Here is a 70,496-nt window from a genome sequence, read left to right as displayed (position 1 = left end):
TTTTCTAGACTCAGCCCAGGTGTTCCTGCCATCCCAGGCTGGATGCCCGTTCCGTGCTCTTCTGGCAGTTGCACTTGAATTGAGTAACATTTGTCACTGTGCTTAGGGAGCCCAAAATCACCGTTCCCACCTTCAGGATGCTCATAGGCCTGTGGTAGATGCAGTATATTCTTTCATAATTGCCCTGTTTCGCAACATCTCCTAGCGTGGCTACTTCTGCTCTCAGCACATAATGGTTGATCATCGAGACTGAAGGCACACAGGGGACGGGGGACACCAAGGCAGTTGAGGGCCCCATTGGACACAGTTGAACTTACCTGCATTGAACATTACCTCCTCCTCGTGGGAGGAGGCTGGCACCTGCTTCTCTCTGTCAGTGGGCAGATCTCCCAAGACCTGCTGAAGTTACGTGGAGTTACATGGGTTATGTGGAGTTACATGAAGTTACGTGCGCTATACGGAGAAGATTGGACTCAAGGCTGAGGGCACTAGGGAGCCTCTGAAGGGTTTTAAGCAAAGGAGAGATGAGTGGCTGCTTGTTTTAGAAGGATCTCACTGATTGGTCTGCGGGGAATGTTCTGGACGAGTGAGATGAGTCATGCAGTCCATTGAGGGGCTTTGGGTGTGGCCCAAGAGAACACTGATGATGGTGGCCATGCGGATGGAGAAAGCCAGGGGGTGAGGAGATGACTGCGGCTGAATCCTCACTTTGCTCCTCCCTGGCTATGGCTCTTGGACACCAACTTCATAGCATCACTGTGAGGAATACACAAGTGAATGAGTGGTTATAGTTACTATCATTATTATTACTTGTGGGGACAAGAGTGGCTTTATTTTAAACGCCAATCCACCATGTGACTCTTGACTAATCCCAAGTCCAGGAATGCCTCCAAAATGTTTAGCTGATATATTACTCTTTCTGTAAAAACATCTATTCATTGTAAGTTTCACCTATTCCAAAAAAAAAAAAAACACCTGAATGCCATTGCAGAAATCATGCACTGTGATGCCCCCAGAAGCACCTACACATTCCTCCCACAGCATGCACGCTTTTTCCCCCAAGATGTAAGCCCTGGGTCAAGGAGGCTGTGGTGCAAAAATCTGCCTGTCTTGCCAGCTGCCCAAGGCCACGTTTCTGCTAAGTTTCCCCAATAAGTCACATTATACAGAAAAACTAGATTTGTCTGCCTCCCTCTTTGGTTTCGGAGCTCCTTCAGCATTTAGGGGTTGCTTTGCGTATACAACCCTTTCATGGAACATTACCATTCCAAACATGTTCTGGAGATCAACTGGGAAGCATGGGAGGTGAGGGAGAGACAGCCCAAGGATGACTGTTAGGTCTCTGGCTTAAGGGAGATGGATAGATAAGTCAGATATGACTCACCCATGGGCATGTCAGGTCTTGGGAGTGGCGGGAGGAGGACATACATTTGGAATCTGTGGTGGGATATGTTCAGGCCCTCATGCCTCAGCCCTGGCTGGTGCTGGTGCCTGGTCCTCACCCCCCTGAACAGGACAGGGTGGATCCAGCACAGGCAGCCAGAGAGGCAGGGGTGATTGGAAATTGATGGGAAAAAAAACAATAGGCCACCTATCTGAAAGGCAAAGCCGACAGAGGAGATCCATGTGGCCCTGGCTGAGTCACTTCACCATCTGGGACTCGTGTTCACAGGTGTGAATGGGAAAGACAACTGTGCCCAGCCCTTCTAGACACTATGGCTATGAAGTACGGATGATGATGTTGAAACTCCCCCTCTTCCTTCCAGGCCCTGCTCACACACCACCTCCTCCATGCACCTTTCCCAGTTCCCCAGCCCGAAGCAACCTCCCTCCACTCTAAACCCCTAGAACCTCCACACTGAGTACTTCTATCTACCCCAGGCCCTGGCACAGTGCAGGGCACACCCAGGCACTCACCATCACATTTGCTGCTCTGTTCCCCATCCCTGCAAGCGGCCAACAGGAGCCCAGGGTCAGTCTAGAACCTGTGGCTCCTGCTGTGGTGACCCAAGCCAGCAAGGGAACTGGGGTTCTTCTGGTGAAAAGTCTGAGTGTGGGGCAGAACAAAGGGCAATCAGGGCACCCCCGCAGGGGCTCAAAACAGGGGCCACAGATGGACACCACCATAAAGGATTTTTTAAAATTATTTATTAAATTCCTTATAATTATCAGGTAGGGTATGTGGTTGTACTTTTTCTGAATAATTTCACGTGCACAGAAAAGTATCTGAAGACACTCTGTGGGCCAGTGGGAGAGGTCTCCAGAGGGGTTGCTAGCCAGAAACCAGTATGTTCTGTGGGGCCTCAGGAGATGCTCTCTGACCATGAGGAGGAACAGAGTCACCAGCGATGACCCCTCCTGCCTCTTCCTGGGCCAGGCTGCCAGTGGCGAGGCAGCGCCTCCCCGCAGGACTTCTTCAGTTCTTCCTGAGGCTTTGCATTTCCCCTGGAGCAGGCTGAGCACCGGAGGGCAGGGTTGTAGGAATACAAAAGACTGTGTTCCAAAGGAAGGGCTACTGCTCCAGATAAAAGCTGTCCTTTCCGCTGGGCATGTTGGCTCATGCCTGTAATCCTAGCACTTTGGGAGCCCAAGGCAGGAGGATCACTTCAGCCCAGGAGTTTGAGACCAGCCTGGGCCACATAGTGAGACCCTGTCTCAAGAAACAAAAGAAAAAGCAGTCCTTTCAACCAGCACTATCCCCCACGAGGATGCTACCAAGGCCACTGAGGCCACCCAGCATCCCTGTCCCTGGCTCACTCGGCCTCCTCTGTCCTTCTGGCCTGATAGGTTTGGAATCTGCCACACATCCATTCCTCATGCCTCCCACACACAGAAAACAGGCATGCAAACATGCACATACACAGACACCTGCACAGAGACACACGCCACTCACCGACTTTCACATACACACACACACACGTGCAAAAACGACAAGGTCATGCTTAAACACAATGACCCCAAGTCCACACCCTTCACAAGCTCCATAGTCGGCTCCTCGAACACAAACACCCCACCCATGTCTACAGGTGCACCTCACACACACTTGCTCTTACAGTTTTAAATAAATGTCTGTCTAGAGGGGGCTGTGTCTTGCTGCTCAGGGATTGCCAGTGCATTCCCTGATAGTAGGAGTCTGCACAGGACACTCCCTCTCAGAGTTCTGGCCCTGGGGAAGACTATCAGGTTTTTTCTTCCTATAGCCTGAAGGCTAAATTGTAGAATCCATCCTATAGCCTGGGCTTGGAGTGAAAGCTCCAAGATGATTCCTGGACAGGCCACAGAAGCGACTCAGGGCTGAGCACAGATCAAGGGGTCTTCTTAGATGTTGTATTTGGTGTTGAAATTGATATGGGAATCTACATTTCATCTGCGCTTTTGTTTCTAGTCTCAAACCCCATTTTGCTGTGTGATCTTCACCCATACTTCCCTCTTTTGGCCTCAGATTTTCTATATATATTGTGGAAAGTCTGGAGTTTGGGACATGAGTTTCCTGTCTCAGGCCTCAGTCTAATATCTATAAATGGCTGGTAAGACATGAGCTAGATCTTTTTTTTTTTTTTTTTTGAGACGGAGTTTCACTCTTGTTGCCCAGGCTGGAGTGCAATGGCACGATCTCGGCTCACTGCACCCTCCGCCTCCCAGGTTCAAGAGACTCAATCGCCTCAGCCTCCCAAGTAGCTGAGATTACAGGCACGTGCCACCATGCCAGGCTAGTTTTTTTTGGTTTTTTGTTTGTTTGTTTTTATTTTAGTAGAGACAGGAGACAGGGTTTCACTATGTTGGCCAGGTTGGTCTTGAACTCCTGACCTCAGGTAATCCACCCACCTCAGCCTCCCAAAGTGCTAGGATTACAGGCATGAGTCACCACGCCCAGCCAGGGCATGAACCAGATCTATGATACTCAAAATGCAGTCCATTAGCCAACACTGACCTCACCTGGGAGCTTATTAAAAATACAGAACCAGATGCGGTGGCTCACACCTGTAATCCCAGCACTTTGGGATGCCAAGGTGGGCGGGTCACGTGAGGTCAGGAGTTCAACACCAGCCTGGCCAGCATGGTGAAACCCCATCGCTACTAAAAATACAAAAAAAAAAAATTAGCCAGTCATGGCGGCAGGCCCCTGTAATCCCAGCTACTCGGGAGGCTGAGGCAGCAGAATCTCTTCAACCTGGGAGGCAGAGGTTACAGTGAGCCAAGATCACGCCACTGCCCTCCAGTCTGAGCAACAGAGCAAGACTCCATCTCAAATAAATAAATATTTTTAAAAATAAAAATACAGAAGCAGCCAGGCATGGTGGCTCACATCTGTAATCCCAGCACTTTGGGAGGCCAAGGTGGGTGGATTGCTTGAGCCCAGGAGTTCAAGACTAGCCTGGACAACATGGCAAAATCCTATCTCTACAAAAAAATACAAAAATTTGCTGGGTGTAGTGGTGTGTGCCTGAAGTCCCAGTTACTCGGAAGGCTGAGGTGGACAGATGGCTTGAGCCCAGGAAGTCAAGGCTGCAGTGAGCCTTGTTTGCACCACTGCACTCCAGCCCAGGCAACAAAGTGAGACCCTGTCTCAAAAAAAAACAAAACAAAACAAAACAAAAAACAAAGAAGTACAGTCCCTCCCCTCACCCTCCAACACCATGCTGAATCAGAACCTGCAATTTCACAAGCTCTCAGGGTGATGTACAACACAAGAAGCACTGCTCCAAACGAGCTCTAAAAGATTTTTCAAGTTTCTGGAATTATATACTTCACAATTTCAACAAGATTGCGGTGGGAATGGCCGGGTGTATGTAATTGCAGCACTCTGGGAAGCCGAGGCGGGCAGATCACGAGGTCAGTATTTTGAGACCAGCCTGGCCAACATGGTGAAACCTCGCCTCTACTAAAGATACAAAAAATTGCCCGGGCGTGGTGGGTGCCTGTAATCCCAGCTACGGGAGCCTGAGGCAGGAGAATCACTTGAACCCAGGAGGCAGAGGTTGCAGTGAGCCAAGATGGTGCCACTGCACTCCAACCTGGGTGACAAGAGTGAAACTCCGTCCCAAAAGAAAAAAAAAAAAAAAAAGACCAGGTGCCGCGGCTCACGCCTGTAATCCCAGCACTTTGGGAGGCTAAGGTGAGGGGATAATGAGGTCAGGAGATCGAGACCACCCTGGCTAACACAGTGAAACCCCGTCTCTACTAAAAATACAAAAAATTAGCCGGGCGTGGTGGTGGGTGCCTGTAGTCCCAGTTACTTGGGAGGCTGAGGCAGGAGAATCACTGGAACCCAGGAGGCGGAGTGAGCCCAGATCGCACCATTGCACTCCAGCCTGGGCAATAGAGTGAGACTCCGTCTCCAAAAAAAAAAAAAGATTGAGGTAGGAGCATGAGGCTTTTGGTGAGAAGAGTTACTTACCAGGAAAGCTTTGTCTGTATTGATCCCTGGTGAACACAGAACAGCTTTCATAATTTCAGTAGAACGTCCAACTTTGGTCAAAGTAATTTTAAAACAACAATACAGCTGGGCCTAGTGGTTCATGCCTGTAATCCCAGCACTTTGGGAGGCTGACATGTGAGGATCATGTAAAGCCCTGGAGTTCAAGACCAGCCTAGACAATACAGTGAGACCCCATGTCTACAAAACATTAAAATAAAATATTAGCCAGGTGTGGTGGTACATGCCTATAGTCCCAGCTATAGGAAGACTGAGGCGGGAGATTACCTGAACCCAGGAATTCAAGACTGCAGTGAGCTATGATTGTGCCACTGCACTCCAGCCTGGGTGACAGAGCAAGAACCTGTCTCTAAAATAAAAACTAATATTAAATAACGATATAAATGATGATGTAAGTGAGTAGGTGAAGAAGGGACCCTTCTTTGACTCAGGACCCCCTCATTGTTAGACCTTCCCAAACCCTTCCTCCCAGGAGAATCATTATATAACTAGATCCCTGGGTGAAAAAGATCCCCGCAATCATTTCTGAGGTCATTCTGGAAATGCTTCCTCTGGGTCTGTCTGGGAGCCAGCAGGAAACAAATGGAAGAGAGGCCCAGAGAAGCTCCGAATGCAGCAGAACAGAGCATGGTGTCCAGTAAGTTCTAAGTGATGGAACTTGGCACCATGAACGCCTGAACCCAAAGGTCACTCAGACTATGTAATCTAAGGACTTGCACATTGTTTCGTTAAAACTGATTCTGGCTGGGCACAGTCACCCAGGAGTTCAAGACTAGCTTAAGTGACAGAGCAAGACCCTGTCTCCAAAAAAATGAAACAAAACAAAAACTGATTTTAAGTTCCAGCAGAAAGCTGGGTGAGAAGCAGAACGAGGCCAGCTCTTCCAGGTTGGCAGATGAACTGGGGGTCCCCAGGACAGGCTGCAGCCTCTGCGCTGTAGACGCCCAGAGCTCTTGCTGTGGCTGCCCACCAGCCAGGCCCAAGCAGCAGGGAACCTCCCTCCCCTCCCCACCTGGGTGAGTTGATGGCAGTGGCAGCCTCTCCCAGCCTGGACCATACCAGCCACCCGGTCTCCTGGCCCAGTCCTGCCAGGCCCAGGTGAACCCCCTGCAAGCTGCTAGGACACATGTCCTTGAGTGGCACAGGTGTGGCCGGGTGAAAAAGCGGGTCTATTGACACAGGCTTGGTCACCTCTGTAAGCCATGGGGCCGCACAGATCTGGATCCTCCGGTGACCGCTCTGTCCCAATTGGACAAGACCTCCCTAGGCCTGAACCAGCCAGGAGATGAGGAAGCCCAGGACAACCACAGATGGATGAGTCAACAGCCATCAGATAAGTCTACCAGACTTTAATAAGGTAGAGAGAAGTCGTAGAATAAGAGACCACATTTGGCCAACTGGAAATGCCCACCACCCTTTGGAAAGATTTACTGGCTATGTGCATAATACACAGAAGGCCTGTGTATATAATATGAAAAAGCTAAAAGCTAATCTCAACTTGCCCCCCAACTTTTTTTTTTTTTTTGAGATGGAGTCTCGCTCTCTCTCTCAGGCTGGAGTGCAGTGGCACGATCTCGGCTCACTGCAAGCTCCGCCTCCTCGGTTCACACCATTCCCCTGCCTCAGCCTCCCAAGTAGCTGGGACTACAGGCGCCCACCACCACGCCCGCTAATTTTTTGTATTTTTAGTAGAGACGGGGTTTCACCGTGTTAGCCAGGATAGTCTCAAAATACTGACCTCGTGATCCACCCGCCTCACCCTCCCAAAGTGCTGGGATTACAGGCATGAGCCACCACGCCCAGCCGCCCCCCAATCTTTTAAAGGAAAAAATTTGGCCAGGTTGGTGGCTCATGCCTATAATCCCAGCACTTTGGGAGGTGAAGGTGGGAAGATCGCTTTAGCTCAGCAGTTCACGACCAGCCTAGGCAACATAGCAAGACCCCCTTATCTGCAAAAAATTTAAAAATTAGCCAAATATGGTGATGCACACCTATGATACCAGCTACTCAGGAGGCTGAGGCAGGAGGATGCTTGAGCCTGAGAGGCAGAGGTTGCAGTGAGCTATGAGTGTGCCACTGCACTAGAGCCTGGGCAACACAGCAGAGCGAGACCCTGTCTCAAAAATAGTAATAAAAAGAAAAAGAAAAAGGAAAACATTTGTGGCCAGGCACGGTGGCTCACACTTGTAATCCCAGCACTTTGGGAAGCCAAGGTGGGTAGGTCAAAAGTTTGAGACCAGCCTGGCCAACATGGTGAAATACTGTCTGTAATAAAAATACAAAAATTAGCTGGATGTGGTGGTTGGCACCTATAATCCCAGCTATTCGGGAGGCTGAGGTATGAGAATTGCTTGAACCCAGGAGGCAGAGGTTGCAGTGAGCCGAGATTGCGCCATTGCACTCCAGCCTAACCAACAAGCGAAACTCCATCTCAAAAAAAAAAAAAAAAAAAAAAATTTGTTACATCTAGTCCTTCTAGATGTCAAGAGGTTGCCAACTATGACAGAGTTAGAAAATCACACATCTTGTAAACATCCATTTGTTTTTTTAAAAAATCATAGAAGAGGTGTGTCTCCTGAAAATGACTTTTTTTTCTTTTTCTCTTTTTTTTTGAGACAGGATTTTGCTGTCAGACTGGAATGCAGTGATGTGATCATAGCTTACTGTAGCCTCAAATTCCTGGACTCAAGCAATCCTCCCACCTCAGCCTCCTGAGTAGCTGGGATTACATGCACATGCCACCATAACCAGTTACTTTTTTTTTAAATTTTTTATTTTTTTGTAAAGATAGGGTCTTGCTATGTTTCCCAGGCTGGCCTAGAACTCTTGGCCTCAAACAATCCTCCCACCTCTGCCTCCCTAACTGCTGGGATTACAAGCATGAGCTACCCCACCCTCACCCTGCCACCTCTGCCGGAAATGACTTTGTGAAATATAGAAGCACCAAGAGTAACACACGTCCACGTTTGTACAGGGGTTTAGAGGACATGGAGCAGAAGACCGTGAGAAGGAAGAGAAGGTTCTATGCCAGGCAGGTCATATGGAGAAGATGTTTTCATATTATCATCGTTGTTTTGTGTGTACATTTACAAAGGTAAACCTCTACTTTACCTTTTACAGGTAGAATCCCAAGTCATGGCCTATAGGAGCATAGGTCAAGGTCATATGAGAGCATAAGGGTCTGAGACAGTAAATTGGAGCTGGGCTGGAAGGACCTATAATGTGGCCCTAAGGAGGGGTTTAGACTTTACCATTCAGGCAACGTGGAGCCACAGAGGAGATATTAAATTGTCAAGGTACACAGTTCTATCTCGGTTTTATTTTATTTTTGTATGTACTTACTTATTTAGAGACGGCGTCTCACTCTGTTACCCAGGCTGGAGTGCAGTAGCACAATCTTGGCTCACTGCACCCTGAATTAATGGGCTCAAGAGATCCTCCCTCCTCAGCCTTCTGAGTAGCTGGAACCACAGGCACGTGACACCACACCCAGCTAAATGTTTTTATTTTTTTTAAGAGATGGGGGTTTCATCTTGTTGCCCAGGCTGGTCTCAGACTCTTGGTTTCACGCCATCCTCCTGCCTCAGTCTACCAAAGTGTTGGGTTTACAGGCATAAGCCAACACACTGGGCCCCTATCTGGGTTTAAGATACGAGTATCAGAGAAATAGACTACACATGAGAAAGACTTGTTTGACTTGTGGATGTGTCTGAAAATCATTTGCTTTTTTCTTTAAAACTGATTCATTTCCTTCCACAAACAGTCACCAGGATTTGACATACACGAGTTTGTCATTAATGACCATGGGTTATTTTGTGCTTACTAAATCAGGCCCTGTTTTAGACATAATCTGCTAATCTTATTAATCCTCACAACTGCCCCACAAAATACGCATGCGACCCTCTCCATAAAGGGATAAGGAAGCCGGGCGCGGTGGCTCACGCCTGTAATCCCAGCACTCTGGGAGGCCGAGGCGGGCGGATCACTTGAGGTCAGAAGTCCGAGACCAGCCTGGTCAACATAGTGAAACCCCCGTCTCTACTAAAAATACAAATACAAAAATTAGCCGGGCGTGGTGGTGGCGCCTGTAACCCAGCTACTCAGGGAGCTGAGGCAGGAAAATCACTTGAACCCAGGAGGCAGAGGTTGTAGTGAGCCGAGATCACGCCACTGCACTCCAGCCTGGGTGACAAAGTGAGACTCCATCTCAAAAAAAAAAAAAAAAAAAAAAAAAGGGTGGGGGATAAGGAAACATTCAGGAAGGAAGTGACATGACTTGTGTTTAGGGAAACTATTGGGGTTGAAAGTAAGGCACCTTGGGTCCTAGTGGCTGTAAGGCATCAGACAAAATACGTCAACTATGTCAGCCTACATTTTCTCATCTTTTTTTTTGTTTTGTTTTTTGAGACAGAGTCTTGCTCAGTCGCCCAGGCTGGAGTGCAGTGGCGTGATCTCGGCTCACTGCAAGCTCCGCCTCCCGGGTTCCCACCATTCTCCTGGCTCAGCCTCCTAAGTAGCTGGGACTACAGGCGCCCGCCGCCACGCCCGGCTAACTTTTTGCATTTTTAGTAGAGACGGGATTTCACCGTGTTAGCCAGGATGGTCTCGATCTCCCGACTTCGTGATCCGCCCGCCTCGGCCTCCCAAAGTGCTGGGATTACAGGCATGAGCCACCGCGCCCGGCCCATTTTCTCATCTTTCAAACTGCCATAACAGCAGCCACTCTTCGGCCGGCCAGGCCTGGCCCGGCTGGATTAAATGAATGAAGTGCAGCAAAGGCTGGGCTTAGGTAAACTGTGCAGTCATCCTCTTCCACCACCTCCGCGGAGCCCACGCCGCTCCGCCCACCGGCCGCCAGGGGTCGCTGTGACGCGGCTCGGGCCCAGCACGCGGCCGCTCTGGCCCGGGAAAGTCGTTGTCCTTACCTTCAACAGGAGCCGGCTCCCTGTGTGTGTGTCCGCTCGCCCTCTGCTTCGTCCTGCGGCGGCCCACTGCCCTCCTACCGTCCACCATGGCCCTGCTGCACTCCGGCCGCGTCCTCTCCGGGATCGCCGCCGCCTTCCACCCGGGCCTCGCCGCCGCGGCCTCTGCCAGAGCCAGGTAAGCCAAGAGAAAAGGAGATGGAGCCAGGGCGATGGCCCTGCCCCGCTGAGCTGCGAGCACCCCAGCACATTCACTCCTCCCGGCCCCCAAACACACACTGTCACTCACACACACACACACTTTTCTGCCACCCCCTCGGCTTTCCCTTAATGGGGACTGAGGATTGAGCGTCCGTGCCCCACAATGACCCTCAGGATCCCTCATCCTTCTGGTCCCCGCACCGGGCCCTGCAAGAGGGCGTGCAACGCAATCCCTGGGGAAAGGAAGTGTGGCCCTCGGCGGCTCCCGGACTCCCATTCAAGTGGGAGGGGTGCGGAGAGTACTGGGGCAGCGGCGCCCGGGGACGCCCGTGCCCTTGATAGGGTGCCCTGGGGGCGGCGGGCGCACCTGTCCTGGCTCCCGGCCCGCCGGAGCCGGTGGGCCGGCGGCGGCTGGCTGCCGCGTGTGTGTCCTGGGCGGGAAGCGCGCGAGAGGAAGGTTTCCCGGGCGTCGGCATTCGGGCCTCGCTTCCCTCCCGGCATCTGCGACGTTGGCGTGCGGCATCCCCGAGACCTTGCGACCCCCCGAGGTCCCTGTGACCCCGGTGCCCGTTTGGCCTTTGCTAGGGAAAGGGTCGAGGTGTAGTGTGCCTCCTTTATTTTTTCCTTATTGCCCCTAAGGAGGTCCGGTTGCAGGGAGGCCATCAATCTTCCTCTCCATCTCCCTGTGCTCTTTCATTCAGTAAATATTTCGTAACTGCAGTTTCTCAGAGCCAGGCTCTGGACCAGATGCTAGCGATACAACTGTGAACAAGGCGAGGGAAAGACAATGACAAATTGTCATTGCTCAAAAAATGACAACGTAATTTCGTACTGTGGCGTGTATAATAGTATGGAGGGAAATTTCAGAGCTTGAAACGAGCTGTAGTAATTCATTCCCAGTGGAGACCGGAGCCAGACGATGAATTCAACTCAAGAAGCCGATTTGGAGCACTCTCCTTAAGTATTACCTTAATGAGGAACTGAGTTTTAAAACCACCCCCAAGCAGGTATTAACTGCAAGGAGCAAAGCGTAGCTCGGCCTTTCGTTTGAATGTATGCTGTGTGTCTTTCAGCCAGCAGAACGATCTGTCCTTTCCAATGCCCCACAGCCTTGGCAGTACAGTTTTGCCCGGGCTTCGCACTTTCTTCTCTTCCTGACTTGGCTCCTTCCTGGCCCACTGTCAACGTGTGCTCTTTAAGTCTGCCTACCTAGTGGACCAGAGCCAGGAGGAGTTATTTATACAACAAATTTGGAAAACCAAAGTAGTGCTTAAAATTTCGGGCAAGAGAAAGTATGTTTCCCTATTGTAGTAATCTTAAAATAATACCTTGTTTTATGGATTTGGCTAGGTCGCCTGAAGCTCTAGTGCTTGGTGAAAATCCCTTGGAGTCAGGGTTAGTCATTCTTTAAGTTTGAGAGTCTGACTCATGTTTCTTTTCTGTATTTTTCTCACTAGAATGTAAGTTCCGTAAGAGCGGAGACTTCACCTACTTTATATTCACTGTTACATCTCAGCACTATTAACAGTTCCTGGCATGTCTCTCATATTGGATATTTTTATTTTAAGCCCAGATTTTTCACTTAATGCAACAGAAACAAATACAGTATGACATTTTAATGTTGTGTCTTAGATCAAAATCTGAACATAGGCTGGTCCAAGTGTAATGGTGTTTACAACTAATTGATCATAACCAGTTACAGATTTTATTGTTCCTTCTCTCGACTAATCTTAAACACACAGGGGAACCATAGTGCTGCAAAATATGTAGGAAAAAAATAAATTATCTCTCTTTTTTTTTTTTTAATACAGGGTCTCACTCTGTCGCCCGGGCTGGAGTGCAGTGGCACAATTATGGCTCACTGCAGCCTGACCTCCTAGGCCCAAGTGATCCTCCTGCTTCAGCCTCCCAAGTAGCTAGGACTACAGGCACGCACCACCACACCCAGCCAATTTTTTATTTTTTGTAGACACAGGGTCTCCGTATGTTGGTCTCAGACTCCTCCGACATCAGCCCCCCAAAGCGTTGGGATTATAGGCTGATCGACTCCACCTGACCAGAAAATAAATTCTTGAAATAGTTGAGCACCTATTGTTGAGGAATTACTCTTCAGATTTAAACAATGATACCTGATTTGATGATAGAACCAGATGCCCTATTTAGCATGAAGGTTAACTGTTCATGCAAGGAGATCAGACTTCACTCCTTCCATTGTGGAAGTGATCTTTACCTAGCTCCGAGTGGCAAAAGTGGAAAATACTTAAACTGAACTTATCGACATTTTTATTTAAATGACTAATACAATAAAACTTTGTCAGGTGTTATTCTGAAGAACTGAGGATTTATCCAATGGCATACTTGGAACTCTTTGTAAATATGTGGAACTCTTTGTAAATTCAAGTGTATCATTTAGCTAAACACTGCGAATATAACTTTCGCTTGTTGACCTGTATTGTAAATGTATAGTGACATGAGATCAGACATAGTTGCAGTTCAATGAAGAAAAAAAAAAAAGATGCTAATGTATTTTGATTTATAATGATTCGTTTTTAATTATTCTGATTATTTACTTTTTGGTGAAATAACTGAGCAGGTCTTGTGAGACTTTAAAAATGCAGTGTGCAACTGTGGTACCATAACCATTGGTTAGAAGATCACAGACCAGGCGTGGTAGCTCACACCTGTAATTCTAGCACTTGGGAGGCTGAGGCAGATGGATTGCTTGAGCTCAGGAGTTCTAGAACAGCTGGGTAACATGGCAAGACCCCGTCTCTACATAAAATACAAAAAATTAGCCGGGCATGATGATGTGCACTTGGAATCCCAGCTACTTGGGAGGCTGAGGTGGGAGGATCACTTGAGCCTGATCACTTGAGAGGTGAAGAGTTGCAGAGAGCCAGGCTGATCACGCCACTCTACTCCACCCTGAGCAACAAAGCAAGACTGTGTCTCAAGAAAAAAGAAAAAAAAAAAAGATCACAGCTGTGCTATTGTCTCTGCCATTTTTAGCTCTGTGATTGTGGGCAAGCTAACTAACTTCCCTTCTGATTTTAAAATAAGATGTGAGGGAAAGCAGTTTAAAAACTAAAACTTTAAGTAGGCTTAAGCTCCAGGGAAATTGCAATGTGTTTCGATTGGAAAGGCTTACCTGAATACTTTGTACCTAACCTCTCTTGGATGACCAGTCAATATTGCTCAATATTTGAGAATTTGTGCCTGTATCCAAAGTGTACTGATAGGAATCACTTTCTAGGTCACAGGTTATCAGCATTACTTTTGCCCCTAGAACACTCTTCTTTTCATCTACTCAATTCCTTTAAAAACATCAGAGTTCTTAAAATGTGTGTGTAGTCTTTACCATGTTAAGAAATGGAATAATGAAAGGCATGGAGGAGCTGAAAGCTGATTACTAATGTGGGACTAATGAAATTGAGTATTCCCTCTAGGCCAGGTGCCGTGGCCCACACCTGTAATCCCGGCACTTTGGGATGCCGAGGTGGGAGGAGCACTTGAGCCCAAGATTGGAGACCAGCCTGGGCAATATGGCACAACCCCATCTCTACAAAAAACTAGCCAGGCATGGTGGCACGTACCCTAGTCCCTGCTACTCACGGAGGATCACTTGAGCCCGGGAGGTAGAGGCTGCAGTGAGCCGTGGTCACCCCACTGCATTCTAGCCTGGGTGACAGAGTGAGACCCTGTCTCAAAAAAAAAAAAAAAATCTTATCCCTCTAGGAGGGGAACAACAGACACTGGAGCCTACCTGAGGGGAGAGAATGAGAAAAAATAACTGTCAGGTACTATGCTTCTTAGCCAGATGATGAAATTATCTGTATACCAAACCCCCAGGACACGCACATGTACCTGTGAACCTGAAATAAAAGTTAAAAAAAACCTCCCAGGCCTCTGCCCTTTAGATGCCAGTAGCATCTGCTTTCCCCCAGAGTTTCAACAAACAGAAATGTCTCCAGAAATTATCAGTGTTCCCTAGCTAGGCAACCCCTTCCTCTCTCTCTGGCTAAGAACCACTTTCCTTGTGATCTGGATTATAAAGCTTGTCTCAAGCAATAGATATGTGGTTTTCATACCTGTGTACTTTAATCTGTATTTCATTTTCAATCTCAAAACTAGCTTTGTAATTGTAAAATGAACATAATTTATTACATTTTTTTAAAAATTGAGTATCCCTGCTCCTGTATTTAGATTGTTTAAAAATTCAGTATTTTGAAATTGTGTTGAGAATTCTTAAGAGATATCCCAGAAGACTCAAGGCTATGGTTTCTGAGTTTCTATGTTTAACATTTTAAAGAACTTGAAAAATAAGTGCTTTTCACACCATTTAACAAGAATGATGCCTTCTCTCCTTGTGGTAGGGAGCAGTGGGCAATGTTATTATTGATCGAGAGCCTTGGAGGATACAGACCATTGTTCTTTCTTTTTCTTTTTTCTTTTTTTTTTCCTTCCTGACACAGAGTCTCTATGTAGCCCAGGCTGGTCTCAAACTCTAGGCTCAAGTGACCCTCCCACCTCAGCATCCTGAGTAGCTGGGACTACAGGCAAGCGCCACTATGCCCAGCCAGGCCATCTTTTGAAAAATGAAAACTGTTTTCCAGAAGTGTTCTCTTTTATAATCTAGTATGTCCTTGACATTCAGGGTATTCCTTTCACTCAGCAGTTAATGACAGTGATGTAGATAGACAGGTGGCTACATGTTTTCAGGGTCTGAATTGTGGATAAGTCACAAGGAAAGCTTTCTTCAGGCCCAGTTCAGAAGTTGGTTTAAGGTATCTGTGCTTCTTACTATCGCCTAGGTACTAGGAACAGCCAAGCAACCTAGAGCCACAACAACAAAATGAGAGGCAAGCTATTAAAAGAACTGGCACCAACACTAGTGAGGGGGAAGGGCAATAATGGTAGTGTCTCCTGATACTCTAGAAAAAACTATGCAGTAGTAATTGAAAAGCAGAAAAGGGCCGGCGCGATGGTTTATGCCTGTAATCCCAGCACTTTGGGAGGCTGAGGCGGGCAGATCACTTTAGATCAGGGGTTCAAGACCAGCCTGGCCAACATGGCAAAACCGCATCTCTACTAAAAATAAAAAAAATTAGCCGGGCGTGGTGGCAGGCACCTATAATCCCAGCTACTTGGGAGGCTGAGGCAGGAGAATCGCTTGAAGCCGGGAGGTGGAGGTTGCAGTGAGCCAAGATCACGCCACTACAATTCAGCCTGGGCAACACAGTGAGACTCTGTCTCAAAAAAAGAAAAGCAGAAAAGGTTAGTTGGTGGGAGAGTTGTGGGTTATTGTTAAACTGATTAACATTATCTCCCCCCACAGCCATACTTGATTAGCTTTGTATTTAAAGAGAAAGAAAAGCAGAAAGGACCTGCATTTGGTCATAAGGTCTTACAACTATATATGCTCCTTGAATTCTCTACATACTGGCCTCCCCAGGCTCTGTACTAGGATGCAGGATGGTTACAAATAAAAGTGGAGCCGTGATAATTTAGTAACGATGACTATTAGCAAACATCACGCACTCTGCCAATCTAGATTCTGAGTGTTTTTTTTCATCATTATACCAGCCCTGCGAGATAGGTAGTACTATGGCCCCATTTTACAGGTAAGGAAAGCTGAGGCTTAATTTACTTGCCAGTGCTCACACAGCTGGCAGATGACTGAGCTGGTATTTGAATCCATGCAGTTTGCCCAGTACTGAAATTACCCAAGGCAAACTATTAAAAGAACCATTAAAAGAAATAAGAGCCTGGGAAATCAAAAAAACTGGAAATAATCTACCCTTAAATAACAGAGAATTGACTGTATACACTAATTAATTACAGTGATTGAGACTGCAGCAGTCTTTAACTTGTCAAGAGAGCATGAATTAAACTCTGTACTGCCATCCAGTATGCCCCATGGAGGAGTGGGTGTATGAATGCTGACAAGTACATTAAGAGAACCTTTGTTGGGAAAGAAATGTTCATGAGGTAATTCACGAGTTTATCAGCATGGTAAACACGGAGAACTTCCATGGTACCATACTGAAACATGTGGCTGATTCACAGTGGATAAGTGATTGCTAGGAGAACTTGGGCGATTCTCCTGCAACAACCCCCAGCTCTTTCTCACCGTGAGCCTTTATTCTTAAGCCTCTACTTGAAAAGCCCTTTTTCTCTTCTTTTCAGCCTTAGCATTCAGCTGCTAAGTCACGTCCTCCAGGAAGCCTTCCTAACCTTGTGCAGTACTTTCCTTCCCTTCTCCAAGCTATTAGGTCCTCTGCTTGGGGCTCCCATAAGTAATATCCCATAATAATGCCCTGGGTCGGTGTGTATCACTATCCATCATCTCCCTGCAGTGCCCAGCCTGCATTGCTTGTAGCTCCCTGCTGATCACCACAGTGGACTAAGGTGGTAAGGGATTGTGTTATCCTCTTCTTTACGTTCCCAGCCCTTAGCATAGTGTTCTTAATGATTGCTTTGGAAGATCATAAAGCCTACAAAAGTGTTCTGGCAAGGCAGAGAATCTCTACAATCTAAACTGATTGCACAGGAGGTGTTTTTTTGTTTGTTTGTTTTGTTTTTTTCCTTTAACTTTTATATTGTGGGTGAAGTCATTAATCACTAAACCAAGGAAACTAGGTCATCAAGATTGGGCAAACTTTGTTAAAATGTTAACTTGTGTGCACCTGTAGTCCCAACTATTTGAGGTGGGAGGATGGCTTGAGTCTAGGAGGTCAACCCTGCACTGCAGCCTGGGGGACAGAGTGAGACCCATCTCTTTGTTTGTTTATTGAAACTGAGTCTCCCTCTACCACCCAGGCAGGAGTGCAGTGGTGCGTTCTCAGCTCACTGCAACCTCCGCCTCCTGGGTTCAAGTGATTCCCATGCCTCAGCCTCCCAAGTAGCTGGGATTACAGGCGCCTGCCACCTTGCCCAGCTAATTTTTGTATTTTTCGTAGAGAGGGAGTTTCACTATGTTGGTCAGGCTGGTCTCAAACTCGTGACCTCAGGTGATCTGCCTGCCTTGGCCTCCCAAAGTGCTGGGATTATAGGCGTGAGCCACTGCACCCAGCCGAGACCCATCTCTTTAAAAAAGAAAAACAAAAAAGTTAACTCAACTTCTTTTCAGATTCACTTACTATAAATCAAAACAAAATTCACATCTGGGTGCAGTGGCTCACGCCTGTAATCCCAGCACTTTGGGAGGCCAAGGTGGGTGGATCACTTGAGGTCAGGAGTTCAAGACCAGCCTGGCCAACAGGGTGAAACGCTGTCTCTACTGAAAATACAAAAATTAGCCGGGCGTGGTGGCACACACCTGTAATCGCAGCTATTTGGGAGGCTGAGGCAGAAGAATCACTTGAACCCAGAGACAGAGGTTGCAGTGAGCAGAGATTGCGCCACTACACTCCACCCTGGGTGACAGAATAAGACTGTGTCTCAAAATTAAATAAAAATTTAAAAAAACAGGCCGGGGGCGGCTCACACCTGTAATCTCAGCACTTTGGGTGGCTGAGGTGGGTGGGTCACAAGGTCAGGAGTTCGAGATCAGCCAGGCCAACATGGCAAAACCCTGTCTCTACTAAAAATACAAAAATTAGGCTGGTTGCAGTGGCTCACGCTTGTAATCCCAGCACTTTGGGAGGCCAAGGCAGGCGGATCACTAGGTCAGGAGATAGAGACCATCCTGGCTAACATGGTGAAACCCCGTCTCTACTAAAAATACAAAAAGTTAGCCGGGCGTGGTGGCAGGTGCCTATAGTCCCAGCTACTCGGGAGGCTGAGGCAGGAGAATGGCGTGAACCCGGGAGGCAGAGCTTGCAGTGAGCTGAGATCGTGCCATTGAACTCCAGCCTGGACGACAAGAACAAGACTCCATCTCAAAAAAATAAAAAATAAACAAAATTCACTTTCTAAGTTTTGTCCTCATATGCTCTTTCATATTTAAAACAAACTGATCCTTTAGGATGGTAGTTCTCCCTGGGAACATGTTAGTTCCATGTTAGTTATGTTAGCATGCAATGTGTTTCCATCATTGCTATTTTCAAATGAATCAGTAAGTATAACAAGCTGCTCAGTTTTTCTAATATAGTAAGTATTAGTGGTTATACCCCACGTAAATAAAAGCTCTTTGGGGTTTTCAGTAAGTTTTAAGAGTATAACAGGATCTAAAGATCAAAAGTTTGAGAACTGCTGCTTTAGACCAATACTACTCTTTTTCCTTAAAAGCACACAGTTGTATTTATTTGTCACTATTGATCCTAGTGTGGTCTCAACACTCATTGCTTATCTTTTAACCAAAGTAGCTTCTATTTCCCAGAGAAAAGTAAGAAGGGAGGGTGGTGATGTCAGTCCTACACAAGCATTCTAAGCAGACTGGCAAAACTTGTGAACACACGCAGCACAACTTCTACCGCCGCATATATCCCTTTTATACCTCCTTCAAGTGGCAACAAGGAAAGATCTTTTTATTTTAATGACTCAAAGCTATAGCCTCTTGAGCATGTAAAAATAAGCAAAGGTATATAAATTTTAAATTATACTTGGTAATCAATGTGTCTGTAGTCTATCTTAGAAATGAGGTGTGCAATGAATAATAATCTGTTAATCAATTCATTGTAATATTAGACCAAAAGTATAAGTTACCCTAAAGATCTTAGAAATTGTGTTCAAGGCCGGGCTCAGTGGCTCACGCCTGTAATCCTCACTTTGGGAGGCTGAGGCGGGCAAATCACATGAGGTCAGGAGTTCAAGACCAGCCTGGCCAACGTGGTAAAACCCCATCTCTACTAAAAATACAAAAATTAGCTGGGTGTAGTAGTGGGCACCTGTAATCCCAGCTACTTGGGAGGCTGAGGCAGGAGACTCACTTGAACCCAGGAGGCGGAGTTTGCAGTGAGACAAAATCGCGCCACTATACTGCCTGGGCGGCAGAGTGAGATTCTATCCCCCACCGCCTGGACAAAAAAAAATAAAAGAAAAAGAAATTGTTGTCAAGCTGGCATATTACAAAATACAATTACTGTTCTCCCGAAAGCCTATATCCCCAGTCTAATAAGAAAAACATCAGACAAATTCCGGTAGAGGGGCATCCTACAAGATACCTGACCCGCATTCCCAAAATTGTCACAGCCAAGAGAAGCTTATGGAGACCTGCAGCTAAGTGTAACGTGGTGTCCTAGATGGAATCGTGGAACAGAAATAGGTAAAAACTAAGGAAATCTAAATAATGTGTGGACTTAATAATGTATGGGCCAGGCACGGTGGCTCAGGCCTGTAATCCCAGCACTTTGGGAGGCCAAGGCGAGTGGATCACCTGAGGTCGGGAGTTTGAGACCAGCCTGGCCAACATGGTGAAACCCCGTCTCTACCAAAAATACAAAAATTAGCTGGGTATGGTGGTGGTCACCTGTAATCCCAGCTACTCGGGAGGCTGAGGTGGGAGAATCACTTGAACGCGGGAGGCAGAGGTTGCAGTGAGCTGAGATCATGTCATTGCACTCCAGCCTGGGTGACAAAGAGGGAAACTGCATCTCAAAAATAATAATAATAATAATAATGTATCAGTATGGATTCATTAATTGTAACAAATGTGCCATACCAATGTAAAATGTTAATAGGGGAAACCTGGGGGTAAGGGTAGATGGGACTGTACTATCTGCTCAATTTTCTGTAAATCAATACTGTTTTGGCTCATGGAGGCTGAGGCATAATTGTTTGAACCCAGGAGGCAGAGACTGCAGTGAGCCAGGATCGCACCAGTACACTCCAGCCTGGGTGACAGAGTGAGACTCTTTCTCAAAATAAATAAATAAATAAAGTTTGTCAGAATAGCAATTCAATTTCATTTAACACAAATTTGTAGTTTTCATAATTTTAAACATATAAGAGTAATATGGCCGGGTGCAGTGGGGATCACCTGAGGTCTGGAGTTCGAAACCAGCCTGGCCAACATGGTGAAACCCTGTCTCCACTAAAAATACAAAAATTAGCTGGTGTGGTGGTGCGTGCCTGTAATCCCAGCTACTCGGGAGGCTGGAGCGGGAGAATCACTTGAGCCCAAGAAGCAAACGCTGCAGTGAGCCAAGATAGCACCACTGCACTGCAGCCTGGGCGACAGAGCAAGAGTCTATCTCATAAATAAATAAGTAAAATAGATCTTGGATCTAGCTAATGGGATCGAGCTAATGTATTTCTCATTTCAGCTCCTGGTGGACCCATGTGGAAATGGGACCTCCAGATCCCATTCTGGGAGTCACTGAAGCCTTTAAGAGGGACACCAATAGCAAAAAGATGAATCTGGGAGTTGGTGCCTACCGGGATGATAACGGAAAGCCTTATGTGCTGCCTAGCGTCCGCAAGGTGAGCTTACCGTTCATCTCCTTCTGAGTGGGATGAATAAACTGAAGAGAGCCCTGGACAGTGGCAGGAATAGTGCTGGACCGGGGATCAGGAGCCCTGGGCTTTAGTTCTGGCACTAATGGCATGAATCACTCGGGTTTTCTGGGCGATAGTCTCCTTGGCTGTAAAGGTAAGAGGTTGGAACCATCTGTTTTTTTCCAAGATTGAACTTTCTATGGTTCTGTGATCATCTGTAAAATAGACATTAAATATGCTTTAGAAATGCTTAGCTATGCCTAGTTTAATCCTGAAGGTGCACAAGGTGACCAAGACTTTAAGCACTGTCTCTTGGTGAGAGGAATAGCTCTTCGTGGATTACTATTGTTATTTTCCCTTTCTCTACCTATGATTACCTTAATCAAACCTTTGTACACAGGCATGCTCCGTCCTTTCTTCCTGCTGAGCTATGGAATTTTTTTCACCTCTTTTGTTATATTTTTATTAGTAGCATCTTTATTCATTAACTAAATAATGTAACAAATCCCCTTAGACTAATTTTTTAAGTTATTCAGTAAGTATTTGCTACTGCAACCTGCATCACAACCAAGCACTATTGTACATTCCCTCATTCACACTTCTCAACACTGTGAGAGGTAGAAATAGTTCCTCCATTTAACAGAGGAGGAAACCAAGGCACAGGAAGGCTAAATAACTTGCCTAGGGTAACACAACTAGTAAGGGACAGCCAGGCGTCCAATGCCAAAGCACGAAGATGTGTGACTATCACTGTTAACCCTTTGAAGTTCTTAGACTGGCATATAGCTTGAAATGCTTCTCCTTTATGTATTTAGTTTGATTTAATCATCTTATATCTATTTTAGGTGATGCTCTTAAACCTTGGTTTTGTGCATTCCAAGAATCTCATTTTATGTTAAATTGTAACCAAGAGAGACCATACCCATCCACATAAAACTTAACTTAAACAATAAAATTACAATTTTAAAAAGTAAGTATTTCTGTTCTTCAATATAAACTATCAAGCATTCTACCTACCCTTCTTCTCGGAGAGTAACTTCAAATTTTAAAAAAAGGTTTGGCCAGGCGCAGTGGCTCACGCCTATAGTCCCAGCACTTTGGGAGGCTGAGGCAGGTGGATCACCTGAGGTCAGGAGTTTGAGACCAGCCTGGCCAACATAGTGAAACCCCATATCTACTAAAAATACAAAATTAGCCGGGCATGGTGGCAGGTGCCTGTAGTCCCAGGTACTTGGGAGGCTGAGGCAGGACAATCACTTAAACCCAGGAGGTGGAGGTTACAGTGAGCCGAGATCACATCACTGTACTCCAGCGTGGGTGACAGAGCAAAACTCCGTCTCAAAAAAAAGACTTTACCTCCAAAACTTAACTTATAAAACTTTAAATATTAATCATAGTAATTCCAAGTAAGGAGAAGAAACTCAATGAATGTATTTTCTCTTGTCTAGGCCGAGGCCCAGATTGCCGCAAAAAATTTGGACAAGGAATACCTGCCTATTGGGGGACTGGCTGAATTTTGCAAGGCATCTGCAGAACTAGCCCTGGGTGAGAACAGCGAAGTCTTGAAGAGTGGCCGGGTAAGCTGAGCAGGCTCTGGCATCATCCCAGGTCTTTAACAAATTTGTAGTTATTTAAACAATTTTAGGCCAGGTGTGGTGACTCACACCTGTAATCCCAGCACTTTGGCAGGCCAAGGCGGGCGGATCATCTGAGGTCAGGAGTTCGAGCCCAGCCTGACCAACATGGAGAAACCCCGTCTCTACTAAAAATGCAAAATTAGCCAGGCGTGGTGGCGCATGCCTGTAATCCCAGCTACTCGGGAGGCTGAGGCAGGAGAATCACTTGAACCTGGAGGGTGGAGGTTGCGGTGAGCCGAAATCGCACCATTGCACTCCAGCCTAGGCAACAAGAGCAAAACTCTGTCTCAAAAAAAAAAATTTAAGAAATATGAAAAGATAACTTATTTTGTGTGTAATGATTGTTTTGAGGAGGCCACACTATTTCTAATAATTCTTATTTGATAGTAAATTGCCATCATTAAATAAAATAATCTACATGACACCAATTCCAAAAATGTACTACTAGTAATCCTGAAAATGTGGTAGTCATTTGACTGATAGATTTGATGTTACTTTTGCTGTTAGTCTCTACCTGCTTATGTTCATTTTACATTGAATATGCTTTAGAGATGTTAACTATGCCAAGTTTTAGGCCTGCAATTAGCCCAAACCCTCATGTCCTAAGCTTCCAACTTGCACAGAAGCAGCAAAAGCAGGAAACAAGCCATGGGTGGACTGTGGGCGCTGAACCAGTCTGGCAGCCCTCTGCTATCCCTTCACAGCCCATGTGGACACAGAAAAAAGACCACGCTCCCAACATGTGAACTCGTGCACGTTGTGGTTCACTTTATTTTGGAAAAAAACATGTTTTTTAATGAGTGCATTTGTATGTTTTTCTGGGTGAGCCTGGGGAGTGAAGAAACATACAAACTAGCAACTTTAAGTCAATGTTTTCTCTTCCCTTCCCCCTCTGAAAAGCCAGAATAAATACACTTTATTTACAAGACTGGTCTAAGTCCACACGTGAATTTGTTAACTCAGAGTAAAGCACACAACCTCAACCCCAGGGTTAGGTAGTAATTATCCTACGTCAAATAGATGTGGTTTAGTTCTGTCCATACAGTCAACTGCCTGTTAGCCCCTCCTGAAAATTTCTGTACTTTTTAATTCATGTGTTTTTTTGCCTAGTCTCTGCTCCATCTAGATAATAACCTAAGTATGAAACTGGCCTACCTTAAAATAACATTAACTTGTCTTTTATAAGTTGTGCCTCAGCCGCGTGCAGTGGCTCACGCCTGTAATCCCAACACTTTCGGGGGCCGAGGCGGGTGGATCACCTAAGGTCAGGAGTTCAAGAACAGCCTGACCAATATGGTGAGCCCCCCGTCTCTACTAAAAATACAAAAATTAGCTAGATGTGGTGGCGCACGCCTGTAGTCCCAGCTACTGGAGAGGCTGATGTGGGAGGATTGCTGGAAGCCAGGAGTTGGAAGTTGCAATGAACCGAGTTTATGCCATTGTACTGTAGCCTGGGTGACAGAGCAAGAACCTGTCTCAAAAAAAAAAAAAAAAAAGCTGTTGTGCCTTTGTGAATCATAGTATTATTGGACCTACAGTGAGGTTTTTATTTCCATCATGCCAAAGTTTGCAGAGACAAACTATTTAAAAATAAGTTTTTAGTTGGGTGTTTCCCTCTTTAATCTACTGCCACCCCAGTCCAGAAAAATACATTTGTGCTTTGTAAAGCCTTGTACTTCTACAGTGCCTTTAAAAACAGCTAATGAAAACCTCTTAAACCTACAGTGATTTCTTGTTTGTCCCTTAAAGCTGACCAATTTGAATAAGCAGAGTCACCTCAGGCATCTTCCTATTACCCAAAACATGAATATTTTCAGATTATGAAAACACATAGAAGGGGACCTCTTAGAAAACCTTCATTTATTTATTTACTTATTTATTTATTTTGAGATGGAGTTTCGCTCTTGTTGCCCAGGCTGGAGTGCAATGGCACGACCTCAGCTCACTGCAATCTCCGCCTCCCAGGTTCAAGCGATTCTCCTGCCTCAGCCTTCCCGATTAGATGAGATTACAGGCATGTGCTACCACACCCAGCTAATTTTGTATTTTCAGTTGAGACAGGGTTTCTCCATGTTGATCAGGCTAATCTCGAACTCCCAACCTCAGGTGATCCGCCCAACTCGGTCTCCCAAAGTCTTGGCATTACAGGCATGAGCCACTGCGCCTGACCAGAAAACCTTTAAAATGTTGTAATATCCTTGTATATTTGTTGACTTGCTTTTCAAGGAACTTTGATGTTCAGAGAGTCATTCTACTTTGTATAATTCTAGAGTAATGTCTTAATGTAGTGACTATTCTCGGTATCTTTTTATTTGTTTATTTATTTTTGAGACAGAGTCTCACTCTTTCACCCACGCTAGAATGCAGTGGCACAATTTCGGCTCACTGCACCCTCCACCTTGCAGGTTCAAGCAATTCTCGTGCCTCAACCTTTCGAGTAGCTGGGATTACAGGTGTGCGCCACCATGCCCAGCTAATTTTTGTGTTTTTAGTAGAGACAGGATCTCGCCATGTTTGCCAGGCTGGTCATGAACTCCTGACCTCAGGCGATTCACCCACCTTGGCCTCCTAAAGTTCTGGGATTACAGGCATGAGCCACCACACCCAGCCTCTCAGTGTCTTTTTATATCTTTTATATAATTCACCCCTTTTTCATACTGGGGAGGAATTTTTGTGTTCTGAAAGTTTCCCATGTAACATGAATGATACTAACAGGCCATAAAGAATGAGCTTCTGAAGTACAGAAGGGTCCTGGACAGAGCAGTGCCCCTGGGCTGGTCCTGTATAGAGAGTGTTGCACATCACTGACCGTGGATGTCTCTTCTTCAGTTTGTCACTGTGCAGACCATTTCTGGAACTGGAGCCTTAAGGATCGGAGCCAGTTTTCTGGTGAGTCTGGAAGCTTCTTCAGGAAAGAACTATAAATTCCAGACGACAGGGCTTCCTATTATATGTATATTTGACTGTTGATGCAGAAGTAGATTTCTTCTTTCCATGAATTTGCAGATGTCCTATTCTCTGATGAAAAAATGAAAGGACTTTGAAGAAATTACAAGAAAGATATATTAGTGATGAAGATAAAGTTCACTAGAAACTATTTACTAGAGAGCTTTTGCATTTTAATTTGTTTAATCCCTGTGACAGAGGTACAATTAACCCCATTTACAACTGAAGAAAGCAAGACCCAGAAAGGTCCTTGGCTATACAGCCAGTATAACTGTCGGAGACTATTCCAACCCAGGCAGTCTTACTGCTGAGTCAATACTGCTCAACCATTGAGAGAAACTGGGTTTCAGTGGAGAAAAATGTTCCCTCAGTAAAACACGTCAACATTTTTTTGCGTCTCCTTTGTTCATTTTTCTGTTTCCTTTCGTCCCATCTTTTAGCAAAGATTTTTTAAGTTCAGCCGAGATGTCTTTCTGCCCAAACCAAGCTGGGGAAACCACACACCCATCTTCAGGGATGCTGGCATGCAGCTACAAGGTTATCGGTATTATGACCCCAAGACTTGTGGTTTTGACTTCACAGGCGCTGTGGAGGATATTTCAGTAAGTGTGGCTTTCAGGGTGAGAATAAAACTCCTTGCTTGCAGACATTTGATGTCTCCCACCGTGTTCCAATATCTGAGTTAAAATACTGGAGAAGAGGTGATTCCCAGACTTCTGGTTACCTTTGTTACCTATCAAATGATGACAATCCTGTGGCATTTCAGATAAACTGTTTGCCTTAAAGCTTCAAAGTCATCTCTTGGCTGTTTTTCTCTTTAGAAAATACCAGAGCAGAGTGTTCTTCTTCTGCATGCCTGCGCCCACAATCCCACGGGAGTGGACCCGCGTCCGGAACAATGGAAGGAAATAGCAACAGTGGTGAAGGTGAGGAGGATGAACTCACTGGCGACAGTTCTGTGTTTAGTAACCAGCTTTGGAGGCTTAATTTGGCAATGTCTTAACAGAGAGTCTTAACCTTGAACCTGCGTGAAATGTCCATACAGGTGGATAAGCTGCCAGAAAAGGGCTCCCCATTTGCGTGATTAGCAGTTCTGGGATTGATGACGCACGAGCATTTGAAAGTAATTTTTTCTGGCCAGGCGCAGTGGCTCACGCCTGTAATCCCAGCACTTTGGGAGGCCTAGGCAAGTGGCTCACCTGAGGTCAGTTCGAGACCAGCCTGGCCAACATGGAGAAACCCTGTCTCTACTAAAAATACAAAATTAACTGGGCGTAGTGGCCCATGCCTGTAATCCTAGCTACTTGGTAGGCTGAGGCAGGAGAATCACTTGAACCCAGGAGGTGGAGATTGTGGTGAGCCGAGATCGTGCCACTGCACTCCAGCCTGAGCAACAAGAGCAAAACTCTGTCTCTGAAAAAGAAAAAAGAAAATAATTTTTTTCCTCATCCTGGATGTAGGGAACTCTGATAAAACCTGTCTACTGACCCCAGGATGTCTGCTGTTGATGCCTACATTCACCCTGGTCAGTGGTTGCTTAGTGTTCTGTTTAAACACTTTTTCATGGCCTTTCCTTTGCAGCATCGCCATGATCACTCTAAAAGTGTAGACAGCTGTCAGAGAAGACACTAGTCAAAATTCCTAGAGAGGAAAATATTATTCCTGTTGTCTCATCTCCCTGTTTTCCCTTTTCACTCCTTTTCATTTCCCTTTCTTTTCTCTCTCTCTTTTTTTTTTCTTTTGAGACAGAGTCTCACTCTGTCGCCTTAAACCAGAACACAGTGGCACAGTCATGGCTCACAGCAACCTCTACCTCCAGGGTTCAAACAATCCTCCTAGCTCAGCCCCTGAGTCGCTGGGACTGCAGACATGTGTGCCACACCTGCCTGGCTAATTCTTTCTAGTTTTTATAGAGACAGCATCTCACTTTGTTGCCCAGGCTGATCTCAAACTCCTGGGCTCAAGCAGTCCTCCCACCTTGGCCTCCCAAAGTGCAGGGATTATAGACATGGGCCACCATGCCTGGTCTGTTTCCCTTTCTTTAACTTCTGTCAAATCTAAGCTGCACACAGAATGAGACAGAAACAGCATTTGGAAAGCACTTTCAAGATAAAATGGTTCTAATGAGGTTGTCTCGTGAGCCCTGGGTGTAAGATGAGTCTTCCAGGATTACGTTAGCCCCAGAAAAGGCTTACTGTGCTTATTGGGACCATGCCCACCTCACAGAAACATCTTTCAGATTTTTATAAACATCTAGGGCCTCTTCAGACAGACTGCTGAAGCTTCGATTTTTTGTTCCTTCTCAGAAAAGGAATCTGTTTGCATTCTTTGACATGGCCTACCAAGGCTTTGCCAGTGGTGATGGTGATAAGGATGCCTGGGCTGTGCGCCACTTCATCGAACAGGGCATTAATGTTTGTCTCTGCCAATCATACGCCAAGAACATGGGCTTATATGGTAAGCTACACATGTTCTCATGCTGGGAGAGAATGCCACGAAGGCATAGAGCTTGTGGGGGTGTGTGTGTGTGTGTGTGTGTGTGTGTGTGTCTCCATCCATGTCCACATCCCTCCCTACCCTAAGATGAAAGACTGGTATCGTAGATTTTACTGATTTTCTTAGCCATATATTCTTCAGTATTCTTAAATTTTTCCAGCAAAAGAAACTGATGACTGCTTCTCTAAACAAAAAGTAACAAATCCATCAGCCAAGAAGATAGATACAATAAAAAATAACTTTGAATACTCTGAGTACTCAAAACTTCCTTGTGCCTCAGTTCACCATTCTGGTTGTTGAAAGCTTTTTATTTATAATAAAGTTATTTTGGGGTCCTTTGGATGGAAACAGATAAAATGTAGCAAATACACTCATGATTTGCTTTAGCAGATTAGATAGTAGAAGTAGAAGACGAGATCCATTTTTGTCTTTCAGGTGAGCGTGTAGGAGCCTTCACTATGGTCTGCAAAGATGCGGATGAAGCCAAAAGGGTAGAGTCACAGTTGAAGATCTTGATCCGTCCCATGTATTCCAACCCTCCCCTCAATGGGGCCCGGATTGCTGCTGCCATTCTGAACACCCCAGATTTGCGAAAACAATGGTAAAGGCTTATGCCACTCTCCAGCCACCCACCTGTTCCCACCACTGCTCCTTCAAAGCTAGTTTTTAACTGACCTCTAGTGATATACAGTACCCCATAGATTCCATATGCAAAGGCAGGGAAAGGAGCAAAAAATGTGCATTCCTTTTTTTAAAAACTGAGGCTGGGCGCGTTGGCTCATGCCTGTAATCCCAGTACTTTGGGAGGCCGAGCTGAGTGGATCACCTGAGGTTGGAAGTTCGAGACCAGCCTGACCAACATGGAGAAACCCCGTCTCTACTGAAAATACAAAATTAGGCCAGGCGCGGTGGCTCAAGCCTGTAATCCCAGCACTTTGGGAGGCCGAGACGGGCGGATCACGAGGTCAGGAGTTCGAGACCATCCTGGCTAACATGGTGAAACCCCGTCTCTACTAAAAAATACAAAAAGCTAGCCGGGCGAGGTGGCTGGTGCCTGTAGTCCCAGCTACTCGGGAGGCTGAGGCAGGAGAATGGCGTAAACCCGGGAGGCAGAGCTTGCAGTGAGCTGAGATCCGGCCACTGCACTCCAGCTTGGGCGACAGAGCAAGACTCCGTCTCAAAAAAAAAAAAGAAAAGAAAAGAAAAGAAAATACACAATTAGCCAGGTGTGGTTGGTGCATACCTGTAATCCCAGCTACTTGGGAGGCTGAGGCAGGAGAATTGCTTGAACCTGGGAGGCGGAGGTTGCAGTGAGCTGAGATTGCACCATTGCACTCCAGCCTGGGCAACAAGAGCAAAACTCCATTTCAAACAAACAAACAAACAAACAAAAAAAAATATATATATATATATAGAGAGAGAGAGAGAGAGAGAGAGATTGGTTGAGACAGGGTCTTGCTCTGTCACCCAAGCTGGAGTGCAGTGTTGCAATCCTAAGTCACTGTAACTTTGTACTTCCGGCCTCTAACAGTTCTCCAGCCTCAGCCTCCCAAGTATTTGTTAGCACTTTGAACCAAATTAGTTGGTATTTCTCTGTAAGAGACAGACATAATTTTTAATTGGTAGTTCCTTTTATTCCGTTATCTCTACGTTAAATAGAATCTGCTTTAAATTAAGTACCTTACATAGGAAAACTTCCTTAAAAACATATTTTTGTTTGTGTCCTAATAATTGCTAGCATTGAATCAGTATTTTTGCATTTCTTTGTGTTTTATTGTAGAGACAGGGACTTGACTGTCTTGCCCAGGCTGGTCTCCTCAAACCCCTGGGCTCAAATGATCCTCCCACCACAGACTCCCTAAGTGCTGAGATTGCAGGTGTGAGCCACTGCACTCAGCCTGTTTTTTATTATCTGTACTATCTGACTCTCAACATCCGTTCTGTGAATTAGTGTTACTCAATCTTTTTGACCACAATCCACATAAGAAATATATTTAAGGCCGCTGTGCCCAGCCAATTGCATCTTACTAAGTTGAATTTAACATACTAAGCCAGGCAACGTGGTTCACACCTGTAATCCCAGCATGCATTTTGGGAGGCCAAGGTGGGTGGATCCCTTGAACCCAAGAGTTCGAGACCAGCCTGGGCAACATAGCAAGACTGTGTCTCTATTAAAAGAAAATAAAAAAATAAAAATATAACCTACCAATGGGTCATGACACATAATTTAGAAAACACTGCTCCAGAAAGGGGTTGGCAAACTGTTCTGAGAGTCAATCCAGTTTGCTCCCTATTCTTGTAAATAAAGCTTTATTGGACCCATCTATTTATGCGTTTTGTATAGCTACTTCTTTGCTGCCATGGCCAAGTGAGCAGTTGTAGCAGGCAGAGACCCTATGGCCCGTAAAGCCTAAAATAATTACTCTTTGGCCATTTACAGAAAGTATGCCAACCCCTACTCTTCATAAAACCATGATGCCTGTGGAAGGCGTGATTTGTTACATGAGTTTATCCTGTGTAGCTGCTTAGTTGAGAGATCACATCTCTGAGCAGCTCTTGGGTAGAAAAGCTAAATCTGCTATCTCTAAGAAACTTGATATGTACCTCCCCTAGTCATCATGTTGCAACTATTTTTCTGTCTTCAGTTTCTGTGTCATGAACATTAAAGTAAATACTAAGTAAGAGTCTGGTTCAGGATATTTTTTTTTGTTTTTTTGTTTTGTTTTGTTTTGTTTTTTCCTTTTGATTTTTTTTTAAAGACAAGGTCTCACTGTGTTATCCAGGCCAGTCTCAAACTCCTGGGCTCAAGTCATCCTCCCACCTCAGCCTTCCAAAGTGCTGGGATTACAGCTGTGAGCCACTGCACCCAGCTCAGGATAGTTCTTTATGATATAATAGGTTCACGCTAGACTTACCAAAAAATTGACTACTTTTTAAGTCATATTTTTTTGCAGGATGATATTAACATGTAAGTATATTTCAGAAAGTTTGTGAAAGGGAAAAAATTAACCATAACTCTAGCTATTCTAACTCAGCTTTTTTTTTTCCCTTGCCCATTGTTTGTTTGTTTTTTGTTTATTTGTTTTTTAAGTTTGTGTGTGTGGTTTTTCGGGTTTTTTGTTTTGTTTTGTTTTGTTTGTTTGTTTGTTTGTTTTTGAGACAGTTTTGCTCTTGTTGCCCAGGCTGGAGTGCAATGGCACAATCTTGCCTCACTGCAACCTCCGCCTCCTGGGTTCAAGCGATTCTCCTGCCTCAGCCTCCTGAGTAGCTGGGATTACAGGCATGTGCTACCATGGCCAGCTAATTTTGTATTTTTAGTAGAGACAGGGTTTCTCCATGTTGATCAGGCCGGTCTCGAACTCCCGACCTTAGGTAATCCACTCGTCTCGGCCTCCCAAAGTACTGGGATTACAGGCGTGAACCACCGGGCCCAGCCACCCGTTGTTATCTGTAGTTGTGACATACTGTTATATATGTATGAGCAGGACTGGTTTTGGTTTTGTCACTTAGAATTATACTAAACTTTTTTTACTTAATATTTTCTAAAATATTTTCATATTCTCTGGTTATGAAGATTTTTTTTAGTGCATGCATTTCAATACACAATTTGAGAGTTTGTAGTAGACAAAGATGCCAGACTGTGTTAATGACTACCCTCCGGGTGGTTATAATCCGATGAGAAAGATACACACATGACTTTCTTGTTGTTGTTGTTGTTTTTGAGAGAATCTTGCTCTGTGGCCCGGGCTGGAGTGCAGTGCCACAATCTCAGCTCACTGCAACCTCCGCCTCATGGGTTCAAGCAATTCTTCTGTCTCAGGCTCCCCTGAGCTGGGATCACAGGCACCCACCGCCATGCCTGGCTAATTTCTGTATTTTTATTAGAGACGGTTTCACCACCTACGATAGCTTCGCTCATTGTAGATTCGTAGTATATTGTCTCAATTGTGGAGATGAGAATGTATATTTCATCCATGTCAAAAATAAGGTCATTTTTTTTGTTTAACCCACAGCTTTTACCTTAATCTTAGTAGGTTTTAGAGTGATTCATTCACTTTTCTTAATACGTATGCAATTACAATGGGGTTACATCCCAGTAAGCCTGTCATAAATTAAAAATGCATTTAAGGCCAGGCTTATGTCTGTAATCCTGGCACTTTGGGAGGCTAAAGTGGGAGAATCACCTGAGCCCAGGAGTTCCAGACCAACCTGGGCAAATAGGGAGACCCTGTCTCTACAAAAAAAAAAAAATTAGCGAGGCATGGTGGAATGCACTTGTGGTCCCACCCCTTGGGAGGCTGAGGCAGGAGGATCACTTGAGCCTAGAAGATTGAGCCTGCAGTGAGCCATGATCATACCATTGTACTCCAGCTGGGTGATAGACTGAGACCCTGTATCTTTAAAAAAAAAAAACGGGCCAGGCGTGGTGGCTAACATTTGTAATCCCAGCACTTTGGGAGGCCAAAGCAGGAGGATTGCTTGAACCTCGGAGTTTGAAACCAAACCGGGCAACATGGCCAAACCCCATCTCTACATTATTTTTTTTAGAAAAAGGAAAGAAAAGAAAATGCATTTAATACGCTTAACCTACCAAACGTCATAGCTTACCCTAGCATACTTTAAACATGCTCAGAACAGGTATTAGACTACAGTTGAGCAAAATCATCTAACACAAAGCCATTTTATAATGAAGTGCTGAATGTCTCATGTAATTTATTCAATAACATACTGAAAGAAACAAAATGGCTGTATGGATACTTAAAGTACAGTTTCTATTGAATGCATATTGCTTTTGTGCCATCATAAAGTTGAAAAACTGTAAGTCAAGGACTGTCTCTACTCAAATGTGTTAACTGTTTTAGTTGCCTGATGGAAATAGTGTTCTGATACAAAACAGAATGCTATAAAATAGCTTTCTTACCTGGCCAGTGGCAGCATGTGATTCACTCATGGCCTGAGAATTGAGGCACGCTAGGGGAGCGCTCAGGTGGGGGGTAAAAATGCTGCGAACTCTGGCATATCTGTCAGTGCTTAGGCAGAATGAGCTGCATCCCGGGATTTCTTTACAGGTTGCAAGAAGTGAAAGGCATGGCCGACCGCATCATTGGCATGCGGACTCAACTGGTCTCCAACCTGAAGAAGGAGGGTTCCACCCACAACTGGCAACACATCACTGACCAAATTGGCATGTTCTGTTTCACAGGGTTAAAGCCTGAACAGGTGAGTGATTCTGATTTCTCTGCAGCAGACTAACTGATCAGTCTTTGCAAACCAGAAGGATTCTTTTTTTTTTTCTTTTTTCTTTTTTATTTAATGTTTTTGGGTTTTTTGTTTTGTTTTGTTTTGTTTTGTTTTTGTTTTTGTTTTGAGACAGTCTTGCTCTGACACCCAGGCTGGAGTGTAGTGGTGCAATCTCAGCTCACTGCGACCTCCACCTCCCAGGGCTTAAGTGATCCTCCTGCCTCAGCCTCCCGAGCAGCTGGGACTACAATTGAATGCCACCACACCTGGCTAATTTTTATATTTTTTGTAGAGACGTAGCTTTGCCATGTTGCCCAGGCTTGTCTTGAACTCCTGGACTCAAGCGATCCGCCCACATTGGTCTCCCAAACTACTGGGATTACGGGTGTGAGCCACTGAGCCCAGCCCCAGAAGGATTCTTCATAGATCACCCACCTATTCAAAGTTAACCTAAAAATAGTTAAAACAGTTATTTTGGAGCCCTTTTAGGTAAAAGTATTGTAATACTTTTTAGCATTTATTTGGCTTGCTTTCTTTTTTTTTTTTTAGTTGTTTACCTCTCTGTATCACCCATGAACTCACAAACTTCTAAAGAGCAGAGCTTGTTTTGATCATGTCCATGATCACTGTTGCTTCTCCCAAGAGAGCAACAGGAGAAATAGCTGTTTCGTAATTGAATCCTGGCTCTGCTGAATCTAAAGGTGTTTTTCCCCATCTATTTATGCCTCAGAATTCATCATCCTACTTTAAAGTAGCTTTTTTTTTTTTTTTTTTGCACTCTGTCACCCAGACTGGAGTGCAGTGGTGCAATCTCGGCTCACTGCAGCCTCTGCCTCCCAGGTTCCAGGTTCCAGCTATTCTCCTGCCTCAGTCTCCTGAATAGCTGGGATTACAGGCGTGAGCCACCACGCCCAGCCTTAAAGTAGCTTTTTATTTTTATTTTATTCCAAGTTAGCAGCAAATTCTGGGAACAGGGTTTAAGCGAGGAAATAGAACTTTAATTAGTTGGCTGCTGTACCATGCCAGGCCGGGGAGAATCCCCCCCTACTGGGAAGAGGTACCCAAACTCTTTCTTCTCTGCAGGTGGAGCGACTGACCAAGGAGTTCTCCATCTACATGACCAAGGACGGCCGCATCTCTGTGGCAGGGGTCACCTCTGGCAACGTGGGCTACCTTGCCCATGCCATTCACCAGGTCACCAAGTAATGTCCCTGGTGCAAGGAAACAGAGACAACCTTTCTGTCTTCAGCCTCTGCTATTGAGAGCTTCACACAGACGATGAGAGAGGGTGGATGGTGGTGAGTGGATCATTTCTTTCAACCACAGTGTGTAACACTCAGCATTTGAATGTTTCTCCGAAAAGAACATGTAGTGACACAGGGCAGAGGAATCCATGGCTGGTGTCTGGAACATTAAACCAAACTCTTTCCCCTGTCCTTTTATCTCCAACTTTTCTCAAAGAGTTTACATGTGCAAGAAAGTCATCGCACCAAAAAACCTGTCAATTATGCCATTGCAATATTTCAGAAGCTTTAACTGAAGTGTCAGGTTCCTTGTGAGAAATAGCACACGTTAGAGGCTTTGAGAGAAGACCTAGTTCTGTCGTGAACAGTCGGCCTTGTGTCTGTCCTCCCATCTTGGAGCAACCTTATCAACAGGCCGCACTGCAGAAATGATGTTTTATGAAAACCAATGAGGCTGCTGCCACTCCAGCAAGGAAAATAATGCAGTTTCCTGTCTTATGTAAGAAAAAGAGAAGGCTCTCTTTTTCTCCCTTGTCATTGCTGTTCTTTTCCTTATGTACAAACATTTTTAACTACTGCAGATTTTCATCCCATTCTACTGCTTGACTGACCATCAACTCCATCCTATCGAGATTTATTTAAGAATGAAGAACAAAATTTTCTGCTGATGCCATACCCTCACCTTTCTCAGCAAAGAATAGTGGAGAGTAGGAAACTGTACTTTAGGCATCCTCTTGAATGATTGTGTAAGTTTCTCTGGTTGGGATGTTGTCTCTGCCCAGTTGGACCTCCTCCCTTTGTTGAATGTGGTATACAGCCACTCATCTCACACCGTGAGTCGTGGCACAGGGTGCTACCAGGAAAGAGGATATTCTAGGCTTTGTGTGCTGCTAGCTGGGTTCAGGCTTCACCCACTGGAAAGAACCACCATCTGCTCTAACCATGTAGACTTATTGCGGCCTGGTTTCTCTGTTACAATAAAATTACTGTAGACCCAACTACTGTCTACTAAGTTATCTTTTTTCTTTAATGGGAGGAAGGAGTAAGAGTGGGTAAATAAATATCCTAGGAGTTTGGAATCCTGTAACTGATCATAAGCCAGTAGATGTAGCCACTATTCCAAATATTGGCTGAAGATTCATCGTTTTCTTCTTTGTGTTGCCATTCAGTTTGTGCAGTCCAAAGATGCTGAGAATGTGGGTGTGATCTCTTGGACCTTGTGGGGAACAAATGGAGTCCCATGAAGGATCCTGTGGATATAGGCAAGGGGTAGAAGGGATGGAGAAGTGACAACTTCAGTGGTCTATAGGAGCCAAATAGGTAATGTGAATAAAAAGTGGTGTGAACTGGATTTACAATGATCAGTGGTGATCAACCCTCATCCTCAGCATTGAGGAGCAGTAGCGAAGTGACAGGAACTGTGAGGATGAACGCCCAAGGTGGTAGGTCTTATATTTGTCAAGAGAAATGGAAATCTTGATTTCTATGGGTGGTCTGTTGGCGCTTAAAAGTTGGCAACTGGTTCAATTTTTTAAAAATGATTTGGGCCGGGCATGGTGGCTCATGCCTGTAATCCCAGCACTCTGGGAGGCCGAGGTGGGTAGATCACCTGAGGTCGGGAGTTCAAGACCAGCCTGACCAACATGGAGAAACCCTGTCTCTACTAAAAATACAAAATTAGCTGGGCGTGGTGGCGTATGCCTGTAATCCCAGCTACTCAGGAGGCTGAGGCAGGAGAGTCACTTGAATCCAGGAGGTGGAGATTGCGGTGAGCCGAGATCACACCATTGCACTCCAGCCTTGGCAACAAGATCAAAACTCCATCTCAAAAAAAAAAAAAATGATTTGGAAGCAGGGTGCAGATGGTACACTGCAATTCTGTGTCCTCTGATGTAGGTCACATGCCCCTGTCAACAGACATCCAGCACTGGCACCCGTGTGGCATCAGCCCTGCTTATGGTATTTTGTCCCTTCCAGTCAGTGCACGGAGCCTTTCATTATGGAGCAGTGACCAGCCAGATAAGCAATGAAGCAGGAGCCAGGCCCAGAGACCCTCCACAGTGTCCCCATGGTTGCTGGGATGAGGAAGCAGGCTCAACTTGTTCTTTCCCTCTTGCTTTCTCTGAGGGAACACTGCATGGCAGGTCAGGGGTCGCTCTGACCCTTTGCTTCTCTGTGTTCCTGTTACTAGTGGACATTCCAAGGTGGTGAAAGGATGTGTGAAAGGACTGGTTCACTGGATATCTCTATCTGAAAAGGGGAAACAATAGACATCTTAGTCCGCTGCTCTACAACGGTACTGACTGCCTAGGTTAGGAGAAACTGAAGTTCTCTGTCTGGAGCAAAAATGGTTGAAAGTTGGCTGCCAAGACTTCAACTAATTGCGAAAGGAACTTAACCCCCACCCCCTGGTCTCACTCTGTCGCCCAGGCTGGAGTACAGTGGCGTGATCTCAGCTCACTGCAACCTCCACCTCCCGGGTTCAAGCAATTCTCCTGCCTCAGCCTCCCAAGTAGCTGAGACTACAGGCGTGTGCCACCACACCCAGCTGATTTTTTGTATTTTTAGTAGAGGTGGGGTTCCACCATGTTGGCCAGGATGGTCTTGATCTCCTGACCTCGCAATGCGCCTGCCTCAGCCTTCTGAAGTGCTGGGATTACAGGCGTGAGCCACCACACCCGGCCTGACCTTGTTATTTTTAAACATGGGTACTACCACCTTACACTGGACTAAGTCCCATTCATCATGTGGTGTCTGCAGCTTGATGGTTTTCTGAGAAAGTCAGAACATTGGCCCACAGCCTTTTCCTAGTTCCCTAGTCTGGGTCTAAAATGTTAACATTCTCCAATCTGAGAGTAGTTTGCCTGCTCAGAGAGAATAGTCATACCTTTTTTTTTTTTTTTTGAGACAGAGTTTTGCTCTTGTTGCGCAGGCTGGAGTGCAATGGCACGATCTCGGCTCACTGCAACCTCCGCCTCCCAGGTTCAAGTGATTCTCCTGCCTCAGCCTCCCAAGTAGCTGGGATTACAGGGATGCGCCACCATACCTCGCCTTTTTTTTTTTTTTTTTTTTTTGTATTTTTAGTAGACACAGGGTTTCTCCATGTTGGTAAGGCTGGTCTTGAACTCCTGACCTTAGGTGATCCACCCACCTCAGCCTCCCAAAGTTCTGGGATTACAGGCATGAGCCACCGCACCCAGCCACCTTTGTTTCATTATAATTCAAGGTAGAATAGTTCCCAAATCTAGATCATTTATTTAAAATACTAGTTCTCTGGCCTCACCTCTTGGGCATTTGGATTCTGCATGTCTAAAAGAAAGCTTTAGAATCTATTTTATTAAATAAAAAAAAACTGCAGTTGATTCAAATATAACTCACCCATAGATCAGCCATTGGGAACTGTCAACCTGAACTGTTTCAGTTAAACATCTAAGCAACCAAAGTCCAGCTTATTCAGTCAACTTGAGAGTTTATTCTAAGCCTTTTTTCTGGATTTTTTTTTTTTTTTTTCATAGAAATTACTGGGGTTTTTTTTCTTTTTCTTTTTCTTTTTTTTCTTTTTTTTTTTCTTTATTGTTATTCTTTTTTTTAATGAGACCAGGTCTTGCTATGTTGTCCAGGCTGGTCTCAAACTCCTGCACTCAAACAATCCACCCACCTTGGCCTCCCAAAGTGCTGGGATTACAGGTGTGAGCCACCACACCCAGCCTATAGGTTTATTTATACCTAATGATAACTGAAAGACCAATCGTTTCTTTTTCAAAATATCTTATAAAAATGCTGAAAACGGCCGGGCACGGTGACTCATGCCTGTAATCCCAGCACTTTGGGAGGCCAAGGCGGGTGGATCACAAGGTCAGGAGATTGAGACTATCCTGGCTAACATGGTGAAACCCCATCTCTACTAAAAATACAAAAAATTAGCCAGGCGTGGTGGTGGGCGCCTGTGGTCCCAGCTACTTGGGAGGCTGAGGCAGGAGAATGGTGTGAACATGGGAGATTGCGCCACTGCACTCCAGCCTGCGAGACATTGAGATTCCATCTCAAAAAAAAAAAAATGTTGAAAACAGTAGTTTTTATTGATAACAGTAAGGTATGCTCATTTCAGAAAATTTTAAATTCCTCAAATGCCTACCATGTGGAAATAACAGTTGTTTATACTGAATGGTCTTCATTGGTTTTTCCATGCAAATATTTACATGGTAGAGATTGTAGTACTATATAATTTTGACTGGGCACAGTGACTTGGGCCTGTAATCCCAACTACCCAGGAGGCTGAGCTGGGAGGATCACTTGAGCCCAGGAGTTTGAGGCTGCAATGAGCTATGATCTAAGTGAAAAGAATGAGCTTTGACCCCCTACTTAACAACATATACAAAAGTTTATTCAAGATGGATCAGAGACTTAAATGTGGAAGGTGAAACAATAAAACTTCTAGAAAAAAAAGTAGGCGCAGGCACCATGGCTCATGCCTGTAATCCTAGCTCTTTGGGAAGCTGAGGCAGGAGGGTTGCTTAAGCCCAGTTGTTCAAGACCAGACTGGGCAACATAGTGAGACTCCGTCTCTTAAAAAAGGAAAAAGGGCAGGATGCAGTGGCTCACGCCTGTAATCCCAACACTTTGGGAAGCCAAGGCAGGCGGATCACCTGAGGGTCAGGAGTTCTAGACCAGCCTGGCCAACATGGTAAAACCCCATCTCTACTAAAAAAAAATATAAAAATTAGCCAGGCATGGTGGCGTGTGCCTGTAATCCCAACTACTCAGGAGGCTGAGGCAGGAGAATCACTTGAACCCAGGAGGTGAAGGTTGCAGTGAGCCAAGATCGCCATCATTGAACTCCAGCCTGATCAACAAGAGTGAAACTCCGTCTTAAAAAAGGGGGGTGCTGGGTGCAGTGTAACACTCCTGTAATCCCAGCACTTTGGGAGGCTGACACAGATGGATCACGAGGTCAGGAGTTTCAGACCAGCCTGACCGACATAGTGAAACCCCATCTCTACTAAAAATACAAAAATTAGCTGAGTGTGGTAGCGCATGTCTGCAATCCCAGCTACTCAGGAGACTGAGGCAGGAGAATCGCTTGACTTGGATCTGGGAGGCAGAGGTTGCAGTGAGCCAAGATTGCACCCCTGCACTCCAGCCTAGGTGACACAATGCTATAAATAGAGCAATGTGTTTTGTTTCCAAAGTTGATATACTAGACCGATGCAAAATTAATAAAAACGAGATATTTCATGGCAAATTTATCTCAGGGTAAATGCTGCGGCCACAAGCGTTGCCAGTTAGTATTCTCGGAGCAAACAAGACAAGGGTTAAGGATTACCAGAGTTGAGTAATTTATAAAAATAGGTTTATTTGGCTTATGGTTTTACAAGCTGTACAAGAAGCATGACACCAGCATCTGCTCTGGTGAGGACTTCCGGCTTCTATCACTCTTGGCAAAGGGGAGCTGGTGTAGGCAGACATCACTTGGTGAGACAGGAAGCAAGAGAGGGGCCAGGCTCCTCTAAACAGTGAGCTGGGAAGGAAACTACTGCCAACTAATAGAGTGAGAATTCATTTCCATGAGGACAGCACCAAGCCATTCAAGAGGAATCTGCCCCCATCACCCAGACACTTCCCATTAGGCTCCACCTGCAACATTGGGGATCAATTTCAACATGAAATTTGGAGGGGTCAGATATCGAAACTATAGCATATTCCTATCCTATGACCCAGCAATTCCATTCTTAGGTATACACTCGAGAGAAATTCATATATGTCAACCCAAAGACATGAACGAGAACATACACAATACCTATTCTTAATTGCTGTATTAGTCTGTTTTCACACTGCTATAAAGAAATACCCGAGAGTGGCTGGGCACGGTAGCTCATGCCTGTAATACCAGCACTTTGGGAGGCTGAGGCAGGTGGATCATGAGATCAAGAGATTGAGACCATCCTGACCAACATGGTGAAACCCCATCTCTACTGAAAATACAAAAATTAGCCAGGTGTGGTGGCACATGCCTGTAATCCCAGCTACTCGGGAGGCTGAGGCAGGAGAATTGCTTGAACCTGGGAGGAGGAGGTTTCAGGGAGCCGAGCTTGCGCTACTGCACTCCAGCCTGGGCGACAGAGTGAAACTCTGTCTCAAGAAAAAAGAAAAAAAAAAAAGAAATGCCTGAGACTGGGTAATTTATAAAGCAAAGAGGTTTAATTGACTAACTATTCCGCATGACTGGGAGGTCTCAGGAAACTTAACAATCGTGGCGTAAGTTGAAAGGGAGGCAGGGACCTTCTTCACATGGTGACAGGAGAGAGAAGTGCAAGCAGGGGAAATGCCAGACGCTTATAAAACCATCAGATCTCACGAGAACTCACTCACTATCACAAGAACAGCATGGGGAAAACCACCCCCATGATCTAATCACCTCCCTCCCTGGACACATGGGGATTACAGTTTGAGATGAGATTTGGGTGGGGACACAGAGCCAAACTATATCGATTGCCAACACTAAAAACAACCCAAGTATTCATCAACAGAAGAATGAATTTTTCTTTTAGAAGAATGGATTTCTGGCTGGGCACAGTGACTCCTGCCTGTAATCCCAGCACTCTGGGAGGCCAAAGCAGGTGGATCACCTGAGGTCAGGAGTTCAAGACCAGCCTGGCCAACATGGCGATGAAACCCCATCTCTACTAAAAATGCAAAAGTTAGCTGGGCATGGCAGCGCACACCTGTAGTCCCAGCTACTTGGGAGGCTGAGGCAGGAGAATCACTTGAACCTGGGGGGTGGAGGTTGCAGTGAGCCAAGATTGTGCCATTGAACTCCAGCTTGGGCAACAGAGTGAGTCTCTGTCTCAAAAACGAAAGAAAAAGAAGGATGAGTTTCTTAAAATTCACAGTCATGGGGGGAAATACATATATAAATAACTGCTTAGAGCAACCTGGATGAATCTCACAGTATTGACCAAAAGAAACTAGACTCCAGTGAGCAAACACTGTATAATTTAATTTATATGAAGTTCGTGAACTGGCAAAATGAATCTATGGTGACATCAGCCAGAATAGTGGTTGCCTTTTCTAGATGGGGATATTACCTGGGACACAAGAGAGGCTTCTGAGATGCTGGAAACGTTCTGTATCAATCTGAGTGGTGGTTGCATGTATGTATAAACACTTGTAAAAATTTCAATTAAAATTTATTACATGTAAAGTTGTTCCTAACATAAAAGTAAATATATTTTTTAAAAGAACCAGCACAATATCTATTAAAAATGCTTAATCTGGCTGGACACATTGACTCACACCTATAATCCCAGCACTTTGAGGGGATGAGGTGGGAGGATTGCTTAAGCTCAGGAGTTCAAGACCAGTCTGGGCAATATAGTGATACCCCATCTCTGAAAGAAAAATAAAATTTCTTAATCTGTCATAGGGATAAGAAAAAAAAAAAGTGCTCTAAGAGCTGTGCTAGGAATGTTTTAAATCTTGCTCTGGGTCATGGTTACAAGAGTGAATACATAAGTAAAAATTCATCGAGATGTGTTGAATTTAATTAGTATATTTTACTCACTTTGCTATATGCATCTTACACTTCCTTTTTTTTTTTTTTTTTAAATGAAGTCTTGCTCTGTTGCTAGGCTGGAGTGCAGGGGCACAATTTCCCTCACTGCAACCTCTGCCTCCTGGGTTCAGGCGATTCTCCTGCCTCAACCTCCCGAGTAGCTGAGATTACAGGCGCGTGCCACCACGCCCGGCAAATTTTTGTATTTTTAGTAGAGACGGGGTTTCGCCATGTTGGCGAGAATGGTCTCAATCTCTTGATCTCATGATCCGCCCACCTCGGCCTCCCAAAGTGCTGGGATTACAGGCGTGAGCCACCAGACCCGGCCCTAAAATAAGCTTTAAAAAATACTACGAGAAAAAAAGGAATGGGGGAAACAAGGCAAATGAGCATATCAATGAAAGGAAAATAATGCCACAAAGAAAATGAAAATTCTGGCCATAGATTCTCACATATGTTGAATGTACTGAAAGACAATTATGTAAAGTAGAGCTCAAGGAAGAAAAAAATAAATAGAGAATTAAGTGAGTTGGCAGAGCTTAGGAAATAAGTGAAAGATAAAAACAAAACCAGGGACAGGCATGGTGGCTCTCGCCCATAATCCCAGCACTCTGGGAGGCCAAGGTGAGTGGATCACCTGAAGTCAGGAGTTTCAGACCAGCCTGGCCAACATGGTGAAACCGTGTCTCTACTGCAAATACAAAAATTAGCTGGGTGTGGTGGCGGGCGCCTGTAATCCCAGCTACTCGGGAGGCTGAGGCAGAAGAATCGTTGGTACCTGGGAGGCGGAGGTTGCAGTGAGCCAAGGTCACGCCACTGCACTCCAACCTGGGCGACAAGAGCGAAACTCCATCTGAAAAATAAATAAATACATACATACATACATACCGGGGCCAGGTGCGGTGGCTCACCACCTATAACCCCAGCACTTTGGGAGGCCGAGGCGGGCGGATCACGAGGTCAGGAGATGGAGACCATCCTGGCTAACAGTGAAACCCCGTCTCTACTAAAAAAATACAAAAAAATTAGCCAGGCACGATGGCGGGCACCTGTAGTCCCAGCTACTCAGGAGGCTGAGGCAGAGGAATCACTTGAACCTGAGAGGCAGAGCTTGCAGTGAGCCGAGATCACGTCACTGCACTCCAGCCTGGGCAACAGAGCAAGACTCCATCTCAAAAAAAAAAAAAAAAAAAACATGGTTTTATTTAAAATGGTAAAAACTTGCTGTCAAGTCCCCAGTGAGGTGGTAGCCTTGGGGAATCTACAGACAGGAAGGCCATTCTCTAGCTGGGTGCAGTAGCATGAGCCTGTGGTCCCAGCTATTTGGGAGGCTGAGGCAGGAGGATCACTTGGGTCCAGGAGTTTAAGTCCAGTCTAGGTAACGTAGTGAGACCTTGTCTCTAAAAAAGGTTTTTTTTTAATTAAAAAATATAGGTGAGGTGTGGTGGCTCACTCCTATAATCCCAGCACTTTGGGAGGCCAAGGCAGGAGGATCACTTGAGACCAGGAGTTCGAGACCAGCCTGGGCAACATGGTGAAACCACATCGATACTAAAAATACAAAAATCAGTTGACTGTGGTGGTGCACTGCCTACAGTCCCAGCTACTCGGGAAGCTAAGGTGGGAGAATTGCTTGAACCTGGGAGGTGGAGGTGACAGTGAGCCGAGATTGCACCATGGCACTCCAACCTGGGGGACAGAGAGACTCCGTCTCAAAAAAAAAAAATTGTAAAAAGTATATCTACACTAAAGAAAAAAAATGAAATGGAGGCCATTCTCTAAATGTCCAAATCTAAAAAAGGAAGTTACTCAATATCCAAAGACCTTTTTGGACCAATTCCTGGGGCAATGTGAGGAATTTCAGCTGAGAATTTCTGTCAGGCGTGTATTTAACAATTCCTTACCTTTATTTACATGACACTTAAAAATGGACATGATCAGCCAGGTGTGGTGCCTCATGCCTGTAATTACAGCACTTTGGGAGGCCGAGGCAGGCAGATCACTTGAGTTCAGGAGCTCGAGACCAGCCTGGCCAACATGGTGAAACCCTATCATTACTAAAAATACAAAAATTAGCTGGGTGTGGTGGTGGGCACCTGTAATCCCAGCTACTCAGGACGCCGAGGCAGGGAGAATCACTTGAACCCAGGAGGCAGAGGTTGCAGTAAGCCGAGATCAAACCATTACACTCTAGCCTGGGCGACAGTGAGACTCCGTCTCAAAAAAAAAAAAAGTACATGATCTTATTTGATGCCCGTGGCAACCTTCAATAAATATTTTCGAGCAAATACTGTGGCAGGTCATTTGTGCTTAGAACTCGAAGGCACCCTTTATTGTTTTCCCCTGTCTTGGCTTTGAGACTATAGACTTTATCAATTAGGGCTCCTTTGGTTGCAAGTGCCAAAAGCCAGCTTGACTGGCACAAGAATAAAAAGGGAATTAGCTCATGTACATGTACTGGAGAACAGCCCAAGGCTGATGTAATGGTAGCTCTAGATCTCTAGCTGCTGGGTCTAACAGCCAGAACTAAGTGCTCCGTGTTGCCAAGAATCTGCCTCCATTTGTCAGCTTCACTTTTTTTGCTGCTGGTGCTGGCACTGGCTTCAATCCTTTTTTTTTAAGAGATAGAGTCTTGCTCAGACACCCAGGCTGGAGTGATTGCAGTGGTGCGATCTTGGCTCACTACAATCTTTGCCTCCTGGGTTCAAGCAATTCTCCTACCTCAGCCTCCCAAATAGCTGGGATTACAAGTGCCTGCCACGACACCCAGCTAATTTTTTGTATTTTTGTAGAGACAGGGTTTCACCGTGTTGGCCAGACTGGTCTCAGACTCCTGACCTCGAGTGATCCACCTGCTTCGGCCTCCCAAAGTGGTGGGATTACAGGCGTGAGCCACAGTGCCTGGCGGGTGCTGGCTTCATTCTTGAGAAGGCTGTCCTCTCAACAGTGAGAAGAGACTCACCAGCAGGTCCAGGAGTTTTTTCTAATAACTCCACTCCCTCTCAAAAGAAAAGACAAAAAGAAAAAAAGTTTCTCTTTCTCAATTTCAACAAATGTCTGAAGACCTATTCTGAGATGGCCCAGTTTAGGGTATTCCACAGCAGATGCAAAAGCATAATGGAAGGCCTGGAAACAAGTTAGAGCTCAAAAATGGGAGCAGCAAGAGATCTGCCTAGCTTGGCAGGCAGAGGCCACACCACCAAGTGTCTTCTTAAGGAATGACTGGATCCTGTAGGCAAAAGGGTTTAAGGAACAAAGTCATCTGCTCCATCTCAATTTGGTTGTATCATATGAACGTTGATCCCCATCCAAACTCTTAATCTAAACTGGAGGAAGTGGAAAATAAAGAACGATTCTTGGCCGGGTGTGGTGGGTCATGCCTGTAATCCCAACACTCTGGGAGGCCGAGGTGGGTGGATCACCTGAGGTCAGGAGTTCAAGACCATCCTGGCCAACATGGTGAAACCCTGTCTATATAAAAAATTCCAAAAATTAGCCAGTGGTGGTGGCGGGTGCCTGTAATCCCAGCTTCCCGGGAGACTGAGGCAGGAGAATCGCTTGAACCCAGGAGGCGGAGGTTGCAGTGAGCCAAGATCACACCACTGCACTCCAATCTGGGCAACAAGAGTGAAAATCTATCTCAAAAAAAAAAAAAAAAAAAAAAAAAAAAGAATGATTCTTACCAGAGCATTTTTGAAATGGCAGAATGTGGAAGAGAAAATCCTGTCTTCCATAAAAGCAATGAGAATACTGTCAAAAATTGCCAAAATCAACACTCTGGGAATGAAGCAAAGGCTTCCAACAATCCCAGGAGAGTTTATTCAAGAAAAATGACAATCTCAGTCAGAATGGCAAGACTTGTGTCATTTAACGCCCTATTCCCATCCCCCTCCTCCCAGCTCCATGGTAGCCTTAAAAACCAAAAGACTCAAAACTGGTTTCAGGGACCGGTGCAGTAGCTCATGCCTGTAATCCCAGCCCTTTGGGAGGCCAAGGCAGGCAGATCTCTTGAGCTCAAGAGTTTGAGACCAGCCTGGGCAACACAGTGAAACCCATCTCTACTAAAAATACAAAAATTAGCTGGGTACACAGGTGCACACCTGTACTCCTAGCTACTCAGGAGGCTGAGGCACGAGACTCATTTGAACTGGGAGGCGGAGGTTGCAGTGAGCCAAGATCGTTTCACTGCGCTCCAGCCTGGGTGACAGAGCAAGAGTTGGTCTCAAAAAAACTAAGAAAGGTAAAAAAAAATAACTTCAAAAGAAAAAAACTGGGGAATGAATGTGTCTATAGAGGCCTTTAAAAAGTTTTGAGTGGCTCACACCTATAATCCCGACATTTTAGGAGACCAAGGCGGGAGGATCACTTGAGCCCAGGAGGTCAAAGCTGCAGTGAGCCATGATCATTGCCACTGCACTCAAGTCTGGATGACAGAGTGAGATCCTGTCTCAATAAGTAAGGGCCAGGCACAGTGGCTCACAACTGTAATCCCAGCGCTTTGAGAAGCCAAGGCAGGCAGATACTTGGGGTCAGGAGTTCAAGATCAGCCTGGCCAACATGGTGTAAGCCAGTCTTTATGAAAAAATGCAAAAAAATTAGCTGGGCATAATGGTGCACACCTGTAGTCCCAGCTACTCAGGAGGCTGAGGTGGGAGAATCGCTTGAACCGGGAAGGGGATGTTGCAGTAAGCCAAGATTGTGCCACTACACTCCAGCCCGGGGCAACAGAGTGAGACTCTGTCTCAAAAACAATAAGTAAGTAAAAGTTTGTCATGCTTCTGGAAAATTAGAAAACCATGAACAGGTACAGGCTGTGCACATGTCCAGGTAAGATCTAAGAACATCCTAATCTCTCACTTCTGACTGGCCTTGAGGCTCTGTGCAAACAGTAAGTGAAGTCCAGGACAGAGGGGTAAACTGCCAACCAGAGAATTAAACAGACTTTCAGTAAAGGCTGGGATACTTACTGGTTCAAGGCATTTAAGGAAATCTATCAAACTAACTAAACTAACTCAGAGGAGACTTCAGTGACCACACACAACGAAGAATAAAGACTTTACAGAATTAGTCCAGGAAGGTCACTAAACAAAAGGTAGCAGCAACAAACTCCAATTTTTGGATATCCATATTATATTATTTTTCAATGTCTAGTCTTCAAAAACTTTATGAAAAATGTAAAGAAGTCTTTCCCTGCCGCCGCGGAGTCGCGCGGAGGCTGAGGCTTGGGTGTGTTCAAGATTTCGCTTCACCTGTAACCCACCGCCATGGCCGAGGAAGGCATTGCTGCTGGAGGTGTAATGGACGTTAATACTGCTTTACAAGAGGTGCTGAAGACCGCCCTCATCCACAATGGCCTAGCACGTGGAATTCGCGAAGCTGCCAAAGCCTTAGACAAGCGCCAAGCCCATCTTTGTGTGCTTGCATCCAACTGTGATGAGCCTATGTATGTCAAGTTGGTGGAGGCCCTTTGTGCTGAACATCAGATCAACCTAATTAAGGTTGATGACAACAAGAAACTAGGAGAATGGGTAGGCCTCTGTAAAATTGACAGAGAGGGGAAGCCCCGTAAAGTGGTTGGTTGCAGTTGTGTAGTAGTTAAGGACTATGGAAAGGAGTCTCAGGCCAAGGATGTTATCGAAGAGTACTTCAAATGCAAGAAATGAATAAATCTTTGGCTCACAAAAAAAAAAAAAAAAAAAAAAGTAAAGAAATGGGAAAGTATGGTCCACACATAGGGAAAAAAGCAGTCAATAGAAACTGTCCCTGAGGAAGCCCAAGCCCAGGCATTAGACTTACTAGACAAAGATTTTGAATCACATAGGCAAAGAATGAAAGGAAATTATGTCTGAACAACTACAGAAAAGTATGAGAACAGTGTCCTGCCAAATAGAGACTATCATGAATAGATATTATTAAAAAGACCCAAATAGAAATTCTGGAGTTAAAATGTACAGTAATAACTGAAATTAAAAATTTAATAGAAGGACTCAATAGTAAATTTGTGCTGATAGAAAAATCAGTAAACATAAGGATACATCAATTGAGATTATCTGTCCTGTGGAAGAGAAAGAAAAAAAATGAAGAAACATGAGGGCTGGGTGTACCTGTAATCCCAGCACTTTGGGAGGCCGAGGAGGGCAGATCACTTGAAGCCACACCAGATCACTTGAGTTCCACACCAGCCTGGCCAACATGGTGAAACCCCGTCTCTACTAAAAATATGGAAATTAGCCGAGCATGGTGGCATGTGCCTGTAATCCCAGCTACTCGGGAGGCTGAGGCATGAGAATCACTTGAACCCAGGAAACGGAGGTTGCAGTAAGCCAAGATCACAACAATGCACTCCAGCCTGGGTGACTGAACCAGACTGTCTCAAAAAAAAAGAGGAAAAATGAACAGAATTTCAGAGACCTGCAAGACACCATCAGGCATACCAACATATACATAATGGCAGTCTCAGGAGAAAGAGAAAGAAAGGAGCAGAAAGAATATTTGAAGAAATAATGGTGGAAAACTTTCCAAACTTGAGAAAAACATTATCTACACATCCAAGAAACTCTTAAGATAATCTTAAAGTGATCCATACCTAGAAACATCATAAACTGTCCAAAGACAGAGAAATTTGAAAGCAGCAAGAGAAGGAACACATACAGGGCTCCTCAGTGAGCTTAACAACTGGTTTCTCATCAGAAACCATGGAGGTTTCAGTCTGGTCTCAGACTCCGGAGGCAGTGAGGAGACACATGCAAAGTGCTCAAAGAAAAAGACCATAAATTAAGAATTCTGCATCCAGCAAAACTATCCTTCAAAAACAAAGGAGAAATTAAGACATTCCCAGATGAAAACAGAGAAAATTGTTGCTAGCAGGTCTGCCCTATAAGAAATATTCAAGGAAATCCTTAAGGCTGAAATAACAGGACACTTGACAGTAATTTGAATGAAGAAATAAAGAGCACCAGTAAAAGTAACTACATAGTAAATATTAAAAATAGTACAAATGTATTTTTTGTTTATAACACTTTTCTTGTGCTCCCTACTTATTTTTTAAAACAGAGTCTCGGTCTGTCCTCTGGGCTGGAGTATAGTGGTACGACCTTAGCTCACTACAACCTCTGCCTCCCAGGCTCAGCAATTCTCTCACCTCAGCCTCCCCAGTAGCTGGGACTTCAGGTGCACACCACCATACCCAGATAATTTTTTTTTTTAGTAGAGATGGGGTTTCACCCTGTTGCCCTGGCAGATCTCAAACTCCTGGGCTCAAGTGATCCACCCACATCTACCTCTCAGAGTGCTGGGATGACAGGCATGAGCCATCACACCCAGCCATGCTCTCTCATGTAAAAGACAACTGCATAAAGTAAGAATTATAAAACTATGTTGATGGAGCCAAGCTCAGTGGCTCATCCCTGTAATCCCAGCACTTTGGGAGGCCAAGGTGGGCAGATAACTTGAGGTTAGGAGTTTGAGACCAGCCTGGTCAATATGGTGAAACCCTGTCTCTACTAAAAATACAGAAACTAGGTATTTTCAGTGGTAATGCATGCCTGTAGTCCCAGCTACTCAGGAGGCTGAGGTGGGAGAATAGCTTGAACCCATGAGACAGAGGTTGCAGTAAGTCAGGATCACGCCACTGTACTCCAGCCTGTGTGACAGAGTGAGACCCTGTCTCAGAAAAAGAATTTTTTTAATTTAAAAATAAAACTATGTTGATGGATTTATAATGTATATAAACTGTTGTCATATTTGTATTACTAGAGTAGCATATGGGGGAAAGAGAACAAAAGAATATAGAAGCAAAGATTTGGATCCAAGTGAATTAAATTGCTATTAATTCTAGAGTGTTGTTCTAATGTTAATTGTAATCCACAGGGCAACCGCTAAGAAAATCACTCAAAACTGTGTATAGCAAATGTCTTAGTCCATTTCGAGTTGCTATAACAGAATACCACAGACTGAAGAATGTATAAGCAATAGAAGGTTATTTGGCTCATGGTTCTGGAGACTGGGAAGTCCAAGAGCATGGTGCTGCCATCTGGTGAGGGCCTTCATACTGAGTCATCCCATAGGTGAAGGTGGAACACTTTTATTTTTATTTTTATTTTTATTTTAAGACAGGATCTTGCTCTGTCACTCAGGCTGGAGTGCAGTGACAGGATTGTAGTTCACTGCAACCTCAACCTCCTGAGCTCAAGCAATCCTCCTGCCTCAGCTTCCTGAATAGTTGGGACTACAGGCATGAGACAGCATACCTGGCTACTTTTTCTTTTCTACAGAGACAGCTATGTTCACTGGGCTGGTCTTGAACTCCTGGCCTCAAGAGAGGCCTACCTTGGCCTCCCAAAGTGCTGAAATTACAGGTGTGAGCCACTGTCCCCAGTCCAGAACTTGCTTCTCTAATAAGCCCAATCTCATGATAACTAACCCACTCCCACAATAATTATATTAGTCCATTCATCAGGGCAGAGCGCTCATGATCTAATCACCTCTTATGTGGCCCCACCTCCCAACACTGTTGCATTAGGTATTAAGTTTCTGACACATGAATTTTGTGGGACACATTCAAACCATAACAGTAAAAGAAATCACAAGAGAATAAAATGATAGACTAGAAAATATGTACTTAACACAAAATAAGACAATAATGGAGGAACAGAGGAATAACAACAATGAAAAGACATATAGAGAGAACAAACAGCACAATGGCAGATGTAAAGCCTAACTTACTAGTAATTACATTAAATGTAAAGGAATCAAACACTACAATTAAAAGACAGATATTAGCAGAAGGGATTTTTTTATTTAAACGATCCAACTATATGCTGTCGACAAAAGACAATCTTTTTTTTTTCTTTTCTTTGAGACAGGGTCTTGCTCTGTCACCCAGACTGGAGTGCAGTGACATGAGCACAATTCCAGTCTCAAACTTCCTGGGCTCAAGCAATCCTCCCATCTCATCTTCCTGAGTAGCCGGGACCACAGGCATGTGCCATTACACCTGGCTAATTTTTTTAATTTTTAGTAGAAATGAGATGTTGCTATGTTGCCCAGGCTGGTCTCGAACCACTAAGCTCAACAATCCTCCTGCCTCAGCCTCTGAAACTGATTGGATTATGGGCATGAGCCACGGCTCCCAGCCTCATACTTTCAAGAATGGATATAACAACTAGGCAGAACATCAACAAGAAAAGAGAAGGCTTCAACAATACCATAAATCAACCAACTATACCTAATAGACAATCTATAGAACACTTGACCCAACAGGAGCAGAATATGCAATCTTCTCAAGTGCACATGGAACATTCTCCAGGACAGCCCATACATTAGGCCATAAAACACGTCTCCATAAACATAAAAGGACTGAAATCACACAAGTATGTTCTCCGACCACAGTGGAATGAAACTAGGAATCAATCACAAAAGGAAATTTGGGAAATTTATAAATATGTGGATGTTGAACAGTACACTACTAGATAACATCAGTTAAAGAAGAAATCAAAAGGGAAATTAGAAAATATTTTCATGAAAACACATATCAAATCTTCCGAGATGTAGTTAAAGCAGTGCGTAGCTATAAATGCCTATGTTAAAAAAAGAAGAAAGACGTTGGCCAGACACGTTGGCTCATGCCTGTAATCCAAGCACTTTGGGAGGCCAAGGCAGGTGGATCACCTGAGGTCAGGAATTTGAGACCAGTCTGGCCAATGTGGTAAAACCCTGTCTCCAGTAAAAATACAAAAAATTACCCAGGCATGGTGATGTGTGCCTGTAATCCCAGCAACTTGGGAGGCTGAGGCAGGAGAATCGCTTGAACCCAGGAGGCAGAGGTTGCAGTGAGCCGAGATCGCGCCACTGCACTCCAGCCTGTGCGACAGAGCAAGACTCTGTCTCAAAAAAAAAAAAAAAGAAGAAAGATCTTAATTTAACAACCTAATGTTCCATCTTAAGAAACTAGTAAATAACAGGCCGGGTGCCGGTGGCTCACGCCTGTAATCCCTGCACTTTGGGAGGCCGAGGCGGGCGGATCACGAGGTCAGGAGATCAAGACCATCCTGGCTAACACGGTGAAACCCCGTCTCTACTAAAATACAAAAAATTAGCCGGGCACGGTGGCGGGCGCCTGTAGTCCCAGCTACTCGGGAGGCTGAGGCAGGAGAATGGCACGAACCCGGGAGTGGAGCTTGCAGTGAGCCGAGATGGTGCCACTGCACTCCAGCCTGGGCGACAGAGTGAAGACTCTGCCTCAAAAAAAAAAAAAAAAAAGAAAAAAAAAGAAACTAGTAAATAACAGATCAAATTAAACCCAAAGCAAGCAGAATAATAAAAACTAGAACAAAAATAAATGAAACAGAATAGAAAAATAGAGAAAATCAACAAAATCAAAAAAAGTTTCTTTTTAAGAATCAACAAAATTGACAAAGCTTTAACTACACTGACCAAGAAAGAGAAGACTCATATTTCTAAAATCAGGAATGAGATAAAAGCCATTAATACTGCCCTTACAGAAATAAAAAGGATTATAAGAGAATGCTATGAAAATTATATGTCAACAAGCCAAATAACCTACATTAAATGGACAAATTCCTAGAAAAACACTACCCAAACTGGCTAGGCGTGATGGCTCACACCTGTAATCCCAGCACTTTGGGAGGCCGAGGTGGGCAGATCACTTGAGGTCAGGAGTTCGACACCAGCCTGGCCAACATGGCAAAATTCCATCTTTACCAGAAATACAAAAAATTAGCCAGGCATAGTGGCGCATGCCTGTGGTCCCAGCTACTTGGGAGATGGCAGGATCACTTGAGCTCAGGAGGCAAAGGTTGCAGTTAGCCAAGATCGCACCACTGCACTTCGGTCTGGGTGACAGCTTGAGACCCCATCTCAAAGCAAAACACTACTAAAACTGACTCAAAGAGAAATACAAAATTTGAATAGACTTACAATTAAGAGATTGAATGAATAATCCAAAGACTTCCCACCAAGAAAAGCTGAGGATTTGACAGCTTCACATAGTCTACACCATCACCAAGAAGTATTAATCCCAGGAATGCAAAATTGATTCAACATAGGAAAATCAACGTACATACTGTATCAATAAAATAAAGTAGAAACATTACATAATTATCTCAATAGAAGCAGAGAAAAAAAAACACCATTTGACAAAATCCAACACCCATTCGTGATAAAAACACTCAACACACTAGGAATAAGCAGGAAATTCCTACCCTGATAAAAGGCATCTACAAATAATCCACAGGCAACATCATACTTAATAATGAATCGCTGAATGATTGTCTTCTGAAACAAGGAACAAAACAAGGATGTCCACTCTCATCATTTCATTCAACATTGTACTAGAGGTTCTAGTACAGTCAAGCCTAGAAAATAAAAGGAATCCAGAGTAGAAAGGAAGATAAAAATTATCTCTATTTACAGGTTTATAATCTTATGTTGAAGATTCCACTAATAAAACTATTAGAGCTAGTACATAAGTTCAACAGAATTGTAGGGTATAAGATCAATATACAAAACAGTTGTAGGACTGGCCCAGTGGCTCACACCTATAATCCTAGCACTTTGGGAGGCTGAGGTGGAAGGACTGCCTGAGCCCAGGAATTCAAGACTAGCCTGGACAACACAGCAAGACTCTGTTTTTGCAAAAAATTTAAAAATTAGCTGGACATGGTGGTACACATCTGCAGTCCCAGCTACTAGGCTAGAGTGCAGTGGTACAATCTCAGCTTACTGCAGCCTCCACCTCCCCGGTTCAAGCAATTCTCCTGCCTCAGCCTCCCGAGTAGCGGGGACTACAGGCGCATGCCACCATGCCCAGCTAATTATTTTGTATTTTTAGTAGAGACGGGGTTTCACCATGTTAGCCAGGATGGTCTCGATCTCTTAACATCATGATCCACCCGCCTCAGCCTCCCAAAGTGCTGGGATTACAGGTGTGAGCCACCGTGCCCTGCCAATAAAATAATTTTTAAAAGGTTAAACATAGAGTTACCCTCTGATCTATCAATTCCACTTCTACATGTATACCCAAGAGAAATGAAAACATATGTCCACACAAAAACTAGTCCATGAGGGAGGCCAAGGTGGGTGGATCACCCGAGGTCAGGAGCTCGAGACCAGCCTGGCCAATGTGGTGAAACCCCGTTTCTACTTAAAATACAAAATTAGTCAGGCATGGTGGTAGGCGCCTGTAATCCCACCTACTCAGGAGGCTGAGGCAGGAGAATCGCTTGAACCCAGGAGGCAGAGGTTGCAGTGAGCCAAGATCATGCCATTGCACTCCAACCTGGGCAAAAAGAGTGAAACTTCATCTCAAAAAAAAAAAAAACAACAACAACTTGTACATGAATGTTCACAGCACCATTATTCACAGTAGCTAAAAAGAAAATATAACACAAATATAAACTACTGAACAGATAAACAAAATGTGGTGTAATGAGAAAAACACTGAATTGTATGAAAAGCTTCCCCCCGGCCGGGCGCGGTGGCTCAAGCCTGTAATCCCAGCACTTTGGGAGGCCGAGACGGGCGAATCACAAGGTCAGGAGATCGAGACCATCCTGGCTAACCCGGTGAAACCCCGTCTCTACTAAAAAATACAAAAAACTAGCCAGGTGAGGTGGCGGGCGCCTGTAGTCCCAGCTACTCAGGAAGCTGAGGCAGGAGAATGGCATAAACCCGGGAGGCGGAGCTTGTAGTGAGCTGAGATCTGGCCACTGCACTCCAGCCTGGGCAACAGAGCGAGACTCTGTCTCAAAAAAAAAAAAAAAAGAAAGAAAGAAAGAAAGAAAAGCTTCCCCCAAACTTGGAGGCAGTCGAGAGACCAGAGAATGACCCAGGCAAGTCCAGCTTGGCGAGTAGATGAGTTTGAGGACTTACATATGGGACACTCCTGGACAGCAGCAGGACAGTGCTACAGATCCGCCCCACCTCCCATCTCTAAGCTGTTTTTAAGCTAATTTTCTAGCTCTTTGCCTACTGAGTGTATGCAATGGGACTGTTTTCCTTGGTAGGTTCTCAGATCCTTTCCAGGATGTTTGAGTCCTCAGGAATGTCTGCTCCTAGGCTAGGCACCATGGCCTTGGCTCACCACCCAGCGTTCAGTATTCAAGCAATGGACATACACTCCCAAGTAACCTGATGGGGGACCTGCCACACTACATGTGGTATAGCCACACAACAGAACATTATTCAGCAATAAAAGTGAATGAAATACTGATTCAAGGCCGGGCGCGGTGGCTCAAGCCTGTAATCCCAGCACTTTGGGAGGCCGAGACGGGCGGATCACGAGGTCAGGAGATCGAGACCATCCTGGCTAACACGGTGAAACCCCGTCTCTACTAAAAATACAAAAAACTAGCTGGGCGAGGTGGCGGGCGCCTGTAGTCCCAGCTACTCCGGAGGCTGAGGCAGGAGAATGGCGTAAACCCGGGAGGCGGAGCTTGCAGTGAGCTGAGATCCGGCCACTGCAGTCCAGCCCGGGCTACAGAGCAAGACTCCGTCTCAAAAAAAAAAAAAAAAAAAAAATACTGATTCATGTTCCAACTAGGATGAGCCCTGAAAACAGTATGCTCAGTGAAAGCAGCAGACAGAACAGGTCACATATTGTGTGACTCAATTTATATGAAAGGTCAAGAATAGGTAAACCCACAGAAGCAAAAAGTAGATTCAGAGTTGCCAGGGACTTGGTGGAGGGGGAGATGGGGAGTGACTGCTAACGGGTTCAGGATTTTAGTTTTAGTAGGGGAGGGTGATCACAATATTCTGAAATTAGATAGTGGTCATCATTGCACAACTCTGAAGAAACTAAAATGCACCTTATTGGATGCATTCAAAGGGTGGATTTTATGGCATATGAATATGTCAACAAAACTTTTTTATTTTTTTAATTTTTTTTTTTTTTTCTGAGACAGAGTTTCACTCTGTTGCCCAAGTTGGAGTGCAGTGGCGTGATCTTGGCTCACTGCAGCCTCCACCTCCCGGGTTCAAGCAATTCTCACAGCCTCAACACAGTTTGAGGCTGGTCTCGAACTCCTGACATCAAGTAATCATCCTGCCTTGGCCTCCCAAAGTGCTGGGATTACAGTTGTGAACCACCGCACCCAACCAGTATGATTCAATTTATATAAACTTTTTGGAGGCCAGGCGCGGTGGCTCATGCCTGTTATCCCAGCACTTTGGGAGGTCGAGACGAGTGGATCACTTGAGGTCAGGAGTTCGAGACCAACCTGGCCAACATGGTGAAACCCCATCTCTACTAAAAATACAAAAATTAGCTGGGCGTGGTGGTGCGCACCAGTAAGTCCCAGCTACTTGGGAGGCTGAGGCAGGAGAATAACTTGAACCCAGGAGGCGGAGGTTATGGTAAGCAGAGATTATGCCGCTGCACTCCAGCCTGGGAGACAGAGTGAGACTCTCTCAAAAAAAAAAGAGAGATATGACTTGGGTTTCTAAGGATTCCCAGCGTGTCCTCATCGGTTGGACCTCTGATGCATGAAGAGGTAGGTGCAGTGGAGAGCATATCCACAAAACAGAAATGAGGCTATTGGGATGCTGGAGATTAGGTGACAACTTATGAGTGACACACAACCAAGAACAGAACCAGGACTGGATGCCCGTTTCTTCATTCAACAAATATTTACTGAGCACCTACAAACCCTCAAAAACTGTTCTAGGACCTAAACCCTGGGGTCAGAGTCATGCCCCTAGCCCACTCTCTTGCGGGAAAGACCATGGCTCAAGGTCCCCCACATTACTCGTTAAAAAACACTCCAGTGCTCTGGCCGTGTCTTTGCGGACAGAGACCAGGAGGATAATGAGGCCAAATAGCTTTGGCCCACTGCCCCGGGACTGGCAAAGACGCCAGACCTCCTAACGCTCTTCCTTGGAAGAAGGAGCAGTGTTTTATTTGGTCTAGAGACCAACACTAAAAGTAACAGGATAAACACGAGCTGGCTGGACGCGAGGCTGGCTCAGCGCAATGCTGTTGGGCTGAAGATTCAGGGAACGGGTGTGGTCCAAGAGTCACACTTGCGGAAACTACAACTCCCAGCGTGTCCCGCGGCCGCCCGAGCGGGCGTCATGTGATCCATGCTCACGTGTCTCCGCAGCCGGCTCGGGAAAGAATCCCCAAAGGTAAGTGGCCGGAGACAGGCTCTGGAGGGTGGAAGTGTTAGATCCCCGAGGTCTCTGGAGCCCCTCAGCCCCCGCCACCGCGGCAGAGCTCAGGCCCTTTCCCTGCAGAGGTCCGCATCCCGGCGTCCTCGCCCCACGCCCGCCCCTCGGTTGGCCGGCTCTGCCGCGCCTTAGCCCAGGCAGCGGGTCTCCACCCAGTCCTAGGCCGGGATCGAGTCCCGGAGCTCCTCCGCAGTTTACCCCACAGTAGCCCACCCGCCTCGCTCCAGGCCTGAGAATCGCCCCGCCCCGGCCTCCTGGCCCGGGTGCGCCCTGGCTCACCTCACAGAGCAGCCCACCCTTTCTATTTCAGGGCTCCAACCCCAGGCTGGACTGGGAGCACACTCCAGTTGGGATCTGAGGGGCCTACATCTCTGGCCTGAGCATGTGGGCATCAGGCTTCTATTCTGGCTCTACCCACTGTGACCTTAGTCTAACCTCTCCCTCCTGGGCCTGTTTTCCTCTCTGACCTGAGGTTCCACTCCATGAGTAAGAGTGAGAGCCGCTCAGTTTCCTCCAGCTCTGCTAAAGCCAGCGCAGAAGGAGCCCAAACTCTTCTCTCTGCTGACAGCAAATTTTAGGCAAAGTCTTGAGAAAGAAGAAATTGGGGCCAGAAAGGGAAGTGAGGAGAACCAGATCCCAGACCTTTGGAGAGAAGGAGCAAACCCCTCTGGGACAGCCCATCAGGGAGAAAGAGCAGGTAAGGTGCAACAGTGGACTGAGTCATTTGCCAGTGAGCCGTGGGGGTGCCGAGAGATCTTGAACCAAGGCAGAGAATCCGCAAGAGATGAGACCCCCAGCTTCTGAGTTCCATGAGGACCCCAGCCTGCGCTCTCATGTGGGTGGCAGGAGAGGCTGGCAAACGGTGCAGGACTCGGGCAGGGCTGCCAAAGGGAAACATTTTGGTTGGAGAGTCAGGAAGCCGCACCAAGCCTTGTGACCTTGGACGAGTCACTCTGTAGACCTCTGTGTCTGACATGAGCAGGGGGGAGGAGGTGGTCACAGCTCTGGCAGCACTCACTTTGCAGGGTTCCTTCTCTAACTGCACTGGAAGCCTGGGAGTCCCAAGACTCTGCCTCCACTGCTCACTGCTTTGATTTTGCTGAGTTGCTGGCTGGGTGACAGGATGTGTAAGAGGAAGAAGCCCTGTGACATCTGACAGATCTTTCTGGGTTTAGAGCCAGCAGAGGGATGTTTCCTCTGGTGCCGTGGTTCCATGCTTGATGACAGATGGCTGGGAGCACATGAATTTTCCCCCTTTCCCTCTTATGAGTGGATGGTCCCCAGCTTTGTTTGTCCATCATCAGGAGGAGCAATGGGAAGTAGCCCAAGTGGTTTTGTTAACCATTTTAAACCCCCAGTGGGCTGAAGGCATCAGAGAGGATGGTCCAATGGTTAGGGCAGTCATTATGGCTGAATCTGCTCAGTTTCCTTTTCTTCCCTCTGGGCTGTAAAGACTAAACCAGGCCAGGGGCTGTGGCTCAAACCTATAATCCCAGCACTTTGGGAGGCCAAGGCAGCAGGATTGCTTGAGCACAGGAGTTCAAGACCAGCCTGGGCAACATAGTGAGACCTCCTCATGTCTACAGAAAATTTAAACACGACCAGCATGGGGGGCTTGTCACATGGGAGAAGTCACATGGGAGAAGAGTTGAGAATTGGCCTGAATTTTGAAGGGCCAATTTTGTTCCCCACAGGAACAAAAAATGTAAAAGGTTGGCCAGGCACAGTGGCTCACTCCTGTAATCCTAGCACTTTGGGAGGCCGAGGCAGGGGGATCACAAGGTCAGGAGTTTGAGACCAGCCTGGCCAACATGGCAAAACCCCATCTCTACTAAAAATACAAAAATTAGCCAGGCATGGTGGCAGGCACCTGTAATCCCAGCTACTCAGGAGGTTAAGGCAGGAAAATCTCTTGAACCCGGGAGGCAGGGGTTGCAGTGAGCTGAGATCGTGTCATTGCACTCCAGCCTGGGCAACAAGAGCAAGACTCCATCTCAAAAAAAAAAAAATTTAAAAGTTAGCTGGCTGTGGTGGCACACACCTGTAGTCCCTGGTACTCAGGAAGTCGAGGTGGGAGGATTGCTTGAGCCTGGGAGATTGAGGCTGCAGTGAGCTCTGATTGTGCCACTGCACTCTAGCCTGAGCAACAGAGTGAGACCGTGTCTTTAAATAAATAAAGACTAAACCAGGGAGGGAGTAGAGACTGAAATGGAGTTTTGTATGAGTACCCTGAAATTGGGACTCAGGAATGAGGAGACTCTCGGAGGGGTCTTTGGCAGATTTTGCCAGCCTGGGTGGTAACCAGCTAATAGTAGCCTCTGGGGAAGACTGCCCTGGCTCCTCCCTGCCCCCTTAGTCCCTGCCCTTGTAATCTGGGCTTCTTCCTGCTCTTTCTCCCATTAGCTATCCCAGGGCCTCTGTGCCCATTGTTACCTGGCCAATAGCACCAGGCTCTGGTTTGGGTTTTTTTGCTGTTTGTTTGTTTGTTTTGAGACAGAGTCTTACTCTGTCGCCCAGACTGGAGTGCAGTGGCATGATCTGGGCTCACTACAACCTCTGTCTCCCGATTTCAGGCCATTCTCCTGCCTCAGCCTCCTGTGTAGCTGGGACTACAGGGGCGAACCACCGCACCTGGCTAATTTTTGTGTTTTTAGCAGAGATGGAGTTTCACCATGTTGGCCAGGCTGGTCTCAAACTCCTGACCTCAGGTGATCTGCCCACCTTGGCCTCCCAAAGTGCTGGGATTACAGACGTGAGCCACCACACCTGGCCCAGGCTCTGGTTTTGATCAGTGTTCTGCTCTTAGCTTGCTTAGGGCTGGAGAGTCTCAGGCATGGTTGGTGGTGGGCAACATGGGAAGGGGCATCTGCAGAAATAACAGCAGCAGTGACCATTTATTGAGTGTTAAACCCTTAGTGATGTTAACACATGCCCCACAGGAACATATGATGTAAAGGCTTAGAGGGGCGAGGTGACTTGCCCAGGGTCACACAGATAGGCAGCGGAGGAGTCAGCATTCTGAAGGCAGAGCCTACTCAGAGACCCAGATGACAGCCCTGTCCAGGGCTGCTCTTGATCTGGGGGTGGACTTGATTCTTTAGGACCATCATTTCTCTGTTAGTCTCAGGCTATGAGCTGACCCTTGAGAACACTGAAGGTCCTTTTTCAGGGCTGGGCTCCTCAGAGCCTCAGAAGATTCTTGGAAGAAAAAAAAACTGCATCTCAACAGTGTTTAGCCTGAGAGCAAAGAGAATCAGTCAGGTGATAAGCCTGTTATCTGAGTTCCACCACACCCAAGGTACCGTCTTGGACTCTGGAGTGGGGCAGATACAAACGGATGGATGCCCTGTGCTCAGACAGGCCTGGGTTTGAATCCTAGCTCCACCACTGACCACTGTATGACTCAGGGGAGAGTGGTTGTCCCTTCTGGGATTCAGCTTCCTCTTTGGTAAAATGGTGACTGTCATGTCTACCTTTTAGGGCTGCATTGAGGATTGAATGAGAAAGCATTCCATAGCTGCAGCAATAGTGGTTTATAGTAACAAACAGCACTGCATGTTGAGCACCGATCATTGTAATCTAGCCCAGGAGAGCAAGCCTAGTGGCCAGTGAGATGCTAGCACGTGAGAGAGTACTGAGAAGAAACCAACTTGAGTGGTGCTGGGCCCCTACATGGCACCAAGAAGAGCTCAGTGAGTGACCCAGGAAATGGGGAAGAAATAGGACCTAAAAGGGTGGCTGGCAAAGGAGTTGGGAGCATTCCAAGCATGGGATGAATCATTGTTTTCCTGAAGATGCAAACATGACAGGCATGGGGGCTTGTCACATGAGAGGAGTTGAGAATTAGCCAGAATTTCAAAGGTCCTCGAAAGTCACAGAATTTAGACTCTGGGCCGTCGGGAGGCATGCTGGACTGTAATATGTTGAATTTCAGTTCTTGGTGAGGGGTCCTTTTGGGACCCTGTGGTGTGAAAACAGGCTGGAAGCCAGGCAGATCCGTATCCAAATCCTGCTGTGCAACTTGCTAATATATGACCCTGGGTCAGTGATGGGATCTCTCCAAACCTTTTGACCACAAGACTGTCCTAAGGATTGAATGAGATAAAGTATATCCATGACACACCTGCCCGACATGGGGCCTCTCTCTAGTGCTGATGTGTTAGTACCCACTTTATGTTGACATCTAACTGGCCCAATGAGTCTGTATGCCTGAAACAAGCATGATTTGCACCTGATCTGTTTCTGTGTCTGTCTCCCCATACTCTGGCACCCAGTGCACTGTCTGCACAGAGGCATACCTGGGTTTGGATCCTATCCACGTGATCTTGGGCAAGTTATTTCACCTTTTTGTTCCCCAGTTCCCCCATCTTAGGATAACAGTAGTGCTTGCCTTTGTCCCATCTAGGTTGAGAAGAGTCCTAGGCTAACAGCCCCAAACAGGTGGGTGTTGCTCAGCTGCCTGGGGCATGTGGTTGTAAGGCAGAACCCACAGACCTTGCAGAAAGAAGGCTCTTGGGGCCATGGCCCAGGCCAGCATCAACAGTGACTACAGTGAGTGGGGCTTGAGCACGGATGCCGGGGAGCGGGCCCGGCTGCTTCAGAGTCCCTGTGTGGACACAGCCCCCAAGAGTGAGTGGGAAGCCTCTCCTGGGGGTCCAGACAGAGGCACCACTTCCACACTTGGGGCCGTCTTCATCGTCGTCAACGCGTGCCTGGGTGCGGGACTACTCAACTTCCCAGCAGCCTTCAGCACTGCGGGGGGCGTGGCAGCAGGCATCGCACTGCAGATGGTGAGTGCACTGGCCGGGAGGGCGGAGGTGCAGTTCAGGTGGGCACTTTGTCTCAAAAGGGAGGCTTTGAGTCAGGAATGGCCAGTAAGTGATACGGCACTGCTCTCCCCTCCCTCACATGTGGCAGACATGACTAATCTATTCTAGTATTCTTTCTTCGGACCCAAATGAGGCTTCAAAAGCCTTCCAACAATCAGAGAAATTTGAACATCAATTACATCTCTAATTTTTTAGGCAAAACATTGATTTTGTGGTATGTTTACAAAGAGGGCCCTTATCTTTTAGAACTACATACTGAAGTATTTATTGATGATATGATAGCTTATATTGGCTTCACAATAAATGCAGAGTGGGAGGGAAAGGGAATGATGAAACAGGTTGGCCATGCATTGATCATTTTTGAAGCTGAGTGATGGATACATGTCAGTTCTTTTTACTATTCTCTTTACTTTTTTTTTTTTTTTGGAGATGGAATCTTGCTTTTTCACCCAGACTGGAGTGCAGTGGCCTGATCTCAGCTTACTGTAGCCTCCGCCTCCCAGTTTCAAGTGATTCTCCTGCCTCAGCCTCCCAAGTCGCTGGCATTACAGGCACCCACCACCATGCCCAGCTAATTTTTGTATTTTTGGTAGAGACAGGGTTTCACCATGTTGGCCAGGCTGGTCTCAAACTCCTGACTTCAAGTGATCCTCCTGCCTCAGCCTCCCAAAGTGCTGGGATTACAGGCATGAGTCATCACATCTGGCCTATTCTCTTTACTTTTGTATGTTTGCAATTTTTCACAAAACTTTTTGTTTTTAAAGAAAATCTCAATTCAGCATCGTCTAGCAGTCTCTTAAAATTGCCCTTGGGAGATTTGGGAAGCTTGCTTTGGGCACTGGCCCAGTAAATGCTAGGCGAGCCCAGGGCGCCCTCTGCTGCCAGGCCTGTCCCACAAGCTCTTGTTCTGCCTCTGCCTGCAGGGTATGCTGGTGTTCATCATCAGCGGCCTTGTCATCCTGGCCTACTGCTCCCAGGCCAGCAATGAGAGGACCTACCAGGAGGTGGTGTGGGCTGTGTGTGGCAAGCTGACAGGTGTGCTGTGTGAAGTGGCCATCGCTGTCTACACCTTTGGCACCTGCATCGCCTTCCTAATCATCATTGGTGACCAGCAGGACAAGAGTGAGCTTCCCCCTCAGTCCCTACCCCATCTCTTCTTATCAGCCCTGCAGGGGAGGGAAAAGGTGCTGAACACCTCTCCAGGACTTACCTGGGCTCAGCATTCATCTGGGAATCCTCCCTCCAGGCAGAGGGAGGTCCTGGGACCCAGCGGAGCAGGAGGGCCACACCCCGTGATGGCCTGGCTTGACATTCCCTCCTTCCTCCCTGTGCAGTTATAGCTGTGATGGCAAAAGAGCCGGAGGGGGCCAGCGGCCCTTGGTACACAGACCGCAAGTTCACCATCAGCCTCACTGCCTTCCTCTTCATCCTGCCCCTCTCCATTCCCAGGGAGATCGGCTTCCAGAAATATGCCAGGTATGGAGGCCCCAGCCCTGGTCAGACAGAAGCTGTGATCCTGGACAGCTGTAGACCCAAGGGCTCCTGGGGAAGGAACCCTGCTCCTCCATGCCACCTTACCTTAGGGAGCAAGAGTAGGCAAAGCAGGGCAGACCGGGGCTTGCAGGGTATCAGATAAGACCATCCTTTTCTGTCTCCATCACAGAAAAGGATGCATCCGTGAGAGATTCAGTTTTAAGTGTCCTTTTGCATCCATGAGAAATTCAGTTCTAAGTGTCCTTGTCAAAGAAAGAACAGGTGGTATCTGGATGGTGAAGGCGGCCTCCTGGCTTTCCCTGGGAGGAAGGGATTTGGGTCTTTGAGATTGTCAGCCTGGCAGCATCTTACCTGCAGCTTGGCATGAAGGAAGGAAACTGGTTTCCTGTCTCAGCATCTGAAAGGCTGTGGGATTCTAGGCTTCCCCATCTGTAAGTGCAGGGGCCATGCTCCACTCTCTCCAAGGCTCCCATAAATGTTGACACAAAAGTGTTTGTACTCTCAACCCTCTTACCTCTGGCATCTCGTAGTTCTCAAAGGCCAGGCTTAGAGGATCGGCTGCCCACAACCCCTGCCCAGGCTGGGCTGCTCTGATTCAAGTCCCAGGTGTGCTTTGAAGCCCTGCTCTCTGCATTGTCTCTGAGCCATGGAGCTGAACCAGCACTTCCCAATGGCCAGAGATGATGATCGGATCCCCTCTTGGCTGTCCAGCTCCCTCCTAGCTGTGGCAGGTTTCTCTGAAACTACTTCTCAGGCATTTCCTGAGTCTTTGCTTGGCATAGCTCCTGGTTCATTCAGTGGACACTTGTGGTCACTAGAGCTGAAGGTGGATGTCCCTAGGAGTGGAATCAGGTAAGAGGCAGCTAGGGATGAGGACACTTAGTCTCTCCTTCCTGGCAGCTTCCTGAGCGTCGTGGGTACCTGGTACGTCACAGCCATCGTTATCATCAAGTACATCTGGCCAGATAAAGAGATGACCCCAGGGGACATCCTGACCAGGTGAGGGTGAGGGCCCTAGGAGTCATGGGGAAGAAGCCACCACTTGGGCCCCAGCAGGTGCTGGGTCAGGAACCAGAAGGCCACACAGGTGCTCTTCTCAAGGCTCATGAGCTCATCAGGGCTGACTTGGTCATGTAGGAAGGAGGAAAGAGCCCCTGATCTCATGTTACTGGAGGGAAGAGCAAGAATCAGAGACAGGAGGCACTTTACCACCCACATCCAACAGATGAACCAGTGTGAGGCTAGGCCTTGGGTTGTGGAGGAACCTGAGGGTGGAATTGCCCATGTTTCCAGCATGTGCTTATCTGTAATTTCTATATCTTTGAGGGTAAATTTATTATTATTAAAAAAAAAAAAAAAAACCAGGGCCAGGCACGGTGGCTCACGCCTGTAATCCCAGCACTTTGGGAGGCCAAGGCAGGCGGATCATGAGGTCAGGAGATTGAGACCATCCTGCCTAACATGGTGAAACTCCGTCTCTACTAAAAAAATACAAAATATTAGCCGGGTGTGGTGGTGGGTGCCTGTAGTCCCAGCTACTCAGGAGGCTGAGGCAGGAGAATGGCTCGAACCCAGGAGGCAGAAATTGCAGTGAGCCGAGATTGCACCACTGCACTCCAGCCTGAGCAACAGAGCGAGACTCTATCTCAAAAAAAAAAAAAAAAAAAAAATCTTTTTTTGAGAGAAACAAACCAGTGAAGCAAAATCCCCAGTCCAGGAGCCAGGAATTCTGGATTTTGGTCCTAGGGGAGCTTTTCGGAGCCTCCAGGTCCCCTCCCAGCAGGGCCTGGGACAGAGGGATGCCTCTTCTCCCTGGTCCCAGAATTCCGTGGGTTGAACCTATAGAATGCCAGTTGCTGGAGACCATGGTAGGCTGAATGAAGAGTGAGGGTGTGGGGTGGGTTGGTGGCTCCGAGGAGTTCCCAGGTGGCAGCACCTTGTGTGTTTGTTCACAGGCCGGCTTCCTGGATGGCTGTGTTCAATGCCATGCCCACCATCTGCTTCGGATTTCAGGTGTCAGTGCCAGTTGCAAGGTCCCTGCTGTCCCCTTAGGTCACCCCACCCCAGGTTGGAACCCAGGAAGGAGGAGGAACCCAGGCAGGATGGAGAAAATCCTGGGGGGAAGGACGGAGCAGGGGCCTCAGGACTTGCCCCTTGTCCCTGGGGTCTTTGTTCCCAAGGTACCTTCCTCTGGAAACTGGGGGTGAGGTCATTTCCCCACCATGACCGTGCCCTTCGCCTGGACAGTGCCACGTCAGCAGTGTGCCCGTCTTCAACAGCATGCAGCGGCCTGAAGTGAAGACCTGGGGTGGAGTGGTGACAGCTGCCATGGTCATAGCCCTCGCTGTCTACATGGGGACAGGTGAGTCCTCCTCCCTAGACCTGGGACTGGAGTGCTCTCACTTCCACAGGAGTCCGCAGGTCGTGGGGCCCAGCTTTCCTGGGGACAGCCCTGCATTCCCAGCATGACTTGTACAGGCACTGGCTTGAACTTGGCCTGCCTGGGGCCTCCTCCTGCCAAGATGAGAGTGGCGTATTCATCCATGCATTCACCAGTTCTAAGTTGGTGCCTAGGAAGTGCCAGGAACTGTTCTCAGTGTGGGGGATGCCTTGGAGAGAAATGGAGCTGGTCTTGCCCTCATGGAGTTGACATTCTTGTTGGAGAGACAGTCATGCAGGAGTAACTAGGAAATCAGTAAGGAATTCCAGATGGTGGCGAGCATCCTGATGACAGTGAAATCGGGGAGATGTATTTTGTTTTGTTCTATTTTGTTGTGTTTTGAGAAAGGGTCTCAGAAACTGTCACCCAGGCTGGAGTGCAGTGGCATGATCATAGCTCACTGTAACCTCAACCTGCCGAGTTCAAGTGATCCTCCTGTCTCAGCCTCCAGAGTAGCCAGGACTACAGCCATGTGCCGCCGTGCCCAGCTAATTTTTTGTTTTGTTTTGTTTTGTTTAGCAGAGACAAGGTCTCACTCTGTTCTCTAGGCTAGTCTTGAATTCCTGGGCTCAAGCAATTCTTCTGCCTCGGCCTCCCAAATTACTGGGGTTACAGGCGTGAGCCACCAACCCAGCCTAAAATGGGGAAGGTATGAATGGGACTGGATGGGTGGCTTTGGGAGTGGTTCACAGAAGGTTCTTCTCAGAGGAGGCCCAAATGATGAGAAAGAGCCAGAAGAGGAGGGGCTGGGGGAGAACAGTTCTAGACAGAGGAACCACAAAACACCAAATCACTGAGGCAGGGCCAAGAAGAAGGTCTGCGTGGCTGGAGTGGTGTGTGATGGGGGCAGGTGACAGGCAGTGAGGCCAGACAGGCACTGGCAGCCAGATCCTGTTGGGCCTTGAGGGCTTCTGGGAGTCAGAGAGGAAGCGTTTTAAGCAGGGGGGTGGTTCGGGGAAAGATGGCTCTGGCTGCAGTGTGGAGAGTGGTTGGGATGAGGGAGCAAGTCTAGGAGACCCCGGAAGAAGGATCCCCTGAGTTCTTTCCATGGATGGACAATAGGAGCTGCCTGGGCCAGTACTGTTCTAGCCTCTGAATACACACCCAGGAATAAGAGAGGCAAATAGCCAAATCCCTGTTCTCCTGGGGCTCATATTCTGACTGGGGAGACAGAAAATAAGCCTGTGAAAAAAATTAATTTTTTTTATTGTTTACTTAAAGACCAGTGTAATAGTACAGTTTAAAAAAAAAAAAATTAGAAAGAGATGAGGCTGGTCACTGTGGCTCACACCTATAATCTCAGCTATGGGAGGCCAAGATGGGAGGTTCTCTTGAGCCCAGGAGGTCAAGACAGGCCAGGCAACATGGTGAAACTCCATCTCTACAAAAAAATTTAAAAATTAGCCAGGTGTGGTGACATGCACCTGTGGACCCAGCTACTTGGAGGCTGAGGTGGGAGGATCGCTTGAGCCTATGAGATAAAGGCTGTAGAGACCCATGATCATGCTGCTACACTCCAACCTGGGCAACAGAGCGAGACCCTGTCTCTAAAAAAGAGATAGAGAGAAATGAGTGTTAGGGGACGGGCACAGTGATTCATGCCTATAATCCCAACACGAAAAAGCTGAGATGAGAGAACCGCTTGAGGCCAGGAGTTCAAGACCAGCCTCGGCAACATAGTGAGACTCATCTCTACAAAAATTAAAGAATTAGCCAGGCATTGGCCAGGCACGGTGGCTTACTCCTGTAATCCCAGCACTTTGAGAGGCCAAGGTGGGTGAATCACTTGAGACCAGGGGTTCGAGACCAGCCTGTCCTAACATGCCAAAACCCTGTCTCTACTAAAATTACAAAAATTAACTAGGCGTGGTGGCAGGCGCCTGTAAGCCCAGCTACTCAGGAAGCTAAGGCATGAGAATCGCTTGAACGTGGGAGGCAGAGGTTGCAGTAAGCCAAGTTCACGCCACTGTACTCTAGCCTGGGGGATAGAGTGAGACTCTGTCTTCAAAAAAAAAAAAAAATTAGCCGGGCTTGGTGGCATGTGTCTGTGCCTTGGGAGGCCAAGTCGGGAGGAACTTGAGCCTAAGAATTCAAGGCTACTGGCCGGGCGCGGTGGCTCAAGCCTGTAATCCCAGCACTTTGGGAGGCCGAGACGGGCGGATCACGAGGTCAGGAGATCGAGACCATCCTGGCTAACATGGTGAAACCCGTCTCTACTAAAAACACAAAAAACTAGCCGGGCGAGGTGGCGGGCGCCTGTAGTCCCCGCTACTCGGGAGGCTGAGGCAGGAGAATGGCGTAAACCCGGGAGGCGGAGCTTGCAATGAGCTGAGATCCGGCCACTGCAGTCCAGCCCGGGCTACAGAGCAAGACTCCGTCTCAAAAAAAAAAAAAAAAGAAAAAGAATTCAAGGCTACTATGGAGCTATGATTGTACCACTTCACTCCAGCCTGAGTGACAGAGCAAGGTCCTGTCTTTAAAAAAAAAAAAAAAAAAAACGGCCAGGCACTGTGGCTCACACCTGTAATCCCAGCACTTTGGGAGGCTGAGGCGGGCAGATCACAAGGTCAGGAGTTCGAGACCAGCCTAGCCAACATGGCGAAACCCCATTTCTACTAAAAATACAAAAATTAGCCAGGCATGGTGGCGGGCGCCTGCAATCCCAGCTACTCTGGAGGCTGAGGCAGGAGAATCACTTGAAACCGGAAGGCAGAGGTTGCAGTGAGCCGAAATCACACCACTGCACTCCAGCCTGGGCGAAAGAGCGAAACTCCATCTCAAAAAAAAAAAAAAAAAAATTAGCCAGGCGTTGGCGGCAGGTGCCTGTAACCCCAGCTGCTCAGGAGGCTGAGGCATGAGAACCCAGGAGGCCAGAGCAAGACTGTCTCAAAAAAAAAAAAAAAAGCCAGGCATGGTGGCGTGTACCTGCTGTAATCCCAGCTACTCAGGAGGCTGAGGCAGGAGAATCACTGGAACCTAGAAAGTGGAGGTTGCAGTGAGCCGAGATCATGCCACTGCGCTCCAGCCTGGGCAACAAGAGTGAAACTCCATCTCAAAAAAAAAAAAAGAAAGAAAAAGCTGGGTGTGGTGGCTCACGCCTGTAATCTCAGCACTTTGGGAGGCTGAGGCAGGTGAATCACAAGGTCAGGAGTTCAAGACCAGCCTAGTTTACATGGTGAAACCCCGTCTCTACTAAAAATACAAAAATTAGCCAGGCATGCTGGCGAGTACCTGTAGTCCCAGCTACTTGGGAGTCTGAAGCAGGAGAATTGTTTGAACCTGGGAGGCAGAGGTTGCAGTGAGCCGAGATTGCACCACTGTACTCCAGCCTGGGCCACAAAGGAAGACTGTTTCAAAAAACAAAAAAAAAAAGAAGGCTAGGTGTGGTGGCTCACACTTTGGGAGGGTGAGGTAGGAGGATTGCTTGAGCCCAGGAGTTCGAGACCAGACTGGGCAACATAGCACAACCCCATCTCTACAAAAAAATTAACTGGACGTGGTGGCATCTGCCTGTAGTCTTAGCTACTTGGGAGGCTCAGGTGGGAGAATCGAGCTGAGGAGGTCAAGGCTGCAGTGAGCCATGATCATACTAGTGCACTCTAGTCTGGGTAACAGAGCAAGACTGTGTCTCAAAAAAGAAAAAAATAGGACAGGGTGATGTGAGAGAGTACCTGGGGTGGGGGTCATTGTATCATGGTAGCTGGACTGGCAGGAAGCATTCTCTGAGGAAGGACATCTAAACCGAAACCCGAATGATGAGGAGATGGCATCTGAAGCTCTGCCAGACAGAACAGTCAGTGCCAAGGCGCTGAGGTGGGAATGTGCTGGGCAAGTTTAGCTCAAAAGCTGGGGGCTAGAGGGCTTCCAGTGATGGGGGATATGAGAAGTCAGGGAGGGAGGCATCTGATCAGAGCCCCATCTCCCACTCTGAGCCTCTGTCTAAGTGTCCAGAGCTGCTACAGCAGCCTCCCAGCTGATGTTGTCCCTAGGCGGAGTGCACAGTCCACCCCACTACCCTCCCACGGTTGCCCTGACCCAGCTGTTCTGGCCCCCAGGCATCTGTGGCTTCCTGACCTTTGGAGCTGCTGTGGATCCTGACGTGCTCCTGTCCTACCCCTCGGAGGACATGGCTGTGGCCGTTGCCCGAGCCTTCATCATCCTGAGCGTGCTCACCTCCTACCCTATCCTGCACTTCTGTGGGCGGTGAGCCCCCTTCCACTCCCCAGGGCCCCTCCAAGCCCCTATGAGCCCTTCCAGCATGGTCCTTTGGCCTTGTGTGGACCCCATCCTGTAGAAGGAGAAACTGAAGCCTGTAGAAAAGGGTCAGTTCCTAGGATGGGTCCCTACATATCCCAAGACAGGTCTCAGAAGCGCCCTTTGTCCTGGGGTCACCAGAACATTCCGTGAGTCCTGTAAGAATATCCAGGGCATGGCACGGTGGCTCATATCTCTAATCCCAGCACTTTTGGAGGCTGAGGCAGAAGGATCACT

At 46.5% G+C, this 70,496-nt stretch overlaps 3 protein-coding genes across 5 annotated transcripts in view; all 3 read left to right on the top strand.

Moving 5' to 3' along the window:
• Positions 1-10,332: 10,332 nt before the first annotated feature.
• On the top strand, positions 10,333-35,499 carry GOT2 (glutamic-oxaloacetic transaminase 2). Its single transcript, XM_007993543.3, has 10 exons — positions 10,333-10,537; positions 20,766-20,922; positions 22,386-22,514; positions 25,404-25,463; positions 25,961-26,122; positions 26,342-26,446; positions 27,827-27,977; positions 28,452-28,617; positions 33,086-33,236; positions 34,341-35,499. Exons 1-10 carry the CDS (start codon positions 10,449-10,451, stop codon positions 34,461-34,463), a joined length of 1,293 nt encoding a protein of 430 aa, XP_007991734.1. The 5' UTR covers positions 10,333-10,448; the 3' UTR covers positions 34,464-35,499.
• An 11,754-nt stretch (positions 35,500-47,253) lies between these two features.
• Positions 47,254-47,773, top strand: LOC140711685 (small ribosomal subunit protein eS12-like). Its single transcript, XM_073015427.1, has one exon. The coding sequence runs from the start codon at positions 47,318-47,320 to the stop codon at positions 47,714-47,716; it is 399 nt and encodes a 132-aa protein (XP_072871528.1). The 5' UTR covers positions 47,254-47,317; the 3' UTR covers positions 47,717-47,773.
• Positions 47,774-57,134: 9,361 nt separating this feature from the next.
• The window catches only part of SLC38A7 (solute carrier family 38 member 7), a 23,955-nt gene continuing 10,593 nt past the window's right edge, over positions 57,135-70,496 (top strand). For 2 of the 3 annotated variants that reach the window (XM_038008387.2, XM_073015426.1), the window contains exons 1-9: positions 57,135-57,200; positions 57,811-57,939; positions 61,648-62,032; positions 62,995-63,193; positions 63,406-63,547; positions 64,466-64,564; positions 65,521-65,578; positions 65,813-65,927; positions 70,061-70,208. In XM_038008387.2, the coding sequence (XP_037864315.1) occupies positions 61,763-62,032; positions 62,995-63,193; positions 63,406-63,547; positions 64,466-64,564; positions 65,521-65,578; positions 65,813-65,927; positions 70,061-70,208 (1,031 nt within the window). In that variant the 5' untranslated portion in view covers positions 57,135-57,200; positions 57,811-57,939; positions 61,648-61,762. Of the gene's footprint in view, positions 57,201-57,569; positions 57,940-61,647; positions 62,033-62,994; positions 63,194-63,405; positions 63,548-64,465; positions 64,565-65,520; positions 65,579-65,812; positions 65,928-70,060; positions 70,209-70,496 lie in introns of those variants that run through there. The other variant, XM_038008390.2, reaches the window with a different exon arrangement.

This window comes from Chlorocebus sabaeus, chromosome 5 (assembly GCF_047675955.1).
Source record: "Chlorocebus sabaeus isolate Y175 chromosome 5, mChlSab1.0.hap1, whole genome shotgun sequence".
Lineage (NCBI taxonomy): Eukaryota > Metazoa > Chordata > Mammalia > Primates > Cercopithecidae > Chlorocebus > Chlorocebus sabaeus.
Note: the sequence above shows the minus strand (reverse complement) of the source record. Positions and strands in the feature narration are given on the sequence as shown.

Coding starts and splice junctions, on each gene's coding strand:
- GOT2 (XM_007993543.3), top strand. CDS start 10,449: ATGGCCCTGCTGCACTCCGGCCGCGTCCTCTCCGGGATCGCCGCCGCC. Junction 22,515..25,403: donor AAGTCTTGAAGAGTGGCCGG/GTAAGCTGAGCA, acceptor TCTCTTCTTCAG/TTTGTCACTGTGCAGACCAT. Junction 26,447..27,826: donor AAATAGCAACAGTGGTGAAG/GTGAGGAGGATG, acceptor GTTCCTTCTCAG/AAAAGGAATCTGTTTGCATT.
- LOC140711685 (XM_073015427.1), top strand. CDS start 47,318: ATGGCCGAGGAAGGCATTGCTGCTGGAGGTGTAATGGACGTTAATACT.